The sequence below is a fragment of the Elaeis guineensis genome, chromosome 2 (assembly GCF_000442705.2).
Source record: "Elaeis guineensis isolate ETL-2024a chromosome 2, EG11, whole genome shotgun sequence".
Taxonomy (NCBI): domain Eukaryota; kingdom Viridiplantae; phylum Streptophyta; class Magnoliopsida; order Arecales; family Arecaceae; genus Elaeis; species Elaeis guineensis.
In genome coordinates, this window is record NC_025994.2 from 123162161 (window position 1) to 123225936 (window position 63776).

At 37.5% G+C, this 63776-nt stretch overlaps 3 protein-coding genes and 1 long non-coding RNA gene across 42 annotated transcripts in view; 3 read left to right on the top strand and 1 right to left on the bottom strand.

Annotated features, from left to right (window-relative positions):
- The window catches only part of LOC105033298 (WD-40 repeat-containing protein MSI4), an 11679-nt gene extending 5145 nt beyond the window's left edge, over positions 1-6534 (top strand). Inside the window, exons 10-15 of the mRNA XM_010908065.4 lie at positions 2121-2194; positions 2456-2567; positions 2680-2754; positions 3757-3836; positions 5827-5926; positions 6234-6534. Coding sequence (XP_010906367.1) covers positions 2121-2194; positions 2456-2567; positions 2680-2754; positions 3757-3836; positions 5827-5926; positions 6234-6335 — 543 coding nt within the window. The 3' untranslated portion in view covers positions 6336-6534. The remainder of the gene's footprint in view (positions 1-2120; positions 2195-2455; positions 2568-2679; positions 2755-3756; positions 3837-5826; positions 5927-6233) is intronic.
- On the top strand, positions 516-1088 carry LOC140855886 (uncharacterized). The gene is made up of 3 exons (XR_012139308.1): positions 516-654; positions 763-873; positions 953-1088. It is a non-coding gene; the product is annotated as an uncharacterized lncRNA (long non-coding RNA).
- Positions 6535-10660: 4126 nt separating the features above from the next.
- On the top strand, positions 10661-22025 carry LOC105033063 (ATP-dependent zinc metalloprotease FTSH 5, mitochondrial). 3 transcript variants are annotated; one of them, XM_073253157.1, is made up of 8 exons: positions 10661-10847; positions 13924-14011; positions 14687-14766; positions 16361-16621; positions 18282-18518; positions 18625-18749; positions 19618-20094; positions 20741-22025. In XM_073253157.1, exons 5-8 carry the CDS (start codon positions 18323-18325, stop codon positions 21656-21658), a joined length of 1716 nt encoding a protein of 571 aa, XP_073109258.1. In that variant the 5' UTR covers positions 10661-10847; positions 13924-14011; positions 14687-14766; positions 16361-16621; positions 18282-18322; the 3' UTR covers positions 21659-22025. The 3 variants fall into 3 exon arrangements, with proteins under 3 accessions (XP_073109258.1, XP_010906046.1, XP_010906181.1); XM_010907744.4 differs by lacking the exon at positions 14687-14766; XM_010907879.4 differs by lacking the exon at positions 14687-14766 and having other exon boundaries at positions 13924-13969.
- Positions 22026-31123: 9098 nt separating this feature from the next.
- LOC105032911 (uncharacterized) lies at positions 31124-42342 on the bottom strand. 37 transcript variants are annotated; one of them, XR_012139327.1, is made up of 9 exons: positions 41014-42342; positions 40698-40774; positions 36848-36913; positions 35427-35672; positions 35011-35346; positions 33611-33695; positions 33071-33168; positions 32724-32796; positions 31124-31863 (listed from the first exon to the last, which is right to left on the bottom strand). XR_012139327.1 is itself a non-coding variant. In XM_073253166.1 (8 exons), exons 4-7 carry the CDS (start codon positions 35480-35482, stop codon positions 33085-33087), a joined length of 561 nt encoding a protein of 186 aa, XP_073109267.1. In that variant the 5' UTR covers positions 35483-35672; positions 36848-36913; positions 40698-40774; positions 41014-42342; the 3' UTR covers positions 31865-32961; positions 33071-33084. The 37 variants fall into 37 exon arrangements, 13 of the variants coding, with proteins under 13 accessions (XP_073109267.1, XP_073109268.1, XP_073109260.1 ...); XR_012139325.1 differs by having other exon boundaries at positions 32896-33168; positions 41014-42341; XR_012139324.1 differs by having other exon boundaries at positions 32882-33168; positions 41014-42341.
- Positions 42343-63776: the final 21434 nt, after the last annotated feature.

The following is a 63776-nucleotide window of genomic DNA, read 5'->3' on the forward strand; positions in this document are numbered from 1 at the left end:
CGGTTGTTGAATCTTTGAGGGGTCTATTGATCCATGTTGTTTGCTGGTTAATTGCAACTTATATATTCACTAATGTATCTATTGCAAATCCAACATTTTTTTTAGCAGCATTTTTAATTTGGGTTACTTATGTCAAAGCAATCCTAATTGTTGGGTGCTGAGAATTTTGCTAGCTTAACTATGGGGGAGAAGCGTGATTTCATTAATCTTTAGAGATCATCTTTTTTGACATGAATCTTCAAAAATTCTTTGCCATTATGCTGTAGCTCATTCTTTGTTTATTCTCAATAATTTCCATGTTTAAGTTTGTATTATATGAATTGTCAGTAGTGGCTCAAACTTTTAAGATTGGCTGGCTAGATGAACAAGCCTTTTTTGCCCTTTTTAAGTGCATTGAGTGAGGGTTGTTTATTACCTTTCTCAAATTGTGTTGTCTTTATATAATTTTGATGTTCAAAAGTTTTTCATACGGGTGAGCTATTTTACTCAGATGCTTTGATTCAGCCTAAGTGCCTGCATCGACATTTTGGCATGGACATCAGTATGATACTTGGACATGGTTGTTTTGGAATAAGTTCATAGATATCGAATGGAACCAAAGCTTACGCATGCACCCCACCCAACACATGAATTTGAGTCCATGTAATATAGATGGTGAGTTACAGCTGCAGGGTGCAGCCTCTTGAGTTAACAAAAGGTTGCTGGGACAAGGACGTGTATCAGATTCTGAGAAAGTGAACAGTTCAATATTTGATGGAACAGGTACGGATGCTATGGTTAGGCAAGCTTGTCTAGGATAAGGTAGCTCAAGCCTGGTGGAGCTTATTCTTTATGATGGCTCCCTTTGTTCGTTGATGAAATGAAAAACTACAGGTGGGCATGTCCGACTCTAACTAAATGAATTAATGCAACCAGACCTTACTAATCATGCTTATTTATTCAACTGTTTCAGAGACAGCTCAAAAGCTCAGTTTAAGTTGGTGAAATGAATTTCAGCTTTGATGATTTTGGCGGCTAACTTTTCAGTTTTGAGGGTTTTGGTGGATGTGCATAGATGATGCATCATGTGCGTCTGTGCCCAAGGCTACATGTGTTTTTTTGGGGCATGCACTCATGTTGTGTGCCTATGCTTTTAGGTATTTGTGTGTGGACAGATGTGTCTGTGACCATGCATGTCTTTTTTTTTTCCCCTTTTTGTTCTTTTGTGGAGTGGGGATGTGGATGCATTTGTGTCTGTGACCATTCATGTGTATTTTTTCCCATTTTGTTCTTTTGTGGAGTGGGGACGTGGATGCATTTGTGTCCGTGACCATGCATGAGTATTTTTCCCCTTTTTTTCTTTTTGTGGAGTGGGGACATGCATGAACGGTGTGTGCTTGTGCTTGTGTTTGTTCAAAGGTGTTCATGTATAGTCTTACTTACCTTGGCACTAGGATGTCTCACAACCTCCATGTCATGTATTATGCCCTGTTAATATTGTATCCAACAATACCAGACTTGGCTTGAAGTTTGCAATCCTCGAGCATGAATGGATATGAAGATGTCCAAATGGAATAGGGTATCGACTAGGTTAAGCTTTGATTATTCCACACATGTATAACTAATATGTGCTAATCATTTTACATTGGTACATGATGATATATTATGGGGTTATTGAGTTCATAATGGATATATCCAGCAATAATGATAGTCTAACCTCTTTGTTATGGTTGGCTATCCTCTTTTTTGGGATGCGTGCCATCTTGTTGACTTCCCTAGCTTTTTTTTTTTTTTTTCATGATCTCTCAACTATCTAGCCCCTTTTCTTTGACCCGAACACCATGCTATCCTCTCTGTGTCTCGCTACCTATCTATCTATTTGTTGTTTTCCAAACCTTTTTGTTAAGTGTCTTTACCCTTTCATTGATCACATCCCACCTTCCCTCTAATTTTGCATTCCACCAATCACTCTGCTTTGGTATATTTTAGTTAAATAAGTTTTCCATGATCCTGCCTTGTAGTTTTATAGAAATCATGCTCAATTTATTTTCCAATTTATCTATATATATTTCTTTCCTTGACATACTTTTTTGGGTGTCAATAGCTTCAGCTTATATGGCAAGCTTATCTTTTTTCGACAGGTTGAAAAAGCTCACAATGCTGATCTTCACTGTGTCGATTGGAATCCACATGATGAAAATCTTATTTTAACTGGGTATCTGTTTAGCTGCATCCCTTTTTCTATTTAAATAATACTCATTCCAGTGTCATTTAGACTTTGTTAATGGGCACATGTGCTAGTGATAATGCATCATGTTGTAGTTCAACACACCTTTTTCTTTCTAAAAGAACACTGTAATGTTATTAAACAGGCTTTGATGTTTCATGCTAAGTTTTCAGCAAAGTTTGACCAATCCTTTATCATTTCTGTGATCCCAATTTGCTATTATTGTTATTGCAATTGCATTTTGCTCAGATCTGCTGATAATTCTGTTCGTATGTTTGATCGCCGGAACCTAACTTCTGGTGGAGTTGGAACACCAGTATATAAGTTTGAAGGTCACAAAGCTGCTGTTCTTTGTGTCCAGGCATGTTTTTATCCACTTCTGTAAATACTTCTTTTATATGTTTATTGCACTATCATTTGCATCGAGCGTTATCTTATTACTTAATTGTCATGTCTTTTTATTGTTGTTTCAGTGGTCTCCCGACAGATCATCAGTTTTTGGAAGTGCTGCAGAGGATGGCTTCCTCAATGTTTGGGATCATGAGAAGGTATTGAGTTCATATGAATTTCAAATTAAGGAAGTCTCACGTGGCTAAATTTTTACGAAGTTTCTGGCTCAAATATTATATGCTCATTCACTTTTCGTTATAACATGGTAACCTTGTTATCAAGTTGTATCAGGAAAAGTGTTAGGACAATAATTCATGGGACCTTCCATTCCATTCCCTCAGGTTCACATTTGAATAATTTCTGCTTTGAAACATCAAGTTCAACACTGTGAGCAGGTGAAGCTTTGGATTGTCCTCCGGTGGGAGTGGGAGTAATATACTATATTTCCTGACCACTCCAAATTTTGGGGTTTCTTAAGTGCCAGACACTTGGACATTCCGGATACTGCATAAAATTTCATACCATTAATGCATATTATGCAAACATCTAAGATAAAATTTCATACCATTGATGCATATTATGCAAACATCTAAGATACAATTTCATACCATTAATGCATATTATGCAAACATCTAAGATACAGATGTGTTGCCATGTCAGATTTTTAAAACATTCCCATGTCATATTCTTCTAAACACTTGGACACTTAACAACCCTGTCATGTGTCCAAGTAACAGTGCACATACCAAAATTTGTTGCAACTTGGATAGCTTGAACCTATTTAAAATGTCACTTAAAGTGGCTTAGGGGCGTTGTTTATCATTCCTTATTTGCCTTTCTCCTATTCTAGACTGAAATCTAGTATAATATTATGATCACATGGTATTGTTGTATGCCTTCACCCTTTGGCTGTACCACTTTTCTTTCCATTTCTAAAATCTGTGCTATTTCCATGGTCTATTCTGAATAATATGTGCGTGTAAATTTCAGTGGGTATTGAAGAGAGAGCATAGGAATAATTCGGCATATGAATATATAATGACTACCGACCTTGGAGTAGTGTGTTTGAGTGGTGTCAAACATGGTGTATTGGAATTATCCATATTTTATTGCTATTAAACTGCATTATTAGTGCAGTCTCATTAGCTATTCTGTTTTAGGTTGGCAAGAAGAAGGAACGTGGTGGAACAAGGATGCCCAATTCGCCTCCTGGATTATTCTTTCAACATGCAGGGCATAGGTATGTGTTTATCCATTTTGTATGGCATGAATTTATGAAGCTTGTGTGGGGCGGTTGAGAACTGTATGCGTTCAAACTCTGAAGCCAACCTGTTCTGTTACATATGCTAGTCACTGTAAGCAACTTGCTAAATATGATTTGGCTTCCTGGACAAAAGGTAAATTGCTAGAATCAAGATAAGGCATTTGATTGATATATGATCTGAACTCTAAGATGGGCACATCAGTGTGCATCTCTCTCTCTCTCTCTCTCACTCGTTCACTCGCTCACTCCCTCTCTTCTGTAAATGTGTATGTACATATATGCATGCATTTATGATCAGTCTGCAAAATCAAAATCCTCATTTTGATCATTATTTACAACATCTATTATTTATTGAAGGCTTCTTTGTATCAAGTGGGAAAAAGATGTAGAATCAGTTGGAGAGCTTTGATACTGAATTGCGTGGTGGGTCCTTATAAATCAAGGACCTGCAATCCAGTGAAATTTTGTGGGTTTTATTACATTTCAAAATCAAAGATTGAAGAATTAAAATGCCCATTTCTAAAAGCACTTAATACATGTATAAGAAATCGTCAGAAATTCTGTCATCCTTTTGAGGCAATTTAGCTTATAGAGCATAATGAGTGGTGTACGCATATAGAATGTCCCTTTGTGTATTTGCTGTGATAGCTTTTGGGCTATTATATCCTCCCAACAAAATTGCATTTTAGCTTACTCTGCTCAAAGCCCACAGAAACTTGCACTGTTACAAATTCATCTATGTGATGGTACATATATTTGTCTGTCTATATGCATGCATCTGTACATTGATATAAGAGTCGCAAGATGTTTATTTATCATAATAGTTATCCATAGGAGTGTATTTGACCCTCCTCTTTAAAATTGCCAGTTTGGTTCGGCTTCTGTTCTTTTTTCCATTTGAAATGGTTTATTTAGCTTGCTTTTTGAAATAGTGCTAAAGTTACAGTGGGAGTTGTATAAGCTCTTCCCCCTCCTCTCTCTCAAAAGCTGCAGTTTGGTTTACCTTGTTTTTTGCTTTCTTTTGCAATGGTTTATTAGTTAGCTTGCCTTTTGGACTAATGCTCAATTATAGTTTAAGCAGGATGAGAGCTTTTTTTTTTCCTCTTTTTTTCCCCTCAAATCTTCAATGTACCTTTTGGTGTACCACATTCCTTGACTTCAAACAAATATCCCACATTCCTTGACATTGTTTTTTTTTTTTTTTTGGCCCATAGTTCTACAAGCAAATAATAATGCTTTTGTGCTTTAGTTCCTCAGTTCCCCATGGTCCTTCCATGATTTTCATTACCATAATCTTGTCATCGTGATGCCAACCATCATTGCATCACCATTCTCATTGCCATCTTATTGCCTTGGCTATTGCCGGCAAGTACCATTCCGTCCCTGTAGAATGTTCAATTAGTTAACACTTGTTCAACTTTCTTTTTTTTTGGGGGGGGATGTGGTATACTGTTCATTGAAAATTACCCGGTGAACTACTCAGGGATCTATGAGTATTTCTTGTTTTTGATGCTAGAGCTCAAGCGTTATGGAGGTGATGATATCAAAAACTAGGGATATGTAAAATGGGAGTTGCTAAAAATCCACTTCCATGAATTCTCAAAAGGAATACAAAGTTTGGCTTTGAATTTTAGACTTGGACTATAATACCGTGGCTTTAATGGAGGAAACCATTTAACCTCTACCCTGTATAGTGGATAAAATAAGATGGTTCCGTGTGATCATGTTTTGCAAAAGCCAATCTTTGCCCCTCTGAGGTAAATAGTGAATAGGGTGCTTAAAGTTTTCTTAAGGGCAGGAAAGAGTATCCAGAGACTAAAAGGGTTTCTGTTGGAATTTAGGAAGAAATGTTATGATGGCTCCTTATAATGCTTGATGTAACTATGAGTGAAAACATAAAAAATGTAACTTATAATTTGGTTCATTAAGAGCTACATATAATTGTGTTTACCTTTTGCATATGCAGAGATAAAGTCGTAGATTTCCACTGGAATGCTTGTGACCCGTGGACCATTGTTAGTGTCTCTGACGATGGTGAGAGTACTGGTGGTGGTGGTACGCTACAGGTAATTTATTTTGATTTTCTTTTTCCCTCCTTCCAGATATCTTAATATTGAAATTAATTTGCCTCTGATCGGTGATATCCTTTTTCTTAACTAATAAAGCAAATGATTCATCTGTAAAGACGTAATCAAGTTAAGGTTCCATGTTATAGACACTGAATTATTATGAAATCATAGATCTTTGTTGTGGATCTAATATTACCCTCAATTTCATTCAAAACTGCAGAATTTTAATGTGATTAAGTATTTTTATTTAGAATATCTTTCTTTCTTATGGCAATAGTGTTATGGTATGTCTTGGTCAATGCAGATATGGCGCATGAGTGACTTGTTATATAGGCCAGAAGCGGAGGTTCTGGCTGAGCTGGAAAATTTCAAATCCCACATTTTGACGTGCACACCAAAGTCGTAAATGTTCAGATATTTCGAAGTTATAACCGCTACGACCTGCCTTGGCTCTTACATTTGTTAGAATGCTAGTTTCTTGTAGACATTGGTAAACTTTGTCGTGGAAACTTTCTAAAAGAAACGGGATCGTGAGCGAGTGAATTTGCTACGTCTGTAACTTAAATACTAATTTATGGCAGTGCAAATTGCTGGATTTATCTCTCTCTGGTTGGTTGCAGGAATACCCTCTCCTATTCAGTGCCCACTGTGATGTATCCGGTATTGTGCTTTGTTTGCTGGTTAGGAATATGGGTGTTACATTCTGGAGATTATTTTCCCTTTTGTGAACTCAGAACATCAGCTCTTATACGATTAAGAAGAACCTGGGGGAAGTTTTCCCACCAAAACATGATGCATGACATTCTTTACCTGAATAACCAAGTTTCTCTTACCTTGCCATGGTTTGTACGTGGGACTTCCTCTTTGTGTTCTGTTATTGTTGCTCTTATGTAATTAAAGTGAGCCGGGGGGAAGTCCCTTAACTGAATTCTGTCACCTTGCACCAAGGAAAAAGCGATAGATTATCTACTACTAATCACTGCTTGGTTCACTGGATGTTGTTCATAGATTGGTGGTGAGGCTTCACTGACACCATTGATCCTATCATGTTTGGCATCAATCCTTAGCTTTCATGAGTTTGAGTGGGGATCATTAGCGAGTGATTGATGCTTGAATCGAGTGGTGATCATCAGTGCGTGATTGGCACCCGTCATAATTTATGTGATCATCAGTGCGCGATTGGCACCCGTCATAATTTATATTGGGGCTCAACGCATTCTGTATTTTAGCTCCCCCACCTCGAACACCCCCCCTTCGCCCCCTTCTCCCGGTCCGCTCCTTGCATCACTCTTTCTCCTTCCCCTCGGTTGGGTATAGCCCTTTTGAAATATTTGATTTGTTGTTATCAACGTCTGGCGTCAGCTTGAATCTATGCATTCAGAAAATTTTTTTAAAAAGATATTATTTTTTTAAAATTTAATTTTTAAAATATTTTTATTTTAAAAATTATTTATGAATTTATCGGATGGCGTAGTATGCCATGCGATTTTCTATTGAAGTGGTTAGCTGAGGTATTGTTGAAATTATGGTTATTGAATTTGTATCATTATTATAGGTTAAATTTATAATTTTATTGTAATCTCTTATTTTTTTTAAAATTTTTTTTTCTTATTTGATTCTCTTTCCTATTTTCATCTATCCTCAACATCAAATTCTCATCCTAAAATCTTTAAAATCCTCTCTTCCATCTTACAAACCAACTTAATAATTTCAAAAAAAGATGAAAGTATGTCGAAAGTAAAAAGAGTTCAAATAAAAAAAAATATTTTTGTAAATATAAAGAAAATTTGTTTGGGAATAATAAGTATGGAGAAAAGTTTAGATCTATTTTTTTGTCAAAAAAAAGTTGTAGAGGAAAGGATAATAGACTTAAATCATGTTAGTAATTTTTGAATTAGATATTTATTTAAAAAGATGGATTGATCATCTATGATTATGCTCAACAAGCCAATCTATCATACTCTTATAAAATATTTTTATAGTAATTTTAGTTTTAACAGCTCAAATTGTTCTATTTCATCGTAGGTTAAAGGAAAGATTATTGTGTTTGTTTTTAGTCTTGTTGTTCAAATATTGGGCATTCTATTAGTTTGAGGATGATAGTTTAGGTCAAATCGCAAAATCTAATGTACATATATTGCCACTTGAGGATAAATTTATCCATCATATTTTTATATTTAATTTCTACATATAGAAAGTACCATATATAGATATTTATCTTCTTAAAATAATTATTTCGGATGATAGGATTAATTTGTCATAGGTAATGATATATCATATGAATGAATGCTTTCAAAATTTAAAATCTCGTTTACCCTATAGAGTTATTATGACTGCTATCTTCAAGGCCTTTGATATCCCTATCACTGACGACGATGAAATTATTACGCTTAGATCTGCTAACACCTACAATCACTCATCTCTAAAGCGTATGGGATATATATTTACTAATGGAGTATGGAGGCGTATAGCTGATGTGCATCAAGATGAAAATGATACTAAAGGAGAATATTAGCCTGCCAATAGAGATTAGTTTAGGCATTCTACTTAGTCTACATAGCCTATCCTTCCAGTCCAACTTAATCGGTATATGCAGTTTCATTAGCATTCTTCCAATCTACAAGTATTGTTTGCTCGAATAGATGTACTCAAGATATCTCTCACAATACAAATCAACACATGGGCCAACACTTAAAGACATTCGTGATGAGGCAACTAGACAAGGTTGAGGCATCTATGATAAGATAACTAGATGAGAGACTTGCATGATTTGATCAATTCATATAGTAGTTTTATCGTCAGTCCCTTTCGCCACCACAGGACCTTTCAGTGGATGATTAGGCTCCGACTTCTGCTTATAGTATATGACGCTCCATCTTATGATGCTTCATCTTTTTTATTTATTTTTAGAATAAAATAATTTGATTTATTATAACTAAGGAGACCGATAGAAGGGGAAAAAAATGAGAAGTGGGGAGTAGGGAGACCGTTGAGAGGGGGGTTGAATACAGTCAAATTATGAGTAGGACTCACGATTTCAATTTGAAATCTCGTAAGCCAATTTGAAACCACTGCCTCAACTCATAATTTTAAAAAATAATGAGTTGAATGCATGATTTTTTAAAATCATGAGCCGAACTTGCGATTTCAAATCATGAGTTGAACTTATGGTTTTACACTCGGCATCCAATTCAACCAAATAACGGTATATCCGCAATGAAATTTGAAATGGTGATATTTTAAAAATCAAATATTAAAAAAGATATTATTTTTAGAAAAAACCCATGCCTCAGGTCTACCATCCGAAGAGGGTCTGGACTTCGACGAATGGATCTGATGGGGAGGTGACTGATGTATAATTGTGATTAGATAGATTGACGTTGGAATTGTGTTAGATTTTGACTGCAAATCAGTTGTGGTGGCTGAATTTTTTTCTGCAGAAACCTCTTGCCACAATAGTCTTACAAGACATGACTGATGCTGGGCAAGTACCCCTAAAGTTTAGCCATGGGTAATGATTTTGCTACTAATCAGCATCCTGTTCAAACAATCCTTATGTCAGCTCCTTGCATTAATACTTCTTCAGCAGCAACATTGGCGAGGAGATTAGCTGAGACTGTTCAAATTATTTTGTGGTGGTATTTGGAGGCTATTTTCTGTAGTTCAGACATCAGTTGAATGAGCAGCCAACAGGAGTGCTACTCTGCGATGGGTGTTGCAATGCATCTTGTTGCTTCCTTGTGCTGGAACACTTTAAACATAATCTACATTCAAAAAGTTGAACGTGTAAATTGCAAAATGCAGGTAGGACTACAAGCGTCTGGAGTTAGATCAAGGACAAGCATAACCCAAATTCAATTTATATTTGAATTGTATCAAAATACAAATCTAATTTAATTCTATTTTGGCCGAACCGGATCAGGTATAATATTAATCTATTTATCCAGTGGATTTTTTAGGTCACATTGGGTCAATAGTAATCCTAACATATGGCATAATAAATATATATAAACTGACTATCTAATTATATCATGGATATATTATCCAATAAATTAATAACTCATATGGTTCAGGTTAGCTTTGATTCGTTGAAATTCCATGATCTAAATCTAATTCATATTGAAATCAGTCGAAATCTGAGAAATTGAGCTGTGGCATTCTAATTTTGCACTCTTAACAATTCCTCCAGCTAGTTCATTTTCATTTTTTTTAATTTCTCAAAATACAAAAAGAAATTTTGTTAAAAAAAAAAAGCTTATTTTATTTCTATCATGGCTAGCTAGTAAAAGGATAGGAAAAAAAAAAAAAAAAAACATGTGATGAGCAGTGTTTTACTAGCACGTGCTAACGAGGGGGAGCGCAGAAAATCGATTATTTCCGTAATACCTCACCACCATTTGTACGTCTTCGAGTACCCACCAATTGAAAAGCGAGTCGCTCCTCCGTATGATGTCATCTCTCAAGATGGTTGAGCTCACCGCAAACGTGTCCGGACGCAGTTCCGGTCCTTCGAAATCTTTCCCAGTAAAACCATCCAAGGGTAACATTCCGGAAACTGGAAGAAGAGACCGGAACATGTAACTCGAAATCTAACTCTCATGAGATGCGTCCCCATTCTGCAAGCTCACTTTCTAGCCCAATTGTGGGGCCCCGCGAAAGTCATGGTCTTGCGTCTGTTTTTTTTTTTTAAAAAAAAACAAATAAATAAAAGCCCGAGGGAGGAGTTTCGGATAAATCTGTGTCATACTTTGGTTGCGGGGTAGCGGCCGACCTCATCCTCCTCCCCGACGTTTCATCGCAGCAATACTTCGATCCCTTTGCAGGTTTTGTTTATAGACAAATAGAGAGATCAAGGGAGGGAGGGAAGAAGGAAAATTTTGTGGAAGGAATTATGGCTCTGAGGCGACTCCTCACCCAGGTACGATCTTTCTACGATCTATTTGGTGGAATATTTATGTTAATTGAATCTAGAAATCGGGTAATAGGATTATAAAGAACGAATCTTTTTCATGGATCGTAGCGTTTTTAGGGTTTTATCATAATTGAGGTTCGGGATTTTTATATTTTTCATGCGATTTTGTTGATCCAAAGAACTTTTGCGGCTGGATGCTGTGTTGTTGAGAGGAGTTCTTGAAATGGGTTCGGGAGTTCTGATGGTTTTAAGGCTTTGTTATGAGAAGCGAGATGGGTTTAGTTTAGGGATTGTCTGCTCCAAAACCCTAGTTTTCATCCTTTTCTTTCTTGAAGAATAGGCGACTGGCTTGTGTCGTTAGCATTTTCAGTTTAATAATTTCTTCTATAATTTTTTGATTCATGGCTTCCTTGTTCCTGCCTTGTATTCTGTCTTTTTTTTGAAGAAAGAGATTAATAAAAGACATTAATGCAAACTCTTGCCCTTTCATGAATACTAGAAACAGGTGCTAAACTGTGCCGCGTGACGTTTTGCTTCCGTCCATGGTATAGAAATCCCGACAAGGAGGCAGGATAGCTTATTGTCACATGAAACAATGTGTCAACGATATCTGAAAGGATGAAACTTCTTAGCCACCCAAAAGGCTGGTTTAAAATTTCCATCATGCTATTCTTGACTGTAATACATAATGTTAAATATAGGTATGAGGTAAGGAAGCACATTACTGCACTTATTTTAGAGCTTTGGAATAGTGAAGTTGCGCTGGTCTTCATATAGATTCTCATGATCGAATCCCTAATGGGAACGATTGGTTAAAATGGTCATCAGATTGATTAATTCAACTGTTCTCAACTGTTATATAACTTATCACTATGAAAAGCATTTTGAACCAATCTGAGTTTGAACTACAGCAAGAACATCCAACCTAAATCTATGATAGCACGTGTGGCCTCTTTGGCTAGCTAGAAATGTTATGAACCTAAAATATCAAAGTTCAGTCTGTGACTACTGTCAAGAACTTCATTATCTGGGGTAGTGGAGATAAGAATCTAACAATTTCTGTTTTTATCATTATCTCAACTTAACTGCCACGGGCATAATGGACTCTTGACCTATTTTTCTCATGTTCTTAACAAGGTTATTAAGTTTACTAGGCAAAGCCAAATGGTGGACACCTTTTATGGCCTAGTCGAGCACCGAGGCATTGCCTAGAGAGGAAAGCACTGGAAGTTTTAATCATGAATGCTTTTGATTACATAAATTAGTTATGCATATATCATTTTATGCACTTATTATCTACAATAAACTGCAGCATAAAACCTTTTTTACACTTAAAAGTCCCAAGATCAACATCCACAAGAAGAAGGAGAGCATTACTAAGAATTGTTGCCATTGCAGCAACTAGCAACTATGGAGCCATAGCTAGGTGGCCACCGCCTAGCAAGGAATAGAAGGGAAGAATAGAATGGTAGGGAAGTAGCAGCCAGCAGACTGCAGGGCCATAGCAAACAGCCATCAAGAAGAAGGAATGTAGGAGGTGGCAAGCAAACCATAGGATGGTGATCAAGATGAAAAGCAAAAACATGAAAAACTAGGGAAATATGGCCAACTGAAGAAGCAATAGTGGAAGAAAATGAAGAAGGAAGGAGAAAAGGAGGCAAGAGAACATAGGATAGTGAGCAAGACTAAAGCCAAAAACATGAAAAACAAGGGAAGCATGGTGAAATGAGGCAGCAGTAGTAGAAGAAAAGGAAGAAAGAAAATCAAAGGAGAAGGAGGATTAGTCTAAAGAAGAAGAAAGAATGGAATTGAGAAAGGAAGAAAAAAGTGGGCAAAATGGTAATTGAAGGGGATAGGGACAATCCTATTCCATGTTATAAGTCTATTCCATCATTTTGGTGAGATATACACAATATGAGGGGGATATCCACCCACATGGTACAAGCCCCCCCCACACCAACCCCCACAACCACCCACCCCCTGAGAAAAAAACCCCCCTTTCCCTCTCTCTCCTTTTTGGTGTTTCGCAAGAATTTAGGGGGATATCCTCCATTTGGAGGAATAACCCCCCACTTATTCCCCAACCAATCTGCACCTTGATGAAGTGAAGCTTTAGCAAGCTTGGCCTAAGCAACCTGGCTCAATTTGGTACCTAGGTGGCATCCTAGGTAACCACCTCAAAGAGGAGTTGATTATGAGGATTCGTCTCAAGAAGAAAAAAGTATGGAATTGAGAGAGGCAGAAAAAAAGTAAGTAATATTACATTCTTGAGAGAGGTAGAAAAAAGTAAGACATATTTACATTCTTGGCACCGGTGATAAGTGTTTGCCATCACCACGACCATCCATCATCTCCGATCCAACAATAACCATTGACTAACCTATGAGCAATTGATGGGTTGGTGGTGGCCTTCACCACCCTTCTGAAGGTCTTATATGGGATTATATTGGGCAAGAGAAGGGAAAAACATGCCTTTAACCAAGTAAAGCTCTAGGCATTCTTGGCCTAGGTTCTCTGGCACAATTTGGCATCTATTCTGCTGCCTAGGCAACTGCCTTTAACAGCACTGGTTTTTAACAATCTAATGGGAAATGGTAGTACCCACTTTGGGTGGAATAGGAAGAAATGCATAGCCAACAATCTTCCAAGGGTACAATTATATTCTTCATTAACCGTTTGTTGAAGCGTTCTTGACAGCAACAAATTCGACAAGAGAAGAAGCTGTTTTTGTTGTATCTGTGGCATATATAGGAGAATATGACATTCCTATTTGCTTTAATCTTAGTGCTTATGTAGTGATCGTGAGATTATCTGATTTGTCGTACTGCTCTTTTTCTTTTCTTTTTGATGGCAATTTATGCGGATGACTGCTTCATTGCTTGACATACCTTTCTATATTCTGCTGATGAGAGGACATCTTTTGCGCCAATTTCCTTTTTGGTGGCCAATTTTTTAAGGGAAACTATTGGCCATTTTTTTCAACATGTTGTTCCAAATGAAGCAGTTACTAGAAAATAATTGTTCCTTACATTATGTTATGTCCTTTCTTACTTTAATTCTGATTTTGTTTATATTGTAATAGATAGCAAAACAGAAGTTGGAGCATCCATACTTATATCAGTTAACTGGTAAATCTCATCCTGCTTTATACTTCGCCGAAGGTAGTGGAGGTATGCATATCTCATTGTTCTCATTTTTAATGAATATATTGACAATTTTGATTTATGTCCAATTCACTCCAAATTACCAAATTTTTGTTTGTAACTCAACTTCTTTGGCTACAAAGATAAACTCATATCCTGTTTAAAGTTGTTATCTTGGACCTTGTTCATGCCATTGGTTTAGCTTCCAGTACTACTGTTTGCAAGTTTCTAATTTCTCTTATATGTACTTGCTTATTTAGAAATAAACAGTGCATGTTGTTTCTTTAAGCTAGTCACCCATTAGGATGCATATCTTATCATTTTTACTTACATGTTCCTGCTAGGATCATTCTTGTTTCATTTGGTTGTTTTAGTGCTTAATTGGTTTCATGAAAAAATAGGATACAAGACAAAGATCTGATGGAAAATTATGTCCACATAAGTTTGCTATATTATCAGCCGCCCTATAGGAGTGCCCTATTTTGCTTGTAGTCATGTTATTGTTTGTTGCCTTATTAAGAAATCAATACTTCATTGTTTCAGGTATTGTGTGAATTTTGTTAAATTTTTTAAGAATCTATATTTGTTCTCTCTGTTCTATATGGACAACTAATATTTATATAAAATGGTCTTGTAGTGTTGATTGATGTTTTACCTTTTACTGTTCTCAGGAAGGATTGATGTTCTTGTAAATTTTTTAAGGTACTCAGCAATTTCTCATTGTTCAAAATTAATCCCTGGTGGCGTGTTGTGTGACGGTTGACTAAAGGAATTTGTATGAGGTGAGGATTGCAGTAACAAAGGCGTAAAATTTACCTTGTTTAACAAACATGGATCCGTTTTCTTTTGCCTTGAGAAAAAGGAACAATTGAGGGATTAGATCATATTGTTGATAAAATTTAAAGATCTTAGAGGACAGTAACGATGTTTTTTGGACAAGAGACATGGGTGTCAAGTTCCAAGTGTCTAGAAGAGTCAGACGTGGGATCTTTGAAAAAATTGGATATGCAAACATGTTTGTATTATACAAATATAAATATATTGTAGATTTATGTATTAATGAATAATTTTCTGGACAATTTGTTTTGTAATTTGATAGAATTCAAAAACCGTTGCCAAATATTATGTTAGACCTGACATGTTATAAGTAGAAGTTCCAAAAGTTGATATATAATTGTGATGATATCACGATTTGCTCAAGGAGTGTCATGAAGTATTGAGGTGTCCAAGTGCCCAGATACTGCCAAAAAAAAAAAAATAGAGAGTTTTTGAAGTTTCTAGGTAATACTGGAGAACATTATTAAGGTATGCTGTGGAATTGGTTCATAGCTTTGCAAGAGTTCGATTGAGGAACTTTGTATGTGGCCTAATGCTTTTTTTCAGCTCTTTCCTCCCTCGTTCTTAGAATAAATTGGAGTTTGAAACTCTCTCCTTTCCTTTTTCTCTTTCCATAAATCATTTTGCAATTAGCTCCTTGTGGATCCCATTTTTATCTTTTTTTTGGCATAATTATGACTAGTAATTTGCATTTATAGGCTTAAGTATTTGAGTATAGTTTTACCCATGAGTGATTTGAAACTAGAAAGAAAAGAGAAAAAAGGTAAATGTTATAACCATCAGAACCATGGTATGCTTGAAAATATAACAAAAACAATAGACAACCCTTAGGAATGCTTTAAAAATATTTTCTGATGCAAACCTTTCTGCCTGTCATGAAGTTACAGAGAGCCTTCTATTGATAGGATGGTGTATGTTTGTTGTGGTTATGGTGCAAACTTGGTCAACTAGGTAGGTGACAAGCGACCTGGTGGAACACTGAGGAAGCAGCTTAGCATGATTAATCCATAAGCTACAAGATGGCTTACTAGCATCCATATCTCCATGGATATGACAGAGCATTTTTGGTTTTGATTAAAAAGAACTAAGGGATGTTCCATCTGTATTCGTGCCGGACATATTGTAATTTTTTTCCCAAATGCTCATGAAGACCCATTAGGTCAACTTCTACTTCTATGTGCATTTGGGTTTGTATCTTTCAAATAGGACTTACTAGTTAGCTTAAGTTGCTTTTTTTTTCCATACGAGACTGGTATGTCTTGTCTGAAACAATCTGAAACTGACTATACTTCTGACTGATAAGCTGTGAATGTTCATTGAAGTCACCTGTATTAAAACGAGCCTTGTTTTTATTTTCTTTATAAGAAACTTAGGCTATATTTTCCACCTCGGTTATTTTAAAAATGGAATTGCATTCATTCTAATTAAAATAAGCCTTCGAAACTTTGGGTTGTACTTGATAGTTTTCCGTTTATGTACTGGAAAATGCATTACTCTTTTCCTCGTACTATGATTTTCTTATACGTTTGCTGATTGCAGGAAACAGACTTAGAAATTTTCACCAAAGGTTTCAGTCAAGCTATGTTGGTAGTTTTGCTCGCAGAGCACGGGATGTAGATGGAACCAATGATGTTGCACTGCTTAAAGAACTTTACAGAAGTGATCCAGAAAGAGTTATTAGACTATTTGAAAGTCAGCCTTCACTGCATTCTAACCCTTCAGCGCTTGCGGAGTATGTTAAAGCATTAGTTCAAGTTGATAGGCTGGATGAAAGCTCCTTGCTCAAGACATTGCAGAGAGGTAATACACTACGTTCCATAATGACCTCACCTTATGGTATGTGAGGGATTTTGGCTTGCATGATGTGATGATGTCACTATCAAGTACATGGCTTGTAATGGAGTGGCAATTTTGTTTCACTGCGGAGTCACGTTACTTTTATGACTATTATCAAGCATCTATGGTTTCATTCTGTAACATTAGTATGCAGTTGTGAGTGCGTAGTATGGAATAAAAGAAGTGCTTTGCCAATTGATGAATGTGTTAATATTGTTGCACATCCATGTGGTGCTTCTATCATAATCATGCAGAGTTGGGGAAGGTTATCTTCCTGGATTTATCTGTCGATCTTACAAGTGCTGCTATAGCACCCTAAATGATAATAATAAATAGATGTTACCATGTTCATATCTATTTTGGTCAGATCGATGCATTCCATTTTACCATATTTGCTCAGCCCATGCCTTTTTCTGTTCTGAGCCTTTCTAGTCTTTGCCATTAAACTGAATCCTGTTCTTGTAACCTCTATGTGGTTGCCCTATCTTCGGACATTTGTTTGAATTCAGCTTCTCTAGTAACCCCCGTGGTTATCTGTTACTTCATAATGGAGAAGCATGAACAAACACTACCTCAGGGGTACCTAGTACTCTCAGAATAATATTTTATAAAATGTGATGATATTTGACCATGCATATCAGTTTATTTTTCCTACCACTTTGTTGCCAATGACATGTATATCTTTTCAATAGTGGTTCCTGAAAAGTTTCTGAATGCATCTTTTCATTTTTTGTCTTGGAAGCCCTGCTGCCCAAATATGCATTCTTTGAGAATTGTACACTTATTCAGAGGGTTGAAATTAGGTTAGTACCTAATAGTAGGTTTTATGGATCATATTTTGATTTCTGAGGTTGCTATAATGTATATCATCCATACAGGATGTGGCTTTTGTGGGATTCTTTCATGAATAAATATATCATAGTATCTTCAATGAGCATCCCTAAATATAAGGTATAAAGAAATTAGCATATAATTGACTGTAGATCTTCGAAGGTTCTTTGATCACATTATTTTCAACTAGTGAACTCTTAAAATTCTAAATCTTCTATTTTTAGGCCATGGTCATCAAAGTTGTCTCAATTTAGTCATTGATCATAAACTTGACACTGAGTGGTGAACTCATGAAAGCCTGGTCTGCACAAGCTTGCAAGGTGCTTATATGCTCTGGAAATCATCAAGACACTAAAAGAACTACACCTTTCGAGGCTGAAAGCCTGAAACAAAGATTGGATCTCAACCTGTGGAATAAAACATTGTGGCTGTGTTTAGATTGTATATAGAAATCTGTTAACATATATTCTAATATAGTCTATGTACATTGGTTCTATGCTCCCCTCACTAGATCAGAAAATGCATATATATATATATATATATATATATATATATATATATATATTGGTGAAGGAAATCCATCTACAATTGTCTTTTGCAGTGTCCCATCACTCCCAAATTTTACATTTATGAGTGGTATTTATGTGTCTCCAAAGTTAAGCCGTTCTGCTTGTTAACTTTTGGTGTATCTTCTTCTAAGTTTAAGGTTATTATTTTCATGTAACTTGCTTCCATTCGTGAGTATATGCCTAGTCTCTCAGGGTGACTTAGAAACCTGGACGATAATATGTAGGGATTGTTAATTCAGCAAGGGAGGAAGAGAGTATCAGCAGCATGCCGGCATTGAGGAATGTAGGCCAGATGACCAAGGAAGGAATTCTTGGAACTGCAAATGCCCCTATTCACATGGTGACAGCAGAAACTGGTCAATTTAAAGAGCAATTATGGCGTACATTCCGCACAATTGCCCTTACCTTTCTTTTGATATCTGGTGTTGGAGCACTCATTGAGGATAGGGGAATTAGTAAAGGTTTGTTGTATCTTATGATTAACTGCTTCCTTGTCAAAAAACTTTTTTTTTTTTTTGCCATATTTCAGTTGTTGAAACTTTTGTTTCCTGTAATAATTCTACACAGGGCTGGGTCTACATGAGGAGGTGCAGCCAAGCATGGATTCTAGTACAAAATTTAATGATGTAAAGGGCATTGATGAGGCTAAGGCTGAACTAGAGGAAATTGTTCATTATCTTCGTGATCCAAAGGTAAAAGCAAACTCATCATATGCAAATTTATGGAATATCCTTCTTGCCCTAGTTATCTGAGGTTTCTTATGTCGAAAGATGTATGCTGTTAAATATCTATCTATACTATATTATAAAAATAACAGTTCTGAAATCTGGCAATTTTCCTTCTTGATTATTTATGTCACTTTTTATAGCGAGAGTACCCCTCCTATTATTTTAAAGAATATGTTAATTATCCTATTAGCTTTCTTGATATGTCAACTTTTTTTAATCAAATCAGACCCCTTTCATAAAACTCCCAAATATATTGTATTAATTTCTTTCTCTGATTCAACTCCCATATAAATTGGATTCGTTTATATGACTAAAAAGATTGTATTCTATCAGTTACTTTCTCCTCTTTTTACCCTTTATTGTGCGACCGGTTGCTAGTTTACATGACAATATGACAATTTTGAAATCAGGAATATTCCTTCTTGATTCCGTTTCTCATTTTTTGTACGAAGAGTACCCTCCTAATTATCTGTAAAAAATACGTCAACTGTCCTGCTGACTTTCCCACCCGTGTTTCTCTCTCCTCCTTTCCCATCTAAATTTCATCCCATTCATAGGATTAACAAACAGACCGAACTCCGACTCTTTAGCTGATTCAATCCTAGTTTGCTTGTGTGCGCGTGCTTTAATCATCAAGTTCCTACTAATGATCAAGAAGTGTTATCAAGTGCCTTACAACTTGCTTATTTCTGAGCTTCAATTTTTCTTTTTTCTAATGCTTCTATTGTCCGACTTATATGCTTTATGATGCATCAGTCAATCTACGATCGACACGTCATGCATTATTTGTGTAGAATAAATTTACTTAGATGCTGTGTGTTGGTTGTTCCAGCGTTTCACCCGTCTCGGTGGCAAGCTTCCCAAAGGTGTCTTGCTTGTTGGTCCACCCGGGACAGGGAAGACCATGTTAGCAAGGGCTATTGCTGGTGAAGCTGGTGTTCCTTTCTTTTCATGCAGTGGCAGTGAATTTGAGGAGATGTTTGTCGGTGTGGGAGCTAGGAGGGTGAGGGATCTTTTTGCTGCTGCAAAGAAACGATCCCCCTGCATAATTTTCATAGATGAGATTGATGCAATAGGTGGGAGCCGCAACCCAAAGGACCAACAGTACATGAAGATGACCCTGAATCAGTTGCTTGTTGAGTTGGATGGCTTTAAGCAGAATGAAGGGATTATCGTCATCGCTGCAACCAACTTTCCTGAATCATTGGACAAAGCCCTTGTGAGACCCGGACGCTTTGACCGTCACATTGCTGTTCCTAATCCAGATGTAGAGGGCCGAAGGCAGATCATGGAATCCCACATGTCAAAGGTAACTAAATGTCTCCTCACATATTTTTTATTCTTTATTGTTGAACTGTAAGATTTATCTTATCATGCATTTGAGTTCTTCCGACTTTGGATGCCTTGCTGCGAGAGGTTCCAATGCATGCAATTTGCCACTTGTGCTGGGCGTCAGGCCTTTGATATCTGGACAAATATCCGTATTAGATACATACCTGATTCAGATGTGTATCAGACACGGATGTTATGTTCTCTAAAGCATTGGAGGAGAGTTCAGTCGAACTCTTCGAATAATAAGTTTGGCCCTCTACTTTCGTGATAGAAATGAGCATTCTTTGTTTTTAGTGATGAACCATCGATGAAAGCACTGAAATTACTTTGGAAAATGTTATTTTTCATATTAAATTAATTGGATAGCTTAGTGGAAAACTTGTATATTGATGGATCTTAACCAACAATGTTTTCTTAATCTTTAAACAAAGAATATTAAAGATATTTATATATTTTTCCTTTTTTTTTTTGTGTTTTCTTCTTGCTGTGTCCAACATTTGGATATGCTTTACATGTGTCCATGCAACATTAACATCAGGCCATGAAGATGGCCCTTAAAAGAACCTTAAAAAAGATAGCATCTATAAATTGTTGGCATAAAAATGTTATTTATTTTGATGCAGGTGTTGAAGGCAGATGATGTAGATCTAATGATCATTGCAAGGGGAACACCTGGGTTCTCTGGTGCTGACCTTGCAAACCTGGTCAACATTGCTGCCCTTAAGGCTGCTATGGATGGGGCCAAAGCTGTGAGCATGTCTGATCTGGAGTATGCCAAGGACAGGATCATGATGGGCAGCGAACGCAAATCAGCAGTGATTTCTGATGAATCAAGGAGGCTGACAGCTTACCATGAGGGCGGTCATGCTCTTGTGGCCATCCACACCGACGGCGCCCTCCCGGTCCATAAAGCTACCATCGTTCCAAGGGGGATGTCGCTCGGCATGGTCGCCCAACTGCCGGAAAAGGATGAGACCAGCATCTCTCGGAAGCAAATGCTTGCAAGGCTGGACGTTTGCATGGGTGGACGGGTGGCTGAAGAACTAATATTCGGGGAAAACGAGGTGACTTCTGGTGCTTCCTCTGATCTCAAACAAGCTACTTATCTAGCAAGAGCCATGGTTACAAAGTATGGTATGAGCAAGCAGGTGGGTCTTGTTGCACACGACTATGATGACAATGGTAAGAGCATGAGCACCGAGACAAGGCTGCTTATTGAGGAGGAGGTGAGGGACTTTCTGGAAAGGGCATATAACAATGCGAAAACTATATTGACAACTAACAGTAAAGAGCTGCATGCCCTCGCCAATGCTCTTCTCGAGCATGAGACACTTTCTGGGGCTCAGATCAAGAATTTGCTTGCCCAGGTGAACGCCCAGCAGCAGCAGCAAGTTGCGACTGCCCCACAAACAACCACCACCCCTGCTGTGCCAACGGCACCTCCATCCGCTGCATCCGCTGCAGCCGCAGCAGCTGCTGCGGCGGCGGCCCAAGCGGCAGCGAAGGCCCAAGGAGTTGCACAGCCTGTGGTGGGATCTTAGCAGCAAGAAGGTAATTGGTAGGATCAACTATGTATAGTAATCTCAATCGCAGGTTCTAATAGCTTCTCAAGCATGAATAGGTGGAGGAAGGGCTTTCAGAAGAAGAAGAAAAAGGATAAAAATGAAGGCAGCTAGCTGCCTGTTGCAAATCTCAACTCCATGTATGTAGGCATCTATTTGTTTCTTCCCTAGCTTGCAGGAGAACGCAAGTAGAGACTTAAAGGCAGGGACATGGACTGTGAAGGTTTTGAATGACAACATTGAGACAGGCTTCTCTTTTTTAACTTTTCATACAAATAATGTTATTGCAAGCTCTTTTAAATTAAACGGTGGAACTTAACCAATAGCGCTTTTAGATTGGGGTAAATTCAGACCTGTGAAAGAATTGTGGATTGTTTTTATTGTGCGGTGCTCAAAAAGCTGAGCTCCCTCCGAGTAGATCGCCACTTTACGTCTCTATACAGTCTCTTTGCATCATGATGGTGTATTAACTAGCTTGATGGTGCTAGCTAGACTTCCGGACGGTGAGCATTATTATGACATTGATGGGTAGACCTGTGGGGGGTGTTATTCTGCTGCAAGCGTGCACTCTTTAATGGATCGTCGGAATTCTTAACCTTCACATGTGCGGAAAGTGCGGTGAAAGCTGCAGTGCTATCATTTGTCCATGTCCAAGAGGCATTTAGTGGGAAACGGCTTATCGTACTCAAGAAAAGGATGGAGCGGATTAAAGGAGAGAAAAGCAGTATATCGAAAATTTGGCGCTTGTAACGTGGGATCTTGATTCCAAGCGATTCCCAGTCCCAGTTTCCACACGGCAACTACTTTTTCATTTGCGGTGGTCGTTTATTATGTCTCCTCTCAACCGTGCGGCATCGAAGAATCGAGAAGTCATTATTTATAGGATGCCGTGATCGTTGCACCAGAAGACTATGCCGGGGCATGAGGACAAAAACAAGATGTGACTTAAATAACAGTGATGTTTTAAATCATACACACCGACCCGACCTACCCCCCTCTCCTAGGCCAGAGACGAGTAGAGACAAGGGTAGGATATCACTCGAACTACGAACGGATGCTCGAGAGGGAGAGGGAGAGGGAGAGGGAAGGGAAGGTAAGGTTTTTGAAGTAATAGGAAAAGAGATGGCAGAAACAGAAAATAAAGCGATAGCTTTGTAAAGAAGACAGATAAATCTTTTTCATTTGTCTTAAACCTTTTAAAAGGACGACCACGAAACATCTCAAACACTCTCTCAAAGAAAAAGAAAAGCTCAGAGACAAGACCCCCCCCCTCTAACCTACTTCTTAGTCCTCCCTCATTCCCCTATCTCTCTCTCTCTAGCCCCCACCCCACTTTTTTTTTACAAAAAGAGCTCCTCGTCTCCCATCTCCAGCTCAAAGCATGCCCCGCCCAGCACACGTGCGAGCCACTCCTCATCGTCGTCCTCCTCATCCTGCTGCTTGACCGCAGGCACCGCCGGCGGCCACATCAACTTCCCCTCCCACGGTCCCACCCCTGCCGCCGCCGTGGCAGCCCCGACGTCCGCCGGATCACTCGGCCATCCTACGAAGTAGGCCACGCCGCCGACCCCTCGGGTGTCGATGCTGGCCATCACGGTCGACGCCGAGTCCGAGAAGGACGGCCCGCAGCTCTCCTCGTTGCCATTGATGGTCACGAACGACGTCCCCCGTCCATGATCGGAAGCCGTCGGGGAGTTGATCTCCCTCTCCAACCACCGCATCATCTCCACTATCATCTCCTCCTTTATCTCAACTTCCTCTTCCTCCTCGCTGTCGAATACCACCGGAATATTCCTCAGATCCCATTCGCCGTCGCCGGACAGTCCAATCTCTCCCCCTTCCATATATGTTTATCTGTTATATGCCGAGATTGAGCGGGGTAGGAAGGTGGGGTTTAAAGAGACAGATGGGGGAGCGAGGGAGAGATTGGAGGAGCGTGGGGTTTTAAATACAGCGAGATCGGGAACGAGGCGCGGCGTACGGAGGAGCCACGTAGGATGGCAACCGGTGGAGAAAAAGGGCGGGAATTAATAGAAGGTAACTGCGTTGGAGCAGTGGGGGATGTCGGCAACCTGTTTCGCGGGAAGGAGATAATATAACGTCTCCAGGCCAGCGTCATTTTGTTTGTATTCCAATTTTACCCCTATATGGTATTGTAGGCCAGGGGCCTCCCAGTGTCAATTTCTCATTTCCTTTTTTTTATTTTTCATCCTCCCTTCTCAAAGTAGAGTATCTTCCCCCCCCCCCTCTCTCTCTCTCTTGTTTTCCTCTCTCCTCTCCTTCCATCGCAGCGGTGGCTTGGTTTTGTGTAAATCTGATGGACGAAATTTTTTTTGACTTGATTGAATAATTTATTTTTTTGACTTGCTCAAATAAAAAAAATGATTGAATAAAAAGCAAAGTCAATTAGAAATTATATTTGGGGCTAAATTTGTAATCTAGCTGGAGTTTGAAAGCTCAAAGCTATCCTTAATTTTAACTCCAACCAAGCACGATGTATTGAAGGAAATAATCTTTTTCCAATGAGTTAATGCTTTCCATAATATTTGGGATGCATGAATTTTTCATAGTGATAATTCAATGTATCTCTCTTCATCGAAGGAACCACAGTAAGGAGAAGAGGACCATGAAAAAGGTTATAAATAACTGCTTTCCAAGTTTAAAACCATAATCCTATTACATCATGTTTATATATATATATATATATATATATAATAAGTTTTGAGATGTCATTTTTTTTTTTGGTATTTGATGGTTTGTCCCATGTGTTAGCTTTTGCCCCATCTAACCATTGATCAACTGAACCTGCTTTTCGGGCCAACGAGAACGTAAGTTTTAGTGCAATTAGGATATCAAGATTAAGAGTGACAATCGGATTGGATTTGATCATAAACAGATCAAATCAAATATAAATCGAATAAAAAAATATCAAATTTGAATATAACTTATTTATTAAATAAATCTGATTTTCAAATCTGAACCTGTCCCATTTAATAAATAGGTCATCCAACCCGATCTACTTAACCTGTTTAATTTATAATTCAGTTTAAAAAAAAAAATCGTTTGTGAATTGTGGTCCGTTTAAAAAAATAAAAAAAAAATAAAAACCAACTCCTTACCCTTATCTCCAATCTCTGCGGCTCGCCAGTCGCCACGCTCTCGATCCGACCGCAGCTCGCCCGTCCGCCCTCATTGGCATCGCCACGCGCTCGCCCCTTCACCCTTGCCGGCGTCGCAGTGTGCTTGCCCCTTTGCCCGACCCCCCTCTACCCTCACCTATATCGCCGTGCTCCAGCAAGCCTCCGGTGGCGCGAAGAAGAAGGAAAGGGGAGGGTCGAGAGGAAGAGAAAAAAAGCCTTAGTGAGGCTGGGATGAGAATAGAAAAATCAAAAAGAAATCGATTTAAAAGAAAGTCCTAAATCCTAAAAAGAAATCAAGATGGGAATATATCTCTTGACCGCCTGCTTTCCTACGACGGCGAAACCCACCGCCAGCCCTCTGATTGCCTCGGCAATGGCCATCGACTTCATCCTGCCGCGGCCCTTGGCCGTCTCCGATCCTCCGCTCCATTGGGATCTCTCAGTTGCCTCCAACAAGTCTCCATGGTCTTGACCTCCGTGGTCTTCATCTCCGATAAGCCTCCGACGGTGCGAAGAAGAAGAAAAAGGGAGGGCCGAGGGGAGGAAAAATAGCCCTGGCGGGGCTGTGGGATGGGAACAGAGAAATCAAAGAATAGCATGGCATGTTATCGACGAGATATCACTGATGTGGCCCAATTTCCTACGCACGGGCGGGCGAATTCGAAAAAGAGGAGTGCGCTCCCACGCCACAGGTAAAGGCTTCAAACAGGTTACATTACATGGATTAAACGGGTTACATTATAATCTGGCCCAATCCGATCCGACCCAACTCATTTATTAAATGGGTTAAACAAGTTAACTATATGAAATCTGAACCCGATCTGATTATTAAACAGATTAAATAGATCAATCCATTTACGATCTGAACTCGTTTAATCCAAACTTAAACCTGTTTAAAATGGGTCAAAAATTTTTGCCGCCCATAATGAAGACTTGTCGGATTATTTCAAGTGCGGACATTATAATTATAATAGCATGCAGATGCATGTTGCCACCATCATAACTTTATCTAATCCAATACTTAAAGCAAAATCATTTTAAGGTCCAAAAGCTTGATGTTAATGAAAGATAGAAACCTAGTTTGAAAGAAATCTTTGCCTCTACCATATTGGTGAAATTCTTTTGATTTAGTAAAAGAGGACACCAGAAGTGAACACACATGTAAGATAGCTCCCAGTGAAGCGAATCATATTTGAGGGCACGATGAAAAGGATATTATATTTTTCATATTTTTGCTAGTAGATATAATATACTATTTTAAAAATAAATTTAGTGAATATATTTTCATTCTATTGGCATCATGCATATCGAATTTTCTTAATATGATATCATGTAACTTACATGAGAGACAAAGTAAACAGTAATATGATATTTTTCTATTTACAACTGCTCTACACCTTTTAAGTCGAACAAGTTTCTTTTATCATAATATATGTGCAATCATAATTCAGCAACTACTTTAAGTGTACAACTCCATGAAAAATGTGGATGGTGATTATAAAAAAAATATAATTATAATAATTTTTAAAAAAATAAAAATAAAAATTTATAAAAATAATTTAATAATATTATCTCATAATATCAATATTTTAAATTTATCTTTTATACCTTCTTATGAATAATATGTATATCTTTAAATTTAAAAACACTCTAACCTCCATTTTCTATATAGACACATATAGTTGTTTAAAAAATATTTTAAAATATAAAAATTTGAAAAACTTAAAGTTTATAAATATTTGGAAATTTAGAAATATTTGTAAATTTGAAAATACAAAAACATATTTTTTTTTGAATAAATTAAATTATGTTAATTTTATGAATTTTTTATTTTTATTATTTTTTGGCTCGGTTTTGCAAAAAGACCTAACGTGCCAAGGATCCATCCATGGTTCGGTTAAAGCTGGAGGGCGCTCTATTGGAGAACGTATCATATAGGGGTACTTCCGTAATTTAATGATAAAAGCGGGGAGGACACTGTCACTTGGACTGCTGAGGAAAGGGACAAAACCTCCCCCGCTAAAATTTATCCGTCGGCATCTTCCACGCGCCACGTGGCAGATCGAGGGCCGCTGCAGGGATTATTATCTGAGATGCAGGCACTGGCCGCGACAAGCGGCGCAGCGGAGCGGACGGAGGCACCGAAGGATCGTTTGGATGGCACGTGCCGAACTCGCACGCCGCACAAAAGCGATCGTGCCAACCTACTTCCCGCGCTACGAGTCTTGCGCAGTTTCGAGCGGCTCCCTTTCCACTTTCCAGGAGGGAGGGGATGTGTCGTTTTCCATCATTACAAGGATTTGGATTTTAATTTTGGAGGCAGAATTGTACTGAAAGGGGCCACCCACTTCCTGAAAAATATCCCCCACTTTCCGAATGAGACACCAGCCTCGCTGCTTCTCTCGAAAACAGCAACTGGATTTATTGTCTAGAAGAAAATTTAGGTGAGTGATAATAATATTTAAGAAGCGCTGCTTGTAACACAGAAGAAGAAGAAGCAGCAGCAGGAGAGCTGCTGCGGCTTCTTATTTATTTATTTTTTTTAATATAAATAAATAATTATATTATTTTAATATAAAAATGATCTAAATGATCAAGATACAAAATATTGCATAAGACTGATGGACAGATATCTCCTGACCTTCAAATTCAATCCTTCAATACTCCATCATAAAGGCAGCAATCCAATCTGCTGCGTTATTCACATACTAATAGACGTACTGAATAGACATCGTAGCAGATTGATGAAGAAAAATTCAAATATCACAGATCAACTGATGAGCCTTCTGCTGCTCTGAGCCATCTTAAATCCAGACAATGACGATAGCAAAGCTGTCTTCGATGAAGATTTTCTCCGTACGAAGCTCTCACACAACAAAGATGATGTCGGTCAAGCAGCGTGAAGTTCTGCTCTCAAGACTGAGGACTCATAGAGATGGAACTCTCCAACCACTAACAGCCGAACATCAGGACCGCGGATGACGAAATCAGCTCCACCTCTACTCCCCTTGATACTGCCATCAAAGTTCACCTTGACACACCCTGAGGGAGGGGGCTCCCATGAGATAAATAAGGCTCGTCGGGATGCTGCAGGAGCAACATGGGAGTCCTAGTGGTCGGGGGTATCAAGGGGACCAATGGCAGCATCGAATCGAAGGTATTTCGCGACGAGGCAACGGGCTCTCTCTAGTATTCTATGCATTGAAGCCACCTCACCATCGAAGACTAGACAGTTTCTAGAAAGCCAAATCTAACTGCTGTAGGAATGCTCGCCCTCAATCACACTCTGATGAATTGTGCTCAGGAAGGACTCTAGCCACGGGCCACTACTTGACTCCCAGAGGTAGATATCGGTCTGTCTCCAAATCAGCCTTGCCCTCGGACAATGTAGGACGACGTGCTTGGTTGACTTCTCCTTGAGCCTGCACACTGGACAGGAGATCGAAATATTCATGCCCCTCTCTCTAAGAAGAGTGCATGTCGGTAGGCTATCCCAGACAAGCTTCTAAAGGAAGAGCCTCATTCTGAGATGGACAACCACTCTCCAAATTCAGACCGCCTCAATTCTCTTAACTACCGTCAGTCTATACATCTAGATCAGGTCATGCAAGGAGATCTTCGGACAGCAAGACCAACCTCAAACCCTCACGTCCCCGTAGGGATGAACCGAGATCGGAGTGGCTAGAATCCGATTAGCAAGCGAGCCGCCAAACAGGCGGTTGCCCTCTTGGACTCGCCAACTCCTGCCATCCTCTGTCATCAAGTCGCAAACTTGCCCCTAAGCAGCCACCTCATTGCTAACAAAGGTCAGCCAATGGAAAAGGGACAGTCTCGAGATCCAAGTATCATGAGTCACGTTAATCGAGCGGCCATTCCTAATTAACCAACTGACTTCATCTATCACACTGGGCCCTCGAGTACAGATCTTCTAGATGAAGGAGCAATCACGAGCTGCCTGGATTGGAAACCCTTGGCTCCACTCCCTATATCGGATCCTCATCACCTTGCTCCAAAGGCAATTCGACTGAATAAGGAATCCGACAGCATGTCTGACAATCAAAACCTTCCTCCTGACCATAAGAGACTGGATCTTTAGACCGCCATCCCTCACAGGCTGGCAAATCACCTTCAAACCCAAAAGGTGAATCCCATTGCGGTCGTGATCAAGGTCCTAGAGAAAATTTCAAAACCACGGCTCTAGCTCTCTGAGGTAAGAAATCGGCACAATCGTGTTTGCCAGGACATATACGAGAGAGAGCTCAATACTGACCTCACAAAGGTCATTCTGTCCATCAAAAAGAGGATAGTGGCTTGCCATCCCTCGAGGCGCTCTGGATCCATTGCTCCATGAGTCTGCACTTGGCTCTCTGGAGATGCCTCTCTATGATCGGAACATCTAGATAGGTCAGCATCCCGATCTGCTCTTGGATTCCAAGCCTCATCCGAATCACCTGCTTCACCTAGATCCTCGTTCGGAGGCTAAGGATGATCGAGGACTTCTGAAGGTTCACCATTTGGCCAGACGATCGACAATATGTCTCAACAATGAAGGCAAAATACTCCACATTTTGAGCCGAGGTCTGACCGATGAGGAGGCAATCATTTGCAAAAAAAAAGTGTGAGAGCAGTTGGGTACTAGAGGTAGGCCAGTAGGGCTCCAGCGTCAACCTTCGAACAGCTACCCTCAATGCTCGGGACAAAGCGTCAGCGCACAAAATGAATAAGTAGGGGGATAGAGAGCAACCTTGGCGAAGTCAAATAGAAGAGTGAAAAAACTCCATCGAGATGTCATTGATCATGATGGTAAAGCTCGGAGATGGCAAAATGAAGAGAGCTGCTTCAACAAACCAACAACTAAGACTACGACATTACCACCGGGGACATTTTGATTTATTATTGGTTTCATACCTGTCACCATTCTCCATTGGTGCGAGCAGAAAGTTTAACCAATCCATGCACATGCCATCCAAAAACTAGGCCATTTTTCACTACCATATATAGATTACATGACGGTCAATATTGTTCCATGGTAGATTCTATATTAAAGCTGTATAACCTCCTATTATTTATTATATTCTGTATTTGATAAGATGCATCAAGAAATATTGAAAATATATTGACATGTATAATCTATTGCTTTTGTTTCTCTAAATGATTAAATCATCATTTCTTTTCTGGCGGCATTAAACAACTAATCCGCTGCTCATGTTGAGCACTAATACAAGTTCAATACGAAGAATACATCTGTCAGGCCAGGCCAGCTGATAATTCCATCACAAACGTCTAGTTGGTTGATCAGATATGTTGTTATTTAAGCCAGTAGTAGTGAAGACGGATCACAACCATCCAACACCATCAAGGCCAATTAGTCAGGCGGTAGCCCCCGTTCTGCAAGGTTGCTCTGTTAATTGATCATTTATTTTCGAATGAAATTTTGATGCCTGCCCCAAGGTTGCTCTGGCACCGACTACACCCACAAGGCGACGAGACGGATGGGTTCTAAATAGCATGCAGGACAAAGCGAAGCTGTTCTGGTCCAAAGGCCACGGTACACTGCAGCTTTGAAGCAGTACATAAATTTGGGTGCACGACGACGCAGCTGGTGATTCTGACGGTCAGATGACAGTACTACACGTAGAGTAGTGAGTCAGCCGTGACGTTTTAGAAGAGATGCATCTTTTCCTTGTGGTGACGAGTTGTCTTTAGACTACACAGAACCTAACCCCTGGTCCATGGTTGGCGGTACCTTGCGTGCACCGGACGGTCAAGCTTTAGTCCAACATCCAAAGGCTAGCAGCTTCTCTTGTTTTAGGACTGGTACCTCCACCGGTTCAGGCTATCTAACCCCTACCTTCCTACTGCCATTATTTATGTCTATAGGCGCATGTGGCCATTTTACGATCGGGAAAGATTGATGTCACGTAGAGACAACGTTAGGATCGACCCGACATGTCCAATTTTATGTGGGTCACGACGGTTCAATCCAGTAGAAGGTTTTGTAGTTGAGTGCGAACTAAGTCGTTTGGGTTTCCAAAACGTTAGCTTGGTTCCACCTCGAAAGTTAGACGTGGATTTGTCCATGAGAGATTTGGGAATGATCTTCCAAAATTCAAAGTGAATTCCTTTCCTACGAGGGAATCAAAAGATCTTTTGGAGCGTGATGTCTCCACCATTTCACTGGATGGTTTAAACCATGACGAGACAAGACCTTGATATGTCTAGCCAAAAAGGAAAGCCGGAAAGACTGAAAGGAACCGAGATTTTTTGTGATTTCTGCTGACTTTTCTGAGCGACGAATCCACAATGCAACAGATAAAGAAGGATTACTATTTTTATAGGCATATACATAACATACAAAAATACATACATACATACATACATACATACATACATACATACATACATGTATATATGTATATTGTTAAAAAGAAGGAAATTTTTCTTTCTCGCTGATACCTCGGGACAAATCAGTTTACATCGGTCAGGATAATAACGGCCTAAAATTTTGCAAAAGATGGTATCAGTGTCCATTACAGATACAAACCGATTTCTCACCAAGTATGCACGTTCCAGGAAACGCAGATGGGTAAGGTTCTAACAACCTCAGTAGCAGCAGCCAATTGCATCCATTAGCCGACCATGTTAGAGTAGAGAACAGTCTGCATATTTGCAAGCATAAAGGTTGTCCAAAAACCTTCATCAGCTAGTAAGTTTGTTCATGGACTTCCTTGACAAACTAATCTGTTTAAAACCAAGCAACAACCACTTGAAGATGATGTCCTTAGAGCCTTTAAGTAATGCATACAAGGAACGATTTGCTGCTTTTGGGCTCCCGAGCAAACCTTTTAACTGTCACCATCAGGAGCTTTGCAGCCAAAGCTTGATACACCGTTGCAATTCTTGGAAGATTTGTCTACAAATCAACAATTAGCATTCTCGTGTGCATTTCAGAACTCTGTCATGTCTAGAGTCCCGACCTGCTACGGAAAAGCACTTAAAATCTTATCACGTTCACGGTAGCACCTGCTTCATGGCAAAGGTATGCTACAACAAATTTCGAATTAATATATATCAATATCCAATAAAGTAAAGTCAATGATAAAAATATCTTAATAACAGCAATGGAGACTTTAGATACAGTGGCATGTAAATATTTGCAACAAGAAGGCCTGAAGTTTCGTCTAAACTGACTCAACATCGTTCTGTGTTGTAGCTTTGACAAGTGCAACACTGTTTCCCTACTCTGCAGCGACGACAAGTTTTTAGAAAACAATCTAAGGTAGTATAACTTATATGAGATCAAGAAACCAGAATGCAAACTTCGTCCCAGGAAATCCCAGCTAAAACTTCCTTGGCAGAGTTGTTCAGATACCATCATAGAAAACCTGCAATATCATAAATTAGGCTCAAAGGAGGTTGTAAGTTTTTCCAGTGTTGGGGATGTCACAATTTCCCTCTAAATGCCTAATAACTGCCAAGAAGTCCTGAACATGAAGGCCATGAGATTTGGCTTCTTTATACAAATTATGACTTATGAGCAGCAGCTGCAATTGGAATTGGTGGAGAAGCAGATTCAGGAAAGCCCAAAGCAGGCATTAAATCCTGCCACATATAAAGCAAGCCTTATATGAGACCAAGATTCATGTCTACTTCATGTTTTCCATCACTTTTAGACATCCAAAATCCTTAAGCAGTTGGACAGGAGGCCATCACCATTAAGAAGGTCCCTTGACCGAATACGTGGGTGCACTAATAGCAGTTTGTGATATCACCTGCAGTGTAGGAAGTTCATACAAAAGCACCACATGCGGTATAAGAAGTTCATACAAAAGAACTGCCAGGTAAGGAATTAGGAAAACAGTCTGAAAAATATGCCCAATTTGCTGCACTCAATTTCAACCTACCTCAACAAGAATATTAGGGTCCAGTCCAACTTTCTAGCGGGGACGCAAAGCTTCTGAAAAGGAAGCCATCATACTGCAAGAGTAGGGTAACAATAAAATAAATATAACACATATTTGGAACAGTCCATTTAAGAGGTGCATCTACTTAGATTGAGTACATGACCAGATAAACCTTCCCATGATCATGTTGAAAACTGGTTTCATAGCTGCACCATTTCCAACCTCCCCAAGATAGAATCTTGATTCAGATTCCATTCAATAATATCACAACGGAGATCTCAATACGTGTAAGTACAAAGTGAGGCACATTCTTAAATAAAATTTAGGAGCAGATGAGAGGAATCGACCTTCCCCATGATGTCTAAGAATGGTGCCACTGTTTCATATAAAGATGCATCACCTGCAAATTTAACAACTGCATCATAGGTCCACGATGGAACTCACCCTATAACAAGTTAAATCCAACTTCAACAAACAAGAAAACCAGATTTAATTAAGAAAGTAACAGGAAACAAGATTAAAACTGCAAGACAAAATCAAAACCAAATAACACAAAATCAGCTTAACAATTTGAATCTACTTTAAGTGCCATTCACAATTCAGAATAACTAAACAAGCAATACAGATAAATTCAACTGATTGCTAACATCTGAAAATAAATTTAGCTGAGGTGATAACAATCAGCCCGCCATCTTCTGCAGGCTTTTTAGAGCCTGAAACTGGAGCCTGTTAAAGAAGCACTACAGTTTGCTGTATAATTGAAGCACACTGACACACAAGTACAATTACATAGGCATACTAAGAATTCATTGCAAGAAATAGTTTCTAAAATAGGAAAATAAAAACCAAAATATCTAACCTCAAAAAAAGACGACAAAATATCTAACCTCTAAAAAAGATGCCCCTGTATCTTTGATATGCTTGTATATCAGTTTAGAAGTGGCACCATTGATGGCCGATATATCAACGTACCTGTGATTATCTATACAGAGTGAAGTGATATCATATATATGAATGTATGTGTGTGTGTATGCATGTATACTCCACTATGTTATTCATTGTTGTGGAAACAACACACAACTTGTCAACGTAGAATGCTTATACCAATGAAATACTGTGATAGAAAAGGAAGTAGCTAAAACAGTAATTTAATATTACAGTTAGCGAAATTAATACTCTTTACTCCAGCTTGAACAAGCCAACAGACAGCAAGAAACTATTGAAACAGCAGAAAAGTCATGTTGAAGACAATGCTATAGATGGTAGGCAAAACAGCTCACGCTAATGGATTGTAGGCTCTAACAGTCTGACAAGTCTCTATAATGCTCTAAATCAAGCAGTTCAAATCATTTGATAAAATCCAGAAAGACTGGTAAGAACTTTCCCAACAGACTATCTTCATTTGACCTGTTCTCTTTAAGTTTTAAGACTATCTTCATTTGACCTGTTCTCTTCAAGTTTTAATTTTTGAAGTCCATACACATAGCTGCAAGCATACATCTCTCTTTTAGTTTTTATTTTAAAGGTCTTTCCTGATAGTTGCAAGCAGCATGCAGCAAGCCAGAGGGCATATGTACATTCAAACATGATAGAGTGTATAAGAGACTAGTTGTTCTTCAATACGAACTTTACCTCTTTAAATATCTTCATAATAGGAATAGTTCCATGAAAAGGAGCATTTTGCGACAATAGTCGGTAAGAACACAAATGGATCATGATGGTGGCCATTCCAGAACTCACCTAAGATAGACCTGATCAAGAATTCAAGATCACAAAAGGAGATGATAGCATCCTGCTTAAGATTGAATCCGATCATATTTTCAAAAAATAATGAGGACAAGAAGAACAGTTGCTTCTAGAATGCTGATTTCAAATTTATCATGGAAAGGTAAGGATAACCTTTTCCTGGACCCATTCTTCAAGTAGATCATTTGTCCCAATTACGAAATCAATCTATGCATGGAAGTACCAGCTATAGCATTACAGGAAATATGATTGCACAAATGAGCAAATTAAACCACGGTATACATATGTTGGGATTTGAGTACTCCAGAAGAATAAATAGAAAGAATAAAAACATGCTAACAATAAATACAGAAAAATCACAGCAATCGCAAGAACACCATAATTTTTCATGGTTCAATCGAAGCCTACGTCCACACAAGGAACAGAGCAAAAAGGAGCTTCCACTATAATAATAGTTTGAAGTATAAAATTTTTTTTCTGACACTACATCGGGAACACCGCTTCTAATACAAGAAAGAATAAATTCAAAGATGAAACAAACCTCCAAAAGAACCCTCCTCCGAGGTTGAGCGAACTCCTCCAATCGATGCTCTCCAATCTTCTTTTATTGAACGAAGCACCCTCCAAGCCTCTCTTCTTCCCTTTCCCTCTCTCTTTTTGGTGGCTCACGGTCTTCTCGCAGCTTTTTTTTCCTTCTTGTGTTCTATTCTCACATCCACAGGGCCCCCCTTTTATAGGACAAAGGCTAGAGTCCTTTACGGACTCTTTTTCCACGTCACAGTGTTTCACGTGCCTCTTGGCTTTCACGCAGTGGGTTCCGCACCGCGCAAGATTTCCACACACCACTAAGCCTCTTCCATGTGTTGTGCGCTGGTCTCTGCACACCACCAAAAAGTCATGTGAGAAACCTTTTTCTTCTCACTGCTTCCATACGCTGCCCCAAAAAAAAAAAGTTACCTGAAACCTTTTTGTACCCAGGCTTTCATGCAACCCAAAAGTTCTATTGCTCCCATTAAATAGGTTTCTTCTCCCCTTTTTTTATTTTTTAAGGAATTGTAATCCCATATGAGGAAGGATTATTCAACAACATATTGCCCTTGCAGGATCAGCAAGCGTCGTAAAAGTCACATTGCCAGATGATGCAACTTCTACGGGTGACGATCCGTACCTATAGGTGAAGCACCGGAATCTCTTCAAACAGTTCTGGTTGAAATATAAAAGAAAATATTAATTGACAAAAATACTATTTTATGATCTAACTAGAACAACTTATGTGGCATTGCATAATCATCTCAAAAATCTCAAGAAAAAAAACAACAAGATGTTAGGATTTTGAATGCTCGAGTTATTGATATCTAATTGAATAATAAATATTTCCACTAAAACAAGAAGCTTGGATATTTGGCTCAGTCGCTGAGATGAAAAGGCATTACACATCATGCAACAAAACCTGATAGTTCGATGAAATTTTATTGCCCAAGTATTAGCTCATAGAATACAAGTATGAAAAGAAACTGGTCAGATCATAACATCTATCACTTGTTGTTTCCTTCCTCATCTATTTCTTTGGGAAAAAAAGCCTATACAGCTGACACCCAAACAAAAAAAAAAAAAAAAAGGGCTATAGCAGTAAGAAATTGCAAATGAATAGTCATGAAAAAATGTAAATGATATAGGGGAGAAATTTGCAGTGATATTATAACCATGAGTTTATAACAAGTAACAGAAAAAATTATTAGTGCACTGCATAATCCATTAGTTCAATGGATATACATTCAAGTGAGCCTGTAGTAAATATGCCTACTCTAGTGTTTCACTTCCACAAAATGTGATCTTTTAATGAATCCACAGTGTTAGTTGACTAGAAGTGAATGAACATGTTTAGATGCTTTATCTTTTCGATCAATTAGAAGATATTCTTCGATGTATAGCTAGTAGATGTTAAAATACAATGGCAGAAGCCACCATAGTGTTTCAATCATTAGACACCTGCTAATTAATTGTAAAAGAGCCTAACTTAATAGACATGGTACTCTTCAGCCAGAACAAACATGGTTTTGGGGGGAAAAAATCAATTCACATGTTTACAACAGGTTATAGATTTATGCCATTGATCTTCAGGATTCATTTCTTCAAGCAGATCAGAAGTGATGAAGATCAGTCCTGGATTTGGCAAGGATCTAGATCTGAGAATATTATAATAAAATCATGTGGTAGGATACACTCACCATCAAGTAGTACTTACAATATATATAAGGAAAAGAGCACTTTCCATTGGTATGCAGAACAAATACATGGAATATTGATAAATAGATAGCAGAGAGAGAAAACAATCCAAACTTCAAGCTTGTATGTTGTTTGTTAATTATATGACATACCTTCTGCCAAGGTTGATGATCTGATCACACTTGCTCTTAGATTTATTCTAAACAGTAATATTGCATCTACGATAAAGGAAAGGCAAGAAGTTAGACTTAAAAAAAGTTTCCAAGATACACCGGAAATTGGATTTCACAAATACACTCATTTGGTTGTAGATACATAAATGCAGATATAAATTGAAAGCTGAAACAATGTTCCATTTGAATGGGCTTAGCCTTTCAGGACTACAAAATTGTGATATTAAGTGTCATGAGAAACCACTTCAATTGAATACTTAAGATGTATGATATCATAGACCAATAGACGTTAGCACTAAGCTTATGGATTCTGTAAAATATTCAGTAGCACAAGAAAAACCAGCTGCTTATAAGAAATATCCTATAACCAAATCATTCTCCAAATTTAGCACTCTGATGACAAGAGGATGAAATAGGATAAAGAAGACAAGATTAGAACTGTCACGCCCCAAATCCGGGACATAACACGGCCATGCTACCGAGGGATGGAACCCACGATAACACGAAATCAATCCATCATAATCATCTAAAATCCGTCAAACAAAAAGATTCAATTCTATTATTCATCAAATAATCGAATCAATATTGGTTCAGAGCATCTAAATCCAAAAGCAAATACTAACCCGAATCTCAATATTCATAAATAACTACAAATCCATGATTATAAAATAAATTAAACTTCTGCTGTCAAATTTTCAAGCTTGCTATGCCGATCTTCAAGCTTGGATTCCTTTTTCCGATCCTAACCTTATTTCTCTGTTCAAACAAAAAGAAAACAAAAAGAATATGAGCTACACTAGCCCAGTAAGTAGAACTTGCACTTCCTTATCGGATCAAACATAAGTTTTTCATGATAATGCAATATTTAGAAAATAACAGGTAATACAAAATAAAGCATTTCATAGAGCATATAACAAAACAAGTTATAAACTCATCATGCATGCATAAATCATGTATATTTCACAATCATGAATCGTAAATCATTTTCATCATGTATTCATGTCATGTTTCAAAACATTGCTCACAGATATTCGTGCTAAGGTCACTATTATACCCGTGACAGAGCCATGTTTCTTAATCGACAGAGTTCTTAATTCATGTGCCAACTTTATACCCGTTGGCAGGGCCATATTTCGTGTGGATGCTAGCTCCAGATGTCGACCTTCCCGAACGGATTCATTCATAGCCATCTGAGAGCCTTTGAAATCATTATATATTTTTTTTAAAGCATACATATACATAGATGGAAAAACAATGAAATTCATGCTTCATAATCATGCTATTTTTATAAGACATATTCATGAAATCAATGCTCATAATAAAACATACTTTTTCATATCACATATGCCGATCCTTATTTTATGAAAAATTATGATTTCATCAATAGCAATTCTTTGCATAAAAACATGAACATTTAAAAATAAATAAGGAGCATAAGATCTACTTACCTCGTTCATCTTAGATCTTCAGACTTCGTTAAAAGAATCAGCTAATCCTATTTAAAATATCAAATCATCATCAATTTCTATTCCATAAATATAATAAAATTAAATCATAAGGAAAGAGGACTGTTGTCCGGATGTGTCGGACCATCCAGATACCAGGGCAATTCAGGGTCTCTGATCTGAGGGTCAGATTTAAGTGACTTGATCAAGAAATCGTGAAGCACAGATCGAATTAAGATCAAGATCAATCAATAGGGTTCTTTAATAATGGGTTTGAAAAATACTTGATATGGCCAAATGAGGTCGACATACAGCACGGATATCAAAGCAACTTCGGATCATCTTGTTAGAGTCAATATGAGCCTCTAAAAGATGAAGGCATAACTCGATACAGGATTCATAGATCTTCTTAGAGAGAGAAAGTCAGTCATGAGAGAGAAAGTAGAGAGAGAAAGTGGAGAGAGAATCTTCGTATCCTTCAAAAGTGACAATCATGGTTGAGATCATCAGAGGTTATATCAGGGTGACTTAATATGGATTAACCATGATCGATGTTATCAATTTCGAATAAGGATCGGATCGGGATCCAATCTACTGCACGAATTTCGGAGCAGTCTCAGATCATCATATTTTCATCTCAAGTTTCTCCTAGGGTCTGTGATGCAATCAGAGAGAGAGAATGACCCTAGAGGGACAAAATCCATAAAAAAATAAAAGGGTCTAGAGAGAGAAAATAGAAAGAAAATCCAGAGAGAGAAAATAGAGAGAGAAGGTAGAGAGAGAAAATTCAATTCTAGAGAGAGAAAAACTTAAGAGAGAGATGAGAAAAACTTTCTCTCACATATGTTTATTATTATTATTATTATTTTCTTTTTTTTCTTTTTTTTTTTTTTTTTTCTTTTCTTTTTCTTTTTCCTTTTTCTTTTCTTTTTCTTTTTCCTTCTTCCCGCGGCCTTCTTGGGCCGAAACAGGGGAAGACCGTGAGGTCCCCCCCCTCAGTGGCTCGGGCTCTAATGGGGTGGCGGCTTGGCCGGAGGTCTGGCAACGACGGCCGACCATGCGAAGCCAGTCGGTGACGGGGTTCGGCCGACAAGCTTTCCTTCCTTTCTTTTTTTTTTTTTCGAAAAAAACAGAGGATCCGTCCCCTTCTTCATGATTTCCGACCATGGATCGGTCACCGGCAGCCAAACACTCAAGGAAAGAGAGAGAGATAGATGGGGGTCCGATCTCGGAGATGAGACGTCGAAATCGACGGTGCCGGTGGCCGGAAAAGAGAGAAACGTGGCCGGTCGAACAGGGATTTCACGCTTCATGGGTTTTCTGCTGATCCCGATGGCCGGCGAGGGGTCTAAAATCATGGGGAGAAAGAAAAGAGGGAGAGGAAGGAAGATTGAACCCTTACCTAAACTCCGGTGGCCTCTTCGACCTTCGATTTCCAACGAACACAAGAAAAGGGTGCTGCGGCTTCCAAGGAAAAAAAAGAGGAATTTGACCTCAACGATCGCTGGTGGAGGATCGAGAGGGAGAGGGGAGGCTTATTTATAGAGGGCCCTGGTGTTTTAAGGGTCCTAGAATCCTTCTCCGATCAGGATTCATCGGAGAAGAAGACTCCCAAAGGGAGTCTTCTTCCGTTCCCTTTTTTTTTTTTTTTTTGATTGTGGGCTGATTCTGGGCTTTGTGGGATGGTTTTTGGCCCAATTGGGCTGGGTTATCACAAGAACAATACAGTTTAGCAGCCTAATGACATCAGCTATGGCAACCCAATAGCATCCTTCCAATCCTCAGTTGGCATACAGAACTTTCATGACAAAATTCTCACTGACAACATTAACAAAATAGTACAATCTTTTCTAAAATAATAGAAAAAGGTGCATTCCAATGCATGAGGCTCTGGCCACTGCAGGATCAGAGGAGGATCGGATATATGGAGCTTTAAAACCACATGCAGAGAGGTTGTTTTCATCTCAGGAAGTCATGATACATAGGTCACAATGGAGTAACCTTACTGTTTTGCCCAGACTCACCCTCAATCTTTTGTAAAACAATAAGTTATGCAATTTAACAACAGATAAGAACCCCGACTTAAATTCAGAAGTGAAGACTATTATTTGTAACAGTACCAGCAGACAAGAGCCCCGACTTAAAAGTCAGAAGCAAAGACCATTATTTCTAACAGTACCTCGAACATGATTTGAAAATCCTTTATGATGATGCAGGCAAGCAATTTTTCAGAAAAAGTCTTCTTTTAATTTAATTTGAGGGATCATTGACTTGCCTATTCAGTGGAATCAAGAAATGCATTTAAAGAATCCCATGTCCAAATAAAACAAGATCATCTTTAAAGCATATAATTAAGAAATACCAACAACAGCAACAATAAGTACCCAGCTTTTATAAGATTCAAAGCCATGGGTGTTCCCATGATTCCAGGAGCTACAAAACCCCCCTCAAAATTCAACACCTGCAGATCAAATCATGAATTATAAGAAAAATGAAAAACGAAATTCATGATTTTCAGAATCAATTGTAGAGAAAGTTATACTTTCTCATCAAGAGGGTAAGATGGCTGCTTTTTTGGGTCATGCGACTCCATGGGCACCGACTAATGATACAGGATAAGGATTTTTTTCTTTTTTGGCAAATTAGAAGGAACAGAACAAGAGATTATTCAAGAGAGAGCTGGATGGATTCAGAGGGTACCTTCGGTGGCTTCGTCTGAGGGTTGGGAAGGGACGATGGTGGGGAAAGTGGAGCGACATTTAGGAAAGGGATTTGGGCGCCTCGGAGGGGGGAAGGGGGTGGAGACTGTGGAGCAGAAACTGGAGGGCGACGCCAGGGATGAACGTCGGAGATAGGATGGGGTCGAGACAAGAACAAGAGGAGGAGAAAAGAAGGCTGGAGTGGTCCAGCAAGAGCTTCGCCATTGGGCTCTCTTGCTGCTCCCCCCTCAATTTTCCGCCGTTTGCACACCCACTCTTCTTTAAAACACAAGTTTCAATGAACCTCTTCAACCTCAATGTCGGCAGAGGCGGAGGCAGAGAGGGCAGAGGCGGTAACGGGATTGCCGACCCGCTGCCCTTCCATCATCACCAGCTCTTCCGGGCCACCCCCAAACCTTCTCCTCCGTTGTTCTCCCTCCCCTCCTCAATTCCTTCTCGCATCCCCTTCATCGACCACGAATTCTCTCCTTTGCAACAGTCGCCTCCCTCCATCCTCCTCCTGCGACCTCAATGACCTTCTCGAGGCCAGCTTCGATGGCCTCGATCGGACCTCCTCCTCTCCCCGCTCTCTAATTCTCGTCGCTTCGTTCCCTTCTCCCTCCATCGCTTCGCCGCCCACCCCCTTCTCCGCCCTCTTCGTCGCTCGCCCACGACGCCCTTCCATGCTGCTCCACCGCCTTCACCCATTTTCCTATCGTCAACTACCTCCTTGCCCTTTCCCCTCCCTCCCCACGGCTGGCCCCACCACCGTCCCCGGCCTCCACCTCCTCGACTTCTCTCGCGGTGCGCCGTCGCCTGGCATGAATGAGCCATGGGTTTGCTTCAGAGACGTGAGGAAGGCCACGGCGGGGAGCAAGGAAGGGAGCCGATGCTGAATTGAGAAAAATGGGAATCAGGCGTTTTGCATCAGGGGAGGAGAGTTGGAGAAATGGACCCGGCAACGAAGTGAAGCGAGGATGGATTAAATGGGGAGAGAACTATGATGAGAGGAGGGCAAAGGATCCTGGAGGGAAGAAGATAACACTGCTGAGATTTGGGGGTGTTGCGGCCTTCTTTCGGTTGGGGCAGTCGGCCTGAAGCCGACTAGCTGCGCCTGAGTGCCGGCCGGTGGAAACGCCGACAGATGATGTACCATGATTGGAGAAGGTGCAAACGGTCAACACCGAGAGCGAGAACGAGCGTTGCGGTGGGTGTCGGTGATAGTCTCTCTCGACGTCGGAAGAGAGAGACCTACAAAGAAAGTTCCATGGAAGATAGCTCCGATGAGAATCTCCGTGGAGCCTCAATGTGGAGCCAGTATTGTATACCCGAAAGATCTCTCGGATTCATTACCTAAATAATTTTAAAAAAAAAATTATTTATCAAAATAATATAATTTTTAATTTATTTATAAAAATAATATAAATTTATAAAATATTATTTCAAATAATGTTTTCTAACCATCATGTCACCATCCTTTCTATTCCACGTGGATGCTAAAAAAAAAAATAAAAAATTAAAATTATCATTTGAAATGATAATTTTAAAAATATCATTTCAAATAGTGATTTAAAAAAAATATTTTGAAATGACATTTTCAAAAAATATCATTTTAAATAACAACTTTAATTATTTATTTTTTAAAAAATAAATAAATAAAAATAAAATTATAATTTTAAATTTATAAAAAGATAAAAATTTTAATTTTGTTTCAAATAAAAATCATCATTTCTAATTATTTTCTTCATTTCTAATTATTTTCTTCATTTCAAATTAATTTTTTTAAAAAATATCTAATATATATATATATAAAATAAAAATTATAATTTTAAATTTTAAAAAAATAAAAAATTTTATTTTTATTCAAATCAAAATCATTATTTCAAATTAGTATCCCCATTTCAAAATAATTTTTTTAAAAAATACATAAAAAAAATATTTCAAAAAATAAAAAAATTAAAAAAATCAGAAAAAATAAAAAAATTAATTTTTTCAAAAAATAAAAATTTTAATTTTAATTCAAATAAAAATCACCATTTCAAATTAGTATCCTTATTTCAAATTAATTTTTTTTAAAAAATTCAAAATTAAAAAAATATATCAAAAAAATTAAAAAAATAAAAAACAACATTAAAAAAGAAAAAAAATTGGAAAAAAATAAGAATTATATTTCTAAATTTTGAAAAAAATAAAAATTTTAATTTTAATTCAAATAAAAAATATCATTTCAAATTACTTTCTTCATTTCAAATTAATTTTTTTAAAAAATATCTCAAAAAAATAAAAAAATATCTAAAAAAATAAAAAAATATCATAAAAATAAAAAATAAAAAATAAAAAAAATATAAATATAAATTTAAATAATAAAAAAATTATAATTTTTATTTTAATTTAAAAAATAAAAATTTTAATTCTGAAACAAATGAGACATATGAGACTCTGTGTATCCATATCCACAAAGCATAATATCCGATCACTTAAAATGATATTTTCAAAAATAGACTTAAATATAAAAAATATAAAATATAAATTTTAAATTTAAAAATAAAAAAATAAAAAAAAATAAAATTATAATTTTAAATTTTAAAAAATAAAAAATTTTAAATTTAATTAAAAAATAAAATAAAAATTTTAATTTTAATTCAAATAAATTTAAAAAAAATAGAAAACCAATTCGTATCATCCCCATACCGACTTATAGCAGCCCAAATCATATCGCACCGAGCGGTTGGTAAAAGCACCATAATGTACCGAAACTTTACCGACCTATACTGCACCGTACGTAGCTGTTCGTGCCTGTACTAGATCGAGATGTACCAGTGCGGTCCGATTCATCTCATTTATCGAAAAATCGGCTTGAACTTTGCTGGTTCCCCACCGACTTGTCTGATTTAGCTTATTTTTAAATATTTTAAAAAATATAATTAAATTATCCGACATATTATTATTATTTACGTTATAATTTTTATAGCCCTTTTAGCATAACTTTTTCTCCCCTAATGTTCTGAGACACATGAGAGTATGTGTATCCATATCCACAAAGCATTATATCCGATCACTTGAAATTAAATAATATAAAATAAAATTAATAATTAATAATATAAAATAAAATAAAAATATCAAGTGTACAAAAAATAGTATAATAAAAATTTTAAAAATATTAAATATAAATCTAAAAAATATTAAGTCCCACAAGGACGTCGTGGTGCCCGTGATTGCTTGGACCTTCTCAGGAAGGTCCTCAACGGCTGCTTCCGCTTCTGTATCTGCTGTGATGGCTCCTTCCCTATATCAGTGGAGGTCTGCTGGTCATGCTGCTCAGGAATAACTGATGCTGTCGGATCATCTACGGACTGAACGATCTCCTCAACCCTCTCATCTAGATACACGGATGGGCCTGAAAAGAAAGTATCATACTCATGTGGCCAATTGGTACCCGATGATGTCATCTTGGGGATGTAGGAAGAAAAAGATGCTGCCATCTGTGGATCAAAAGGTGGTGGCATATGTGCAGCATCTAATGATGACATCTGCAGAATATGCGGGATGGCATATGTAGAACATATGGTGACGGCGTATATCTCATATCTGACGCATCGGCTGCTCCATACCAAAGCGCACGGCTATATGGGTCAACATCAATCGCCACTAATATTTCAGAACTTGTTCTCTCTATCTCACGCAGTATCCGAGTCCGTTCGTCCTCATCAGTCGTAGATAAAGTACGACGAGCGTCCAACACAAGACCCGACATAGAATCAGTCTACATAATAAAAATAAAATTAGTAATATACTGTAAAATATAAAATAAAAATATAACATAAATAACATAAACTATTTTTCAATCTTAATTATTAGAAGTAAAGACATTGATATAAAATATAATTTTCATAGTCTTACCAAAAGACGCACAGCAAAACTCTCGCCCTCATATCTGAGAACTGCATACCGAGGCTGTCCAATGACTCACTCTATAATGCTAAAAAATCAAGCCATGTAGTCCTCGGTATATGAACGGTCTCTCAAAATGGGATCACCATGAACAACGTGATCTCGACGTGCATCCCAAAAATCGATGTACTCTGCATGTTTGATACTCCAGTCAATACGAGCTCTTCCTCATCGATCAATACGATGAAGTCCTTAGCTGGTATCAAACTGCTCTGGGATGCCCTGAATCTAACCAAACTGTCGCAGGACATGGTCGAAAAAATACCACTCTATCACATCAAAACAAATAAGTAGCATCCTAGCAGTCCATATGTCATGTCTAACTGTACATGTCTCCGGCAATATAGCCAATATCTCATGTGTATATGGCTCTCACAAAAACTGACAAAGTTAAAATAAAAAAATTAGTAAGCTAAAATTTTAATAGATTATGAATACTGTAAAATAATATTTATAAATAACTAAAATTTATCCATCTATGTGTATCAACTAATGTATCCAGTTGGCACCTATAAATCCATGCCACTCTCATCGATACATGATGAACGTTGAATGCAACGTTCTATCTGCTTGACAGTCTACTCATGTTAAATAATTTTTTTCAGATTTAAAATAGTACTAAATTTTAAGTAAACGAAGTAAAATTTTTATACCTATATCCCAATGGTCCGTCTAGTCTGAATGGAATATCAAGGTCATGTTGCTCTGGTGGCATCTCGAGCAACTGTCGTCGAATGGACTAATAGTCGGCATCCTCTCTAATACCCAAATCTGTAAATTTTAAAAAAAATCATACCCGATATATCAAATCAAAGCTACAATATTAAATTTTTAAAAATATTAAAAATATAAATTTTTAATTCACATACCTGTAGTAATACAAGATAACCACTAATCTCGCTCTGATCAGCATAGGAACCTCGACACATAACCCTGTACAGGCAAGCTAGTACTGTACTGCCCCAACTGAGCCTACGAACGAACTCTAAATCCTCCAATAATGGCAAAAACATCAATTTTATTTTGTTCGATGAAGTATCAGATAATAGAACACCACCAAGCAACCGCAGCACCTGATCTCTGACATACTGCTGCACCATCTCCTCTGGTGCATCATCCTCAATGTGAAAATATCGATAACGATCATCCAAACACTCTATCCTGAGTCGTGAATGATCGAAAAATTAGATGTCGGGCTCAAATCCTAATAATCGTAAGCATAAAGCCTGCCACTCCGAAATGGTAAGTGTGAGATCAACTTCGGTAACTGGATCGCCATCAACCGATAGTTCGGTAAGAAGCTGACATCTTGTAACGTGATGGTCGCCTCATCAAATGGAAGATACAACGTGTGTCTCTGGACGCCATCTCTCAAATAAGGCAATAATAAGACCAACGTTCATCTGTATGCGACCAATCGGATACACTTCATAGAATCCAAGATATCGCAAATAATCCACCACTCTAAGTGGGATATGCTCTGTCCTCCAGAAGTCAACATCGGATCGTCGTAGTCTAAGATGTTTGGGCTCCTGCAATAAGATATAATAATTAGATGATGTATATGATTTTAAAAATATATTAGTAATAAGAGTAGGATTGAAATGCTTACGCCACCATCTAAAATAGTCTGTGACTGATGGTGCTCCTGCAATATAAGAATACTCGTGTCTCGAGGGCCTAGATACCGTGGATCGTAAGCCATAGCACGCTAATGAATCTAAAATAATGATATTATACCAAGTGTGTTAGAGCATGAAAAATATGATAGTCATTTATTTTATGAGAAATATATTTTAAACACAATATTATCATATAATACAACTTAAACACACAATACAGTTCATCTTCAGATAGAAAACAATATTAAAATTACAATCCCATATAAATACATAAAACATCCCACATAAATATATAAAATAATATTGAAAATACATCTTTCACTGCTTGAAGTTGAAGTATCCTAGGACAGCGGCGACGATCATGACCCTAGTCCTTCCAAATGCCACAGTGATTTTTACTTCTTGTTTACCTATCATCCATTTCATTTCGCAGTCTTGTTGATTTTGGTCTGCCTTTTTGTTTGGGTCTCAAACGATGATGATCAGGAATACATTTGAATATACGTGTATGTATCCAATAATCTTCATGTGGTAATAGATTAAACTCGCCACTCTAAGCATTCATATATGTTGTAATTGTATATGCATTATCCACAAACCCACTAAAATATACAGTAATTTCTTGGCACAAAGCTAAAACGTGTGAACATGGATATTTGTACATGCTTCATTTTTTTCAATTAAAGTAATAGTATAAAAAATTTTTTCACCTTATAACCCTGTGCTTGCTCTCCTCGTAAGCACTTCATATATGCTTCTTTGAAGGTTGAATGCTGTTACTTGGTGCTAGTTAGCTTTAACTTGATCTTCAGCAATCTTAATTGCAATATGAAGAGTAAAAAGATTATTTGGATTATTCTATAGATATCTCAAGGCTTTGGCATGCCTCGTTTTAAAGTATTTCACAAAACGGTAAAATATCATTTGAACACAAGCTGTAATTGGCACATTTCTAGCTCCTCGCAAAACACTCTTAAAAACTTTCGACAAATTTGTAGTTAAGACACCATAGCGCAGGCCGTCATCATGTGCCAACATCCACTTCTCCTTTTTTAACCCAGACAACTAGCTCCAAGCCTCTTCATTCACTATTCTAATCCTACCCATGATAAAGTTGAACTTACGAACTTGATGAGTGATTCCTGCTTACCATACTACTCTTTTCAGCTGCACATTTTTAAAATGAGTGTTGAAATTACTGCAGATATGTCTTAAGCAGTATTGATGATAGCCACGTGGTAGACTCCATCCAATAGACTTATCTGCGATGATATTTAATATACCTGGATGTCTGTCAGAAATTAAGCATATTCTATTTCTATCTTTGACGATATGTGTTCTAAGCTAGAAAAGAAACCAACTCTAATTTGCAGTCGTCTCCTCATCCACAATTGCATATATTAATAGAAATATCTCATTCTCTGCATCAATTTCTGTTGCAATTAACATCTTATCTTTAAACTTTTCATACAAGTGCGTGCCATCAATGCTGGTTACAGGATGGCAGTGCCTAAAACCCTGGATGGATGGTTTAAAAGTTCAAAAAATATAATTTAAAATCCAAATATTGGAATTCACAGTTTTAAAAAAATTTATTAAATAACTGTACCGAAATTTGCATGTTGAAGTGAAACCATATAATAAGATAATTTAGCATAAGACGGCTCCCATTCTCCATAAATATCAACCAATGCCTTCTGCTTTCCACACCATGCTTTTCTTTATGATACTGTATATTGAAATTGGTCATTAACGGTTGCCACAATAGCTTCAACTCTAACACCGAAATCTTTCCACTGACATGTTTGTGGTCTCGACTCAACTCCGTAAACAAATAAGTATGAGGACCCTCATATCTTGTGATTTGAAAATATTCATATTTTTTAAACAATGCAGCACGAAGCCTTCATTTACAATTTTGAACATTATCTGATGATGCGCATCGTACGGACTACAACTTTGAATGCGACAGAACTATATTGTATGTCCGATGCTTCATAATGTGATAAAGATCAACAACTCTCCTTACATAATCTTTACTCTCAAACATTAGACCTTTAGAAAATTCAGTCATCGAGGAATTTCAAAACTGATAGTCAGAGTTCAATCTTCAACTAGCACTAACACAAACACCATCATCTAAATTTATATCATTAAAAAATTATAGAGATTCGTACAAATGAGGTTGAGGTTCTCCTACATTAATATTAAGCTGAACATCTTCATCATCATCCTCATCTTTACCATCATCATCTTGACTGCTACTGTTCTCATCCATCCAATAATCTTCATCTTCATTTTCATCTGACTCAAAGTTTAGATTATCAAATTTATTTCATCACCTATCCAGTCATCGTTCTCTATATGAGTGTCGTCTCCCGCACTTACCACTACTTCTACCAAAGGAGAAGTCACCATAGCAGAAAATACAAGAGAAGTCACCATAGGACTTTGAATAATTGGATAACTAGGACCGACAGTAGTAGAATATTGTTCTGCAAATATGGCCTTAACATTATCGGTTTGCACTATAGGAGTTACGAAAGGCGAGGAAGGCCCAACAGTATTGTCCGCTTGGGTTAAAAGCCGACTATAGTATCCAAAGCTCGGTACATCTTTCTTTTCAATATATAATTCTAAAAATCGATATTCTGAATATTTTAAAAGAAAGCTCAGTATTTCCTCGATATCTACATCATCATCAATTGGAACTAAGATATACTTACTCTGCATTAACTGTCCTGATAGATTAGGAGATCTCCATTTCAATTTTATTTCATATTTCTCTTTGTCTACAGCAATACTGCTGTATAAATGCTCTAATAATTCTTGACGTGATAATGATGAAGATACTCTAATCATCTGATTTACAGAGTGATTGTACTACATACTAGTTTCGTCATTCTGTATCATGCCATCATAATACAATACTACACGAACCCAAGTACTGGCCGTTTTCTCAGAGAAATCTATAACAAAATCAAAATCAAAAAATTTAGTATTAATAATTATTTTATCATTTCAAAAGATTTACATGATAAATGTATCATATCATCAACAAATAGGTACAGATAGGTCCTATTCCATTCGAAAATTGCATTAATTCTATAGGTTAATTATATTAATCAAAGGATACGCAATAGGGACTGAAAAAAATTTTGACAGTATTTTTTCTTAATTCTCCCCACATGGCTGAAAATATTTGAGGAGAACTAAAAAAAAATACTGTCCAAAATTTTTTTCGAACCCTCTGTATATCGTTCGAATAATGTAATTACCTACAGAATTAAATGCAATTCTCAAACTGTCCAAACTAGACAATCAATTGATTAATATATATATTTTACAGTATCCGTATAAAAATATATAATCAAATATATATTTTATACAGATACCGTAGAATATCCTACATTGGTTAACTGATGGATCTACTATTCTATGAAATATAATATATTTTAAAATTCTTAAATTAGGGTCGAATCAAATTTTAAATCAAATTCGAATCTAAGGAGACAAAAATAAAAAATAAAAAAATTGAAATAGGAGATGGGGGCACACGGGGCTGCCCTTGGAGGGCCACTGTCGATCAGCCGCAGGGTCGTTGCTGACCAACCGCCATAGGGCCATGTCGGGCCAAAGAAAGTGGGGGTGGGGGGGCACGGCGACCGCGACGCCGCCAACGGGCCAAGGACGTGGGGGCGCAGGGCCGCACGGGGCCACCACCGGGGGCCATCGTCGGTAGGCCGCAACAGGGCCATGCGGGGCCACCGTCGGTCGGCCGTCGTGATAGCCTACTCGGCTCAGATCCAAGAAGGCAGGGTAGTTGGTCGGTGACGAGGATTTACCCCAATTGTGGGGGGGAATAGAATGGTTGCAGGAAGGAAGGATGCGAAGCAGGTTGCGGGGTGATAGGATCGCGATGTTGTCATCAGGACACCATAATTATCAAATTAATTTTAATTTTTAAAAATTAAAATATATTAAAAATAGTGAGTCGGATCAAATATATAGAGAAAGCAATACTTTGATTTGAAATTTTTGATTTTATAAAAAAAATAAAATCTTGATAAAAGTAATTTAAGATGAAAAATATAAATTAAAAGTGTGAAAAATAAATCAGTTACTAAGATCTACTATTTAGATCTTAGCTTCTACTTATAATAATAATAATAAATAATAAAAATTTAAAGAGTATAAAAATAAATCGATACTAAGATCTACTAACTAGATCTTATCATCTACTTGCAATAAAAATAAAAGATAAAAATTTAAAAGTACAATAAAATAAATTTTATATTAATTAAAAGTTAAAATTTAATTATAAAGAATTTAAGAAGAATAATAAAATAAAATAAAATTATAATAAAAATTTAAAGTTGATCAGTGCAGCCTCATCGAAAAGATGGTTGATGACCTCTCTTTCTTTCTTCATACTTCGCAGAGCGAACTGAATTTTCTCCATCTTCTCCTTGGATCCCTAAATCTCTCTAATTTTTTTTCTATTTTTTTTTATTTTTTTACTATTTTTTTCTTATTTTTTTTTATTCCCGAACTTTCTTATTTATAGGTGAATTTTTTATCTTTTTCTGATAACAAATGGAGTCCCAAAAGCTTTTAAAATCATGTCAAATCCGTGTCTTAAATTTTTGACCGTCGAATCTTGTTTGGACACATGAGATTAGCCCAAAAATCATCGTCTATCTCCTTATCTCGATCAGGATTAATGCTGGCCGTTAGATCAAGCATCGGATCAATTCTGGACTGTTGGATAGTGCCCCTGATCTTCAATTCACAGTCAGGAAGAATGTTGACCGTCAGTTTGGGCTTCAGATTGGTTTTGGATCGTTGGATGGCGCAAAGAATTTACTTTCATTTTAGTTCTCAGCCAGCAGCCAACTACAACCACCCGATCACCCTTAAGAATCGTTGTCAACCATTGGATCACGTAAAAAAATGGGCCACCACCAAAGCATATAAGAAAGCGTATCCTGGACCATCCGATCGCATGTTTGCTGCGATCTCAGCCATCCGATCATGCAAAAGCCATCTATCCACCCATGGACCGCATCGTGGACCGCATGAGTTTTTGTGGACTGTGCCTCTGATTCTGTGGATCGAGCGGCCAGTCCACCGTGCACCGAAGGCTATTTAAAATAATTTTTTAGATATTTTTTGCTTGATTTTTCTTAAATTTTGTGTCTCAAAAATTTAAAAAAATATGAATTAAATTGCTCATTAATTATTCAATTATTTTGGTGCTTAAATTACTTAATTAGCTTGACGTTCATTTTTCATAAATATGCTCTAATTTTTTATTTTTTAAAATTATTTATTTTTAAAAAAAAATTATTTATTTATGAAATTAAATTTTTTAGAAGATGTTAGCATCATTAATTATCAAAAATATCTAAAATAAATATAAAAATATATGACTTGTCACATCTTCCAACTTAAACTTTGCTCATCCTCGAGTAAAGAAAGAATTTAGAATTAAGTACCATTTAACTTAGAGTTTCAAATTTTATCAGATAATTTTTAAAAAAAAATCACTAATGTTTAGTAGAGTGTGAGTAAGGTATGTCATTAGGATATTAATACTAATCAATGTGGGAGTTAAGCTAAGAATACTAAATCTTTTCTGAATTTTTTTTAAATTATCTTTACCTTTATCTCTAGATCATTAACCTTCATATGGACAAGTATATTGTTACTTTCATTCTTCATTTATTGATTTTTTTTTAATGTTATACTACTATTGAGTGTTTTAACCCCTTAAACCTTCTATTTGATCCATGTAGCGAGTTTTCAGTCAATGACTCTCAAACCATATAGCTTTACGGCACTAAGTAAAGAATATTCTTCGAATTTACTTGCTCGAATTAAACAGGCTATGAGTTAAAACTAGCTTTACAATAAAGTTTCTTTGTCCTTCATACTTTTCGACGTGAAACTCAATACTTGCTTAGGCAAAGAGGTCCGATTACTCAGCATGAAGTACTTAAAAATTTTTTTTTTATGAAGAAACGTATAGTTACCCTACACAAGCCCATAGAAAATAAACTCTTCTTTGATGCTGGTAGAAAAATTTAGAAATACTCAAAAAAAAATTATTTAAGTTCTAAACTTAACTCTTTATTGAATTTTTTTAAATTTGATCCCTCGATATCTCACAAATTCTCTGATCTGTACATCAATTTTTTTAAAAAAATATTTGATTTAACTCGATTCTTAAGTGTAATCAGGTATTTAAATGTTAAATATTAACTTACTTAAAGATTTAATTTTTTTAAATTATTATTATTCTCTCCTCCAACTTAATCGATATTATCCTCAATGGAGTAAGAAAAATAAATGGTGCATACAAAGAGAAAGAAAAGAAGAGATGTCATTTAATCTAGAAGTCTTTTCAAAATTGATTCTCCCCCCAACTTGACCAATATTATCTTCAAATATCTACAAAAGATACAAAGTAAGACTCGATTAATCTAAACAAAATGCAAAAAATATCAAAAAATAGAAACTGGATTGTCTCCCAGAAAGTGCTAAGTTTATCGTCTTCAGTCAGACCATACTGATTCTCTCACCTATCCCATGTCAAATATTTGATTGACAAATTTCAATGATTTTGGATTGCTAATCTCAGGAAGATGGCCTACAATCCCCTTATTGATTATTTTGTTGCCAATCTCCAGAAAGTAGTTCATGATCCTGTTCTTAATTTTAGAAAGATAATTTATAAATCTATTCATAGATCCTTGTTTGTTGAAAATTTTTCCTATTTATTCTTCTAAAATACTCATGAATTGAATTTTTGGGTTAGAAGTTGAGCTCAATACAATGGGTACTAGAAGGATATCACTTGATTCTAAACATACATACTCAGGTGTGACCAAGAACGATTTTAGTTCTGGAGGAGATGGTGCTTCTAAAGAGGAAGAACCGACTTCTAGGGCTGAAGAGAATGAAACTCTTGATTTATATGTCTTGGATAACTCATCCGCACTATTCTTCTCTTTATCTTTCTCACTCAGATTGAAACCAGCATTAATACCAGTTCCAGGCTCAGATTCTTCTATATGGTTAGTCTCGGTACCAATCTCTTCTTTTAAATTCATGTTTTGGCTAGCATCAGTACTAGTCTCACTCACCTGATCTTGGTATGGGTCCTTAAGAATCCTATCACTTTTAAGCTCAGAGATTACTTTGTCATTTTCAAATGGAGGATTCTTAGATGGGACATCAGATTGATGACTAGATCCAAGTGGTTGGTAGATGGATGGATTATTTTTAAAATTCGGTATTGATTGGCTCAGCAATTGACCTAATTTTCTCCTCATGGTAGACTCAAGTAACTATCCTATTTGTGCTCTAGCTTGACGATGGATTACTGTTGGGTCATAATCATTTGTTGAAGTTGGCTAAACCTATCGTCGACTAGAGGGATCTGTTGAGGAGATGGGTATGAAGACTGATTGTAATAGGATGGCTGGATAGGCTGACTAGACTGACCTCCTGTGCATAACTTTTAAAATAAGAAGGGAAGAGATGAACACAACAACCCTAGAAGAAGACCCTCTTCTTCTTCTCTTCGCTCTCTCTAGACACCCTATCTTGTGTCTATTATATCTCCACGTCCTAACCTTCTTTCTCTCTAATTTTTGGATGCCCCAAAGGTCTCTCTTTAATCTATTTTTCACAAAAATTTTATGAAGAAATTCATTTTATATAGAGAGATATGATAGAGTCTTTGTCTAGGTCAAATACCTAGTCAAGGTTTATCCAAACATGGCAAGATAAGGGGCACCCAACTCTTGGGCACCCCCTCCTTCTTTTTGTGCATGGACCAATAGCAAAGGGTGCCTATCAAGTGCCATAAAAACCACAAAAATTTAAAAAAAAATCTGGATAAAATCGATGCAGAAAGAAAAGAGTTTTGGATTTCTAAAACTCTATCTCATAGAATTTGAAATCCAAACTTATTCCTATTTTGATTTGATCCACAACCATCTTCCATGTAATAAAGAAGAGAGGAAACCTTTTGGGCATGATGAAGACCTGGAAAAAAATTTTTATCGCACAAAATAAGAGAGAATTGGCGTGGAATAAGAGAGAGGGCGTGGGGGGCTTATGTGGCGCAAGGTAGAATCCTAGTCTTACTAGGATTCTATCTTATGACTTATTTTAATTGGATTTCTCAAACCAAATCAAACTAAAATTAGATCAATCCAATTAAAATAAGTTTTAATCTAATTAAAAATCTAATTTAATCAGATTAAATTAGATTTAGATCTATTTTAATTTTTTAAATAAATTAGAAATTAGGTTGATCCAAGTCCTAATTGAACTAGGACTAGTTTTTCCTTGCACTTTGCTTATCCAATAAACCAATTGAACTTGATCCAATCAAGTCCAAACTAAATCTAATTATATCATATTCAATTAGACTTAATCTCAGCCCATTGACTTAATCAAATTAAGCCAATTAGCAATCGAATTGCTAATCGATCATCCTGCAATACTTGCACTAGGTTAATGTCAATCATATTGATCGTTTAATCCTAGGATGATTCTTAATCATTGATCAACCATCCGATCGGATCATGAACTCTAATGTGTGCAACCTCATAGGTCCGAACCTAAGCCAGTAGCACAAAAATAAATTTTTATACCAATCGAAATGACCATCTAGCAATGGTATCCGACGGCCGGATAGGTCGAATGTGTAGAACAACATCCTTAGAACCCATGCGGATATAGTTTCCATATAATTCATCTCCTTGACCAAAATGATCATAGGACACCTCAGAGTTCAACTGTCAACTCTGATCAAGTTGTCCACATTGTATTTCAAAATATCAAATCCATCTGATGGATTATCCTGGCCAAGATTTTGCTAAATTGAAATACAACGACTCATTCTTCTCCAACTCTTAGAGTGATCAATCCCATCTCGATCACATTCTGACTTCACAAGTACTTGACTGTACCCAGAAGCCTTCCGTCACTGAATTAGAAATTCAGTTAATCCAGTACCAAAGCACAGTGAGTTGCTTGCAAGTCATTGAGGCGATCTCAGGTCTAAAGGATACTTATACTTATATCCCATCAGAGACATTCTCGACAGCAGAATGCTCTGAAGTTGGTCACGCTCAATGATGATGTCCCTTACATCTCACCTGTATGCCATACCAGTGTCTCCATACTCTTTGGTTAAGAGGACAACCAACCCATATGGCCTACAGTGACCTATGCTCGATAGAAGCTGTCGTCCTTATTAACAGCCTGTCATTTGGTCGTGAATAATTTTAAGGACTAATCGATAAATCCTCTCTTTATTAAACTTAAATAGACCTAAGGACTTCATCATAACAACGGAGTTCGTTAGAAGATGAAAACTTATGATGAAAATATCAAAATAATATTTTTTTTATTAACAAATCAATTACAATACTTGGTTGCTCAACCATCAACAGCTTGACGATTGGCTTTTGGGATATATTTTTCAACAACTCCTACTTGACCTAAAGCCACTCGGCATAGTATCTAATACCCATCTTCGACATGTGATTGTTAAACTCCTTTATCGTCAGGGCTTTAGTGAAGGAGTCAGCTAGGTTCTCCTTTCCGTCGATCTTCTGAAGGTCGTCACCTCGATCCACGATCTCCCAGATCAGATAGAAGTGGTGCAAAATATGCTTCATCCGCTGGTATGCTTTAGGTTCTTTCGCCTGAGCTATAGCACCAGTGCTGTCGTAGTAGAGCAGGACTGAACCATCGAGGGAGGGTGCTACTCTGAGCTCGATGATGAATTTTTTCAGCCACAGATTTTTTCACGGCATCCGATGCTGCGATGTACTCCACCTCGCAAATAAAGTCTGCCACAGTATGCTGCTTGGAACTCTTCCAGCAAATGGCTCCACCATTCAGAGTAAAGATATAACCCAACATGCTTCTGCTGTCATCATGGTCAGATTAAAAGCTGGAGTCTGTGAACCCCACAAGTTTCATATTTGACTCACCATAAACCAACCATTGGTCCTTAGTATTTCTCAAATACTTAAGGATAGTTTTAACCACTTTTCAGTGATTTTCTTCAGGATCAGATTGGTATCTACTCACTATTCCTAGTGAGTATGCCACATCTAGCTTTGTACATGTCATGACGTACATGATAGATCCCATGGTCGAAATATATGGGACTCTACTCATATACTCTCTCTCTTCAGAAGTTATCGAACAATCCTTCTTAGAGAGAAAAATTTTATGGCCTATCGGTAGATAGCCCTTCTTGCAATTCTCCATGCTAAACCTCTTCAGTACAGTGTCTATGTACGTGGACTGAAATAATCCAAGCATCTTTTTAGATCTATCCCTATAGATCTTCATTCCTAGGATGTAGGATGCTTCATCCAAGTCCTTAATGGAGAACTACGATGACAATCAAACTTTTATTCCCTGTAGTGCAGGGATGTCATTTTCGATTAAGAGAATGTCATCCACGTAAAAGACAAGGAATACCATAACTGGACCATTTACCCATTTATAGATGCAGGGCTCTTCTCTATTTTTAACGAAGCCATACGTTTTGATCACCTTATCAAAATGCATATTTCAACTCCAAGAAGCTTGCTTCAATCCATAAATGGATCTCTGAAGTTTGCACACCTTGGACTCATCTATGGATGTAAACCCCTCAGGTTGTATCATATACACCTCTTCGGTCAGCTCTCCATTCAGAAAAGTTATCTTTACATCCATCTGCCAGATCTCATAATCTAGATGGACAGCTATTGCAAGCATTATCCGAATGGATTTGAGCATTACCACAGGGAAAAATATCTCGTTATAGTCAATACCATAACGTTGACGATATCCCTTGGCAACCAAATGAGCTTTATAGATCTTCACCTTTCCGTCTGCGCCCCTCTTCCTTTTGAAGACCCATTTGCACCCAATGGGTTTAACCCCTTCAGGTGGGTTAACCAATGTCCATACATCATTGACCTTCATGGACTCCATTTCGGATTTCATGGCTTCAAGCCATTTTTCGAAATCAGATCTCTGCATTGCATCCATATAGATGATCGGATCCTCATCATTCTCATTGAGTTCGTGGGATCACCATCCCGGATCAAGAAATCGTAGTATCTGTCCGGCTGACGCAGTACTCTACCAGATCGTCTTAATAGTGCAGGTATATTGGGCTCTGGATCTGATCTAATCAAATCCGACTCAGGTTCAGCTGTTGGTGTCGGTCCTTCTATCTATTGAACTTCATCAAGTTCAATCTGAGATGCAATGGTTCTTTCACCAAGAAACTCCTTTTCTAAAAAGATTATCTTAAGGCTGACGAACACTTTTTGTTCATCAGTACGGTAGAAAAAATATCCTTTGGTCTCTTTGGATACCCTATGAATGTGCATTTGTCAGACCTAGCTCCAAGTTTATCTGTAACTAACCGTTTGACATAGGTCAGGCACCTCCAAATCCTAAGGTGTGAAAGTGCTAGCTTACGCTCTGTCCATATCTCATATGGAGTCTTAATTACAGACTTACTTGGAACCCTATTTAATAGATAACAGGTCGATTCGAGTGCATATCCCCAGAAGGATATCGGCAAGCTGGCAAAATCCATCATGGATCGGACTATGTCTAACAGAGTTCGATTTCTCCTTTCAGACACACCATTATGCTGTGGTATTTCTGGAGGAGTCCATTGGGAGAGAATCTCATTCTCTCTTAGATATGTGAGAAACTCACCAGAAAGTATTCCCCTTCTCGATCAGACCGAAGAGTTTAATACTCTTCCCAGTTTATTTTTCTACTTCACTTCGAAATCGTTTGAACATTTCAAATGAATCCGACTTATGTTTCATCAGATAGACATATCCATATCTGGATAGATCATCCGTGAAGGTGATGAAGTAGAAATATCCACCTCTAGCACTTATGCTTATGGGCCCGCATACATCAGTATGTACTAGGCTCAAGAGCTTAGTAGCTCTCTCACCTTTTATAGTAAAAGGTGACTTGGTCATTTTACTAAGAAGACAGGATTCACAGGTTGGAAGTGATTCACAATCACTGACTTCGAGGATTCTCTCTTGAGTGAATCTGTTTATCCTATTCTTGTTTATATGACCTAGCCTACAGTGCCATAAGTAGATATCTGATACACTATCTAATCTAGGGTGCTTGCCTCTTATCGGGCTTGATCTTTTTGGTTTGGTCCTGCACTGATGTCCCAGCCTGAACTCGCACCTTCTTCACTTTCTTCTTCTTGTTATTCTTTCCTTTCTTAAAAGGTCGAGAACCAGAAGACGAACCTCCCACTAAGTTCACCAACTCCTTGTGGAGTTGGTGATCCTTCTCAAAGTTCTGAAGCAACCCCAGTAACCTGTGATAGTTTACTTCAGGCTTTGTCATTCTATAATGAGTGAGGAATGGGAGATAAGACTTGAGCAGCGAGTTCAGTATTGCATCTTTCCCAAGCTGCTCATACAAGGAAAAGTCGAGCTTGCTCAAACACTCCATCAGCTCGATCATGTACAATACATGATCAGTGACAGAGGCACCATCCCGTATTTTGACGTTGAAGATGGTACAACTAGTCTTGTGCCTCTCCACATCATCAAGTGTGCCAAAGGCATCCTCCAACACTTGAAACACGTCCTTTGGCTGAGCCGTTTCAAATTTGCGACTGAACTCGTCGCTCATGGCAGCCAGCATGATGCAGTGCACCATGGTCCGATCACTAAGCCACTTCTAGTAAGTATATCTGACTGTTCCACATGCATTGACAGCTGGCTCCTCAGGTGCAGGATCCGTTATCACATATAGGATTCGTTCATGTTCCAGGACTATCTTCAATTTTCAATACCAGCTATCAAAGTTGGATCCCACCAACTTATCATTGTCCAACAATGATCGGAGCGATAGGAAAGTGGCCATGTCTGCACAAAGAAAAATCATAACCTAATTAGTAATTGATTCATTAAACCTAAAGATTTGGACTTTAATCAAAAGGTTTCTCTCACTATTTTATTCGAATTGGTAGCCTTTACCTTCAATTCGAGAAATTACTCTAATTCCTTAGTGGGTACTAGAATCCACTTAGACTACACACAAGTCCAACTTTGGTTGGCTAACCCATGTACATCTAAGGATAGGTTCATAATCAATTATTTTTTTAAATAATTTTTAATAATTTTAATTTTACCCCAGTCCCTAATCAATAGGCTTTGGCCTCCATTGAAAAGGTTTGGTTAGGTCCAACCATTAACATGACCATACTTGGCCCATCTAGTCAATGAATGATTAGGCCTAACTTTGGTTGGCTAACCTAACCACCATTTAGAAAGATGCAGTCAAGAAATTATATTATGAATGATAATTCCATCAGCCAATAAGCACCAGGCCTTTAGACCTCAATGATTATCCAACTGATGGACCCATTATCATCCACTTAATGAAAGGCTATGATCTAGTTATCACCATAACTATTTCATTTTAAGGATCTAATAATTTTAGAGGATTTAATTGATTTAGAGGATGAGATCAAATGAGCCAACTTATCATGATCCTCCCACTAGCTTCACCAAGTCAGCTTAAGAGAGACCATTAAAAGGCTGATCTAGGAGCATCCTAAATCAGTCACATTGATTTACCTAGCTGACATGGGTCAGCTCGAATAGTCAAGTGATCCATCAAAATATAATTTCATCAAAATGCCAGATAAGTTCGATCGGTGGGAGGGTCTGCCAAAGCTTGCCTTAGACACCATCAGAAATGGTCAGGTAAGCAGGCTCCCGATTAAAAACCACCAGTCTGATTTATCTTAGACACCAACTGGTTTAATTAGTTTCGATTGGATCAACCTAACAGTTCGTGCTAGACCACTTAGCCAAGAATCAAGTCCATTTGGTTCTCGTTAAAGATATGAATTGACCAACTACAACTATTGTAATTGATCTAGAAAATCTTTGACCTAATCTAAGATAAACAATTGATTAGATTTAGTCAATTCTCTAATTAAGTCCATCTTTAATCTAACCTTAGGTCTAACCCAATTAATGGACCTAATTCCACTAACCCATTAACCCAATGTGTTATGGTTTGTGTCTTAGGTTCTTCAATTCACAATCCTAGAACCTAATCAAACAACTTCTTAATTCTTAATTAAGTTTTGGGCTGAGGGTTGGGTTCGCTTTTAAAAATAATTTTTATTTTGTAAAATAATTTTACAATATGTTCTACCAACCAATTGCATGTTTGATTCATAATCAAGATGCAATGAAATAAACATGAAACTACTTTAGATCTAATCTAAACAGGTTCATGTAATTGAAACAATTTCAACTTTAAACAATTTTTGACAAAAATAATTATTATATTAAAAAGAGATTTTATTTTAGATTTAAATATCTTTTAAATCTAATAAATCATAAATTTAATCTAGATCATATCTAAAAATTTATGATTAAAGATAGATCTACAAACTAGGACAACCTTTGCACTGTAAGGGGTAAACCTTACAGCAGGACAACCTTGCAGTTCGTGATTGATCTAAAATTTTAATTTTAGATTTAATAATCAGATTATAAATTAGATCTAATCTAAAAATAATCTAAGCATGTATAAATAATCATGTAATAAAAACCTAGGCTCTGATACCAATTGAAGGAACCAGATCTAGGGTTTCAGGGTTAGATCTTGAAACTTTTTCAAGATCATCAGCGGAAGACTAAAATAAATCAAAATTTATTTTATAAAATTAGAGAATTCTAGATCTAAGATCTATTACATGATTATTACATAGTATTAAATCAAAAATTAAAATATATAGAGATAACTACATGTTGATCATATCAACATGTTTCTATACTACATCTAATGTATGTATAAACAATAGATCAGATCTATTACCTTGCAAGTTAGATGTTCTAACCTTGCTGATCGCTTGAGGATGATGTTTGCAAGCCACACATGCATCCGCCTCTAGGAGTCATCCACACGAGCCCACGAATCTCGATCAGAAGTCCTGCTTCAAAATCAGCACAGTATGCTAGTACTGCGCTGATCCTTCTTCGATGGTTGATCAGGTGCCTCTTCTTCTTGATTTGGACTCTTCCAAAGATGAAAGTAGAGAAGGAGTTTCAGATCTGAGATGCTCTCAGAAAACTCAAGATGGAGGAAGGAAGAGATGAACACAAAACCCTAGAAGAAGACCCTCTTCTTCTTCTCTTTCTCTCTCTAGACATCCTATCTTGTGTCTATTATATCTCCACGCCCAATTCTTTCTCTCTAATTTTTGGATGCCCAAAGGTCTCTCTTTATCTATTTTTACAAAAATTTTATGAAGAAATTCATTTTATATAGAGAGATATGATAGAGTCCTTGTCTAGGTCAAATACCTAGTCAAGGTTTATCCAAACATGGCAAGATAAGGGGCGCCCAACTCTTGCCCTCCTCCTTTTTTTGTGGACACAGAAAAGGTGCATCAAGTGCCATAAAACCATAAAATTTCAAAAAAAATTTGGATAAAATTCGTGCAAAAGGAAAGAGTTTTGGATTTCTAAAACTCTATCTCATAGAATTTGAAATCCAAACTTATTCCTACTTTGATTTGATCCACAACCATCTTCCATGTAAGAAAGAAGAGAGAAAACCTTTTGGACATGGTGAAGACCTGGGAGAGATTTTTGTCACACAAAATAAGGAGATTGGCATGAATAAGAGAGAGGGCGTGGGGGGCTTATGTGGCGCAAGGTGGAATCCTAGTCTTACTAGGATTCTATCTTATGACTTGTTTTAATTTGGTTTCTCAAACCAAATCAAATCAAAATTAGATCAACCAATTAAATATATTTAAAATTAAAAACCTAATTTAATCAGATTAAATTAGATTTAAATCTATTTAATTTTTAATCAAATTAAAATTAGGTTGACCCAAGTCCTAATTGAACTAACTAGTTTTTTTTTGCACTTGGCTTATCCAATAAACCAATTGGACTTGATCCAATCAAGCCAAACTAAATCTAATTAAATCATATTTAATTAGACTTAATCTCAGTCCATTGGCTTAATCAAATTAAGCCAATTAGCAATCGAATTGCTAATCGATCCTCCTGCAACACTTGCACTAGGTTAAATGTCAATCGTATTGATCATTTAACCCTAGAATGATTCTTAATCGTTGATCAACCATCCGATCGGATCATGAACTCTAATGTGTGTGACCTCATAGGTCCGAACCTAAGCGTAGTACAGGAATAAATTTTTATACCAATCGAAGTGACCATCTAGCAATGGTACCCGACGATCGGATAGGTCGAATGTGTAGAACAACATCCTTAGAACCCATGCGGATATAGTTTTCATATAATTCATCCCTTGACCAAAATGATCATAGGACACCTCAGAGTTCAACTGTCAACTCTGATCAGGTTGTCCACATTGTATTTCAAAATATCAAATCCATCTGATGGATTACCCTGGCCAAGGTTTTGCTAAATTGAAATACAGCGACTCATTCTTCTCCAACTCTTGGAGTGGTCAATCCCATCTCGATCACACTCTGACTTGCAAGTACTTGACTGTGCCCAGAAGCCTTCCATCCTGAATTAAAATTCAGTTAGTCCAGTACCAAAGCACAGTGAGTTGCTTGCAAGTCACTGAGGCGATCTCAGTCTAAGGGACACTTATACCTATATCCCATCAGAGACATTCTCGACAGCAGAATACTCTGGAGTTGGTCACGTTCAATGATGATGTACCCTTACATCTCACCTGTATGCCATACCAGTGTCTCCACACTCCTTGGTTAAGAGGACAACCAACCCATATGGCCTACAGCGACCTATGCTCGATAGAAGCTGTCGTCCTTATTAACAGCCTATCATTTGGTCGTGAAAATTTTAAGGACTAATCGATAAATCCTCTCTTTATCGAACTTAAATAGTCCTAAGGACTTCATCATAACAACGGAGTTCATTAGAAGATGAAAACTTATGATGAAAATATCAAATATATTTTATTTATTAACAAATCAATTACAATACTTGGTTGCTCAACCGTCAACAGCTTGACGATTGGCTTTTTGGGACATTATTTCCAACAGTATAAGCTTCATCCTCACTCTTTACTTATGAATACATTCCACAAGATGCATGTACATCTGTCTATACTTGGT

What these genes read in the sequence shown, in the direction of transcription:
- LOC105033063 (XM_010907744.4), top strand. Translation starts at nt 10,821, where the DNA reads ATGGCTCTGAGGCGACTCCTCACCCAG. An exon ending in GCTCAAGACATTGCAGAGAG is followed by an intron (nt 16,622 to 18,281) that starts GTAATACACTAC and finishes GATAATATGTAG; the next exon opens with GGATTGTTAATTCAGCAAGG. An exon ending in TGGAATCCCACATGTCAAAG is followed by an intron (nt 20,095 to 20,740) that starts GTAACTAAATGT and finishes ATTTTGATGCAG; the next exon opens with GTGTTGAAGGCAGATGATGT.
- LOC105032911 (XM_073253166.1), bottom strand. Translation starts at nt 35,482, where the DNA reads ATGGGAGCAATAGAACTTTTGGGTTGCATGAAAGCCTGGGTACAAAAA. An exon ending in TGGGTACAAAAAGGTTTCAG is followed by an intron (nt 35,347 to 35,426) that starts GTAACTTTTTTT and finishes GGTGGTGTGCAG; the next exon opens with AGACCAGCGCACAACACATG. An exon ending in CAGGGGCATCTTTTTTAGAG is followed by an intron (nt 33,169 to 33,610) that starts GTTAGATATTTT and finishes AACTTGTTATAG; the next exon opens with GGTGAGTTCCATCGTGGACC.